The sequence below is a fragment of the Miscanthus floridulus genome, chromosome 11 (assembly GCF_019320115.1).
Source record: "Miscanthus floridulus cultivar M001 chromosome 11, ASM1932011v1, whole genome shotgun sequence".
NCBI lineage: Eukaryota > Viridiplantae > Streptophyta > Magnoliopsida > Poales > Poaceae > Miscanthus > Miscanthus floridulus.
In genome coordinates this window covers 84,514,835-84,584,335 of record NC_089590.1, presented here as the reverse complement: position 1 = coordinate 84,584,335, position 69,501 = coordinate 84,514,835, and the positions used below count along the sequence as shown (strand labels likewise).

General features: G+C 45.2%; 4 protein-coding genes, 1 non-coding gene and 2 pseudogenes across 7 annotated transcripts; 5 read left to right on the top strand and 2 right to left on the bottom strand.

Moving 5' to 3' along the window:
- Positions 1–18,965: 18,965 nt before the first annotated feature.
- On the top strand, positions 18,966–26,296 carry LOC136491432 (probable LRR receptor-like serine/threonine-protein kinase At1g56130; annotated as a pseudogene).
- A 2,240-nt stretch (positions 26,297–28,536) lies between these two features.
- LOC136493669 (uncharacterized) lies at positions 28,537–30,717 on the top strand. The gene is made up of 3 exons (XM_066489770.1): positions 28,537–28,871; positions 29,844–30,032; positions 30,159–30,717. Exons 1-3 carry the CDS (start codon positions 28,686–28,688, stop codon positions 30,552–30,554), a joined length of 771 nt encoding a protein of 256 aa, XP_066345867.1. The 5' UTR covers positions 28,537–28,685; the 3' UTR covers positions 30,555–30,717.
- A 2,157-nt stretch (positions 30,718–32,874) lies between these two features.
- LOC136490626 (uncharacterized) lies at positions 32,875–33,954 on the top strand. Its single transcript, XM_066486835.1, has 3 exons — positions 32,875–33,456; positions 33,554–33,634; positions 33,812–33,954. The coding sequence occupies exons 1-3, from the start codon at positions 33,022–33,024 to the stop codon at positions 33,920–33,922; spliced, it is 627 nt and encodes a 208-aa protein (XP_066342932.1). The 5' UTR covers positions 32,875–33,021; the 3' UTR covers positions 33,923–33,954.
- Positions 33,955–35,332: 1,378 nt separating this feature from the next.
- On the bottom strand, positions 35,333–35,451 carry LOC136494987 (U5 spliceosomal RNA). The gene has a single exon (XR_010768777.1). It is a non-coding gene; the product is annotated as a U5 spliceosomal RNA (small nuclear RNA).
- An 824-nt stretch (positions 35,452–36,275) lies between these two features.
- On the top strand, positions 36,276–39,716 carry LOC136491430 (uncharacterized protein At4g15545-like). 3 transcript variants are annotated; one of them, XM_066487714.1, is made up of 10 exons: positions 36,280–36,843; positions 36,950–37,018; positions 37,976–38,029; positions 38,139–38,208; positions 38,310–38,385; positions 38,507–38,727; positions 38,800–38,842; positions 38,921–38,999; positions 39,089–39,222; positions 39,309–39,716. In XM_066487714.1, the coding sequence occupies exons 1-9, from the start codon at positions 36,556–36,558 to the stop codon at positions 39,179–39,181; spliced, it is 993 nt and encodes a 330-aa protein (XP_066343811.1). In that variant the 5' UTR covers positions 36,280–36,555; the 3' UTR covers positions 39,182–39,222; positions 39,309–39,716. The 3 variants fall into 3 exon arrangements, 2 of the variants coding, with proteins under 2 accessions (XP_066343811.1, XP_066343810.1); XM_066487713.1 differs by having other exon boundaries at positions 36,281–36,843; positions 38,310–38,384; positions 38,485–38,727; positions 39,309–39,715; XR_010768034.1 differs by lacking the exon at positions 39,309–39,716 and having other exon boundaries at positions 36,276–36,843; positions 38,310–38,384; positions 38,485–38,727; positions 38,926–38,999; positions 39,089–39,149.
- A 228-nt stretch (positions 39,717–39,944) lies between these two features.
- On the top strand, positions 39,945–44,368 carry LOC136491429 (protein FAR1-RELATED SEQUENCE 5-like; annotated as a pseudogene).
- A 540-nt stretch (positions 44,369–44,908) lies between these two features.
- Positions 44,909–54,319, bottom strand: LOC136493668 (protein argonaute 2-like). Its single transcript, XM_066489768.1, has 3 exons — positions 53,672–54,319; positions 46,984–48,136; positions 44,909–46,651 (listed from the first exon to the last, which is right to left on the bottom strand). The coding sequence occupies exons 1-3, from the start codon at positions 54,222–54,224 to the stop codon at positions 45,187–45,189; spliced, it is 3,171 nt and encodes a 1,056-aa protein (XP_066345865.1). The 5' UTR covers positions 54,225–54,319; the 3' UTR covers positions 44,909–45,186.
- Between the last annotated feature and the right edge of the window lie 15,182 nt (positions 54,320–69,501).

The window sequence follows — 69,501 nt, the reverse complement described above, 5'->3', positions numbered from 1 at the left end:
AATAGAAGTGATAACCTTTTGACTTTTCTGGATAGCCAATAAAATGGCAGCTGGCTGTCTTGGAGTCCAACTTCCCTATGTTTAGGTTAAATACTTTTGCCTCAGTAGGACAACCTGTCGATGTTTTACCACCGATAGCCTGCCACGGGGGTACCCGGGGCAGTATGTTCGGGCTTCGGCGTATGCCGAACTCGATGGTTTACGCAAGAGATAGCCAATTTATCCTAGTTCAGGCCCTCGATCGTAGATCGAGTAATAACCTTACGTCCAGTCGGCCTTAGCCTTTGCGTCGGATTGATTATGATCTGCTCTGTTCTCTTCTTTTGACAGGAGCATTGCCCTCCTTTATATAGTCAGGAGGCCAGAGTCCTAGTCGGTTTACAATGAGATTTCCTAGTAGGATTACTTGAATAGTTCTACTACTAAGATTTACATGGGAAGAATCCTAGTTGAACTAGATCTTCTCTCTCCCTTGCGGGGTATCCTGTGGGTCCCGTATTGACAAGCCCCCGAGCACTTCATGGTTGAGCTCTGAAAGTCTCGCTCTGCCCCTTCAAATCTTGTTGAGTAGGAATAAGATGTCATCCGAGTGCTTTCTGGAGTGAAACCTTGCAGCGCTTCTTAGGATCTTTGAGTGGTGGGTGCTTTTCTGAAGAAAAAATACATCCATCTGGTTGTAGCCCCCGAGCCTCTTGCTATTTGGAACAAGGAGCTGGAGGATCTTGTCTTGAAGTTGTTCCGATTGTTCATTGAAGTTTTATCAAAAAGAACTCGAATATGGCTCGTTCCGGGTTCTTTTTGTCGTAATGTCTTGAAATGGTCTGTGTTGAGGAAGTCTTTTGGTGACGTGCGCTTTTTCGAAGAAAAAGTGCACTCACTGAGTGTAGCCCCCGAGCCTCTTGCTATTTGGAACAAAAAGTTGGAGGGTCTTGATCCTTTATGTTATTTGAAAATTTGTGTTCTGAAGTAGTCCCCAAGACTTGGATTAAACCATCGTCCGAGTAGTCTCGCGGCATCCTTCTGAAGCGGCCTTTTAGTCTTGGATTAAACCATCATCCGAGTAGTTTTGCGGCGTGCAGCCTCCGAGCTTATGTCCGGGTTCCTTTTTGGTGAAATTGCACTCACTGAGTGTACGAGCCTCGTGCTTTTTGGTTTATCCCGCAGCTCCGCGCTTTTTCCGAGTTCTTCTCTTTAGAAAAGAAGTCGGATGAAGAGTCTTGATGTATCGTCGTCGTTGAAGTCTTGAGTTTCTTGTATTCTTGGTCCTTTGTCTTTGGTTCCGAGCCCCCGGAAGTAGTTGAAATGAAAACCGGGTTCCCTAGTTTAGTGTTGATTAGGCTATGGTGCTGGTCGAGCCTCTGAGCATATATCCGTGTTGTTTTGTTCAGAAAGAAATCGGATGCGAGGTCCTGCTGTTGCTAGATGTAGTTGTATGGTGGTGGTTGAGTGTAAATGCCTTTTGTTCACGAGTTGTACTGTGCTGGTATATTCTTCCGAATATGCCCGTCTTTGAGTACTGCTTCCTCTCGCCTGAGTCATCTATTATTGAGTCCTGTCTTTTCACTGTGTCCTTTATTAGGCTTATTTCGTTGGTACTCCTAGTCCATGTGCGCTGATCCTTTGGTCTATAAATACTGTCCCAGAGTGCTTGTTTTCATTCATTGAATATTCTGTTGAGACCTTGGTGGTCATGAACATGGTAGTTTGTGAAGTAGAGCAGCCCCCGGGCATGTTTTGTAGTTCCTATGTGTCTTGTCGTAGCTGGAGGAAGTCTTGTGATAGGGATTAGAGATAGGCTAATCCCACGACAGCATTGTGCCAGGATGTACGTGGTGGTAGTTGGAGGAAGTCTTGTGATGTGGGCTTCGTTCCTTCATCCGGCAGTTCTGGGTTGATCCTCGTCGCCTGTCTTGAGACCGTCCGGTGCAGATCAACACCATATCCAGCATCACATCGGTCTTGGGTAGACAGATACCTGCCGGCCTTCTATGCTCCATGTTGCCCTGCCATGCTGTCGATTTCCGCCTTGGCTGCACTGCATCCGTCCTTTGAAGAAAACAGTGTAACTGATGGTGGTTTGTCCTTTCGAGTAGCAATTTGGGACACGTAGTCGTTCTAGAGCCTAGTTGTGTCCGTGTTCCTCTTTGCTACTTTGCTTTTCGTGGTGCCGAGTTCGTTGGGTCTTGTAAGATTTATAATCTTCTATTTTTGAAGTCGCTTGTAATGTAACGAATCTTTTCTTCTGAGTTGTCTTTGACTTTTCTGTTGTGATCCCTGTCGTTCGTGAGACTACCGAGTTCTTTCTTACATAACCGGGTTCTTTTGTTCCTCGTGAGGTAGCCCTTTCTTTCTTCTTTCTTTCTTCTTGGTTTGACAGGTTGTTCTTGTATCAATCTGATAACCCTGCCGTGGCGTTGGACGGATAAGTCTGAAATCTGCCCATTGGTTTGTACCGTTGTGAGGATTCGTGCCCTCCGTCGTTTTAGCTGCGTCGGTAAATGGACCGTTGCGTTCCCACATTGTGTTTTAACGGGCTTTGTGGGTCGTTTGTATCACTGAAAAATCTATTTAAAGACCTTTTATCTTCCTTTCCCTTATCGCCCAGCTCTTGCCTTTAAACCCTAGCTCTCAGAAATCTGCCGCCGTCATTGTCGCCATCACCCGAGCACCATCATTCTAGCTTCATCTTCCTTAGTGCCTTTTTTGCTTCTGCCAGTTCATGGGAAAGAAGAAAACCGTAAGCAAGTCTTGGCGACCTTCGTAGACGAGGAGTCATCCCTGTCTTTGATTGAAAACCAGGAGTTTGTGGCCATGAGGGCAGCTCAGAAGGTTTGGCCGGCTCCAACAACGAGCGAAGACCAGCTGCGCGAGCTCGTTAGCGACGGCTTGATCCAAAGCAAAGTCATTGCTGAATGGAGAGTTCCGGGTGAGCATCGGGTTCCGGCTTCGGGTCCTGGTGAGATTGTCCTTTTTGTTTCCTTTGTCCGTGCTGGACTTTGTCTTCCTGCCTCCGCCTTCCTTCATCAGTTTCTTAGTTATTTTGGGGTTAGTCTGAACCATCTAACCCCCAATGCCGTTCTCCATCTTTCTGTTTTTGTTCACCTTTGTGAGGCCTTCCTTGGGATCCCTCCTTCTCTATCTCTTTTTCGCTTTTTCTTTCATCTGAAACCTCAACCCCGCCGTGAAGAAACCAGCGCCCTCGGCGGTTGCGGGATTCAGTTTCACCAGGGTCTCAAAATTAAGTTTTTTGATTATGACCTGGTTGATTCTGTCAAAGATTGGCGTGCCGAGTGGTTCTACGCTGCCAATTTGATCCCTTCTCTTGTCGTTCACTTCGGATCTGGTCCTATGGTGAATGACCGATGGGACAAAAAGCTTGAGTCACCTGCTGAGATTCAAGCGATCCAGCCACTCCTTGATAGGATTAGCATGCTGAAATAGCAGGGTTTGACCGGCTTTGGTATTGTTTTAAGCTTTCTTTGTCGCCGGGTTTAGCCTTTGAAAGAGTGGGAGCATCTCGGCTTTGAGTATTCTGGGGCCGAGGATCCTTCACGCATGGTCCCAGCTCTTGAGCTGACCGGTGAGGAGGTACTTGAGCGCCTCCAGAAGATGCTAAAAGGAGTGAGCATCATTCCTCCTGCCGTCTCTGAGTTCTCGGCCATCAACCCGCCCCTAGCTGTGAGTTGCCTATCTTTTTGTTTGAGTTCTTTATGTACTCTTGCTGCATCCATTCTTGCTTAGCTTTTCCTTGTCTTGGTGTTTTATCTTTTTTCGCAGGAGCTTGGGTGGAACTTTGTCGATCCGATCCCCCTTGATGTTCTCCCTGCCGTGGCGGAGACTGGGGATCGTCTAGCTGGTACTTCTGCAATTAGTAAGTCTCAAACCTTTACAGCCCTTCCTGGGGTTTCTTTCAGATTTGTTGATGTATATGAAGAATATGTTCCTCGTCTAGTCCCTCGCGGTCCTCGCAGTGTCCCGAAGAGGGGGCGAATGGACGGGTCTTCATCTGGCTTGCCTGTCTCCAAGAAGCCTCACAAACCAAGTACTCCCTCAGGTACTCCAGTTGTTGCTAGCATGCTCTTAGGTGAGCACATTTAATACTCTTTGTTCTTTTATTTTCATGTTTCTCTCTTGAACCGAGTACTTTTCATCTCCTTTTCAGCAGGTGCTCTGGTTTCATTGGCTGAGGAAGAAGAGGATGATGAAGTCCCCCTCATCATGCGGCGGTGAGTTGTTTGTCATATTCTTGTTGCATTGAATTTCTCCTCTTTGTTTTGAATTTTAGTCTTAAACTTTTTGAAGTAATCGGAGGTCGGGTGTGAGTTCTTCCGAGGCTCCCGCGCCGACTTCTTCTGAAGCTCCGGTGTTGAGTTCTTTGGTTGCCTCTGTTCCGAGCTGTACCGCTCCTCCGATGTGGAGTTCTTCCACGGCTCCAGCTCTGGCTTCTTCCGCGGCTCCGTTGTCGGCTGTCCCGCTCCCGTCGTCGGGTGGCGGGCACGTCTTCGCCATCGTGGTTCCCCCTGCAAGGCTTTCTCTTGGCTTCACGAAGAAAAAAGTAGTCGTGTAAGTAGATTCTAGCTTTATCTTTTTGGCTTTTATCTTCCTTCCTCTGGTTTTTATTGGTGCTTCCTTTTATCACTTTTCAGTGTTTCGTCTTCTCTAACTTCTTCATCGACTTCTTCTCTGCCTCCCGCCGTGCCAACGAGTTCCGAGCCTCGAGACTCACAACATTTTGTTGATGAAGTCGCCGCGGGGGCTTCAGAGCTACCTGGCGAAGTTACGGACTTGGTCGCTCCGGAGGTAACTGTGGCCGTCACGCCGGGTTCTTCTGAGGGTTTGGCTCCGGCTTCCCTGGAGGTTGCTTTGGTCGTTCCTTCTTCGACCCAGCCGGCCTCTCCTTCCCCTTCTCTTGCTTCCGGCGGCCCCTCCCTTTCCGGTGACGTGGTGCAACAGTTCGATGCCACTCATCGGTTATCGAAGCTGACCGTAGCCTGGGGGAGCTTGTCGACCCTCGCGACTTCTTTTGGTGAAAAGCTCCAGGTAGGTTTTACTGCCACTCCTCTTTTGCATGCTTGTTTTTTTTCTATACTTACGCCTTGTTTCTCTTTGCCTCTTTTTGCTCAGTCTTTCTCTCGTGATCATTCTGGCTTCTTTTTCTCATCTAAAAATGAGAGGAAGTTGTCTTCGGAGGTGGATGCTCTGAAAGCCGATCTTGATCTCCTCCGGGCTGAGTTGGAGATGGAGCATCAAATGCACCAAAAGGAGGAGAAAGCCCTTCGCGCCCGGGTAGTGGAGACGGAGAAACAGAGAGATGCTGCGGTGGAGTCTGCGAAGAATGAATGCAAAGGTATCATGGGTTCTGCCTGTTTCTTCTTGTATCTTGACTTCTTTTTCCGCTGACTTGTTCTTGGGTGTCCTGCCTAGCTCTCCGAGTTGAGAAGCAGAAGCTCTCGGAGAGTATTGATGAAATGAGGGCCCTTGTCCGTTCTAGTCATAATAGAGCTAAGGAGGTAATTACTCATGCTGAGGAAGAACTCGCCCTTGCTAAGCTGATTAGGCGCGGAGCTGATAGAGATCTTGTGCAGGCCCAAAAAACTATTGAAGGCTTGTCCGGGAAGCTGGCGACGGCTACTGAGAATTGGAATGTTTTGTGGAAATCTTTTCGTTCAGTAGCCGATGTCCTCCGGACTCCAGCGGATGACGGGCAATCTTGGGCGCAGTTCATTCCCTGGATTCCGACTCGTTTCCAAGAGTTCGCGAAGAGGTGTGCCCAAGTATGTACCAAGAATGTGCTGGCCCAGGTCCGGGTTCTTGCTCCAGAGGCGCCTCTCTCCAAGATAGCAGAAGAAGCTGAAAGCCAAGAATATCTTGACGCCGTTGAGAGGATGGAGTCTGAGGTCGAAGGTCTAGCCAGTAGGGTTGTAGACAGTCTAAATATTGACATTTCCCTTTCTGATGACAACGCCTGACTCGATTGAGCATCCCCTTGTAATATTACACTCCTTTTTAAATGAAGATTCTTTATTTTTGTTGATGTATTCTTTGCCTGGGTGCGGTTGAAGTTACTTGACTTGCTGAGTACTTTGTCCTGTTCCCGTCTCTGCTCCACAAAACAACTCTGTGCGTTATTCTGACGAGACCCCTCGATTTGTCGAGTACTTTTCTTTTCTTCCTCCTTTGTGATCCGTCGAGTGCTTTGTCCGTGCTATGACTTGTTAGATGTAGATCTTTGCGTTAACAACCTTTCGCCTGCGCTATGAAAAACGACTCGGTATAGAATGTTGCCTTGGCAAACTTTGGCATCTGAGTGCTTTCTTGAGTGGCGCTTGTGCTTTTTCGAGCAAAAAGTATTCCTATCTGGATGTTGCCCCCGAGCCTCTTGCTTTTCGGAACGAAGTGCTGGAGGGTCTTTTGAAGTTAAATTTCGGTCGACTCAGCCATTTTGCTTTTTATTTCGGGTGTTAGCTTTTAGCTACCCTCATCGGCGAGCTCAAGCGTTTTTTCAGGTATTTTGCTCTCGACCGGGATGCTCAGGCATGTTTTTAGCCATTTTGCTTTTTTGTTTCGGGTGTTAGCTTTTAGCTACCCTCATCGGTGGGCTCAAGCATTTTTTCAGCTATTTTGCTCTCGGCCGGGATGCTTAGGCATGTTTTCAGCCATTTTGCTTTTTTGTTTCGGGTGTTAGCTTTTAGCTACCCTCATCGGCGGGCTCAAGCATTTTTTCAGCTATTTTGCTCTCGGCCGGGATGCTCAGGCATGTTTTCAGCCATTTTGCTTTTTTGTTTCGGGTGTTAGCTTTTAGCTACCCTCATCGGCGGGCTCAAGCGTTTTTTCAGCTATTTTGCTCTCGGCCGGGATGCTCAGGCATGTTTTCAGCCATTTTGCTTTTTTGTTTCGGGTGTTAGCTTTTAGCTACCCTCATCGGCGGGCTTAAGCGTTTTTCAGCTATTTTGCTCTCGGCCGGGATGCTCAGGCATGTTTCAGCCATTTTGCTTTTTTGTTTCGGGTGTTAGCTTTTAGCTACCCTCATCGGCGAGCTCAAGCATTTTTTCAGCTATTTTGCTCTCGGCCGGGAGTTTCGTGAACACAACTCATTGAAGGTCATGACAAGACATGCTGTGGATGAATGCCATCTTTATTGATCATGAGTATAAACTACTACATATGTTGTTGAAGAGTATTGCTTTTCGTCGATTGTGAACGTTGGTCTCTTGTGGCTTGCATATCCGTTTTTTCTTGAGTTGTTTCTACGCGTAGAATCTTCTTAGCTGGCTGATGTGCCATGTATTGCTAACTTCTTTTCCATCTTCGGTTATTAACTTGTATGTGCCTGGTCCGGTGACTTTTGTGACAATGAAGGGACCTTCCCATGGACTAAGTAGCTTATGTCGTCCGTCAGTCTTCTGTATCCTTCTTAGTACTAAGTCTCCGACTTATAGTGATCGAGGTTGGGTACTCTTGTTGTAATGCCGTCTTAAACCTTGTAGGTATCTGGCTGATTGGAGGGTAGCGTTTACTCTAATTTCTTCTGAGCTGTCGAGTTCTAATCTTCTTGTGTGTTCCGCTTCTCCTTCATCGTATTGCTCTATCTTTGGGGATGTCCAGATCAAGTCGGCGGGTAGTACGACCTCTGACCCATAAACTAGGAAGAAAGGTGAGTAGCCTGTTGCTCTGCTTATTTGAGTTCGTAGTCCCCATACTACTTTCGGTAATTCTTCAATCCATTTGAACCCATAGTCCACTAGTTCTTCGTATAATCTTGGCTTTAATCCGGCTAGTATGAGTCCATTAGCCCTTTCTACTTGTCCATTGGCCTCTGGATGTGCAACAGACGCATAGTCTATACTGAAACCACAGTCTTGTGCCCAGCCCTTGAATTCTGTAGCTGTGAAAGGGGAGCCTAGATCTGTGATGATTCGATTGGGCATGCCGAAGCGGTGCATAATGTCTTGGATGAACTCGACTGCTTTGGTTGCGCTGTACTTCGCGAGTGGTTTATATCCAATCCACTTGGTGAATTTGTCGATTGCTACGAAGATGTACTCGAAGCCGCCTTTTGCTTTTTTTAGGGGTCCTACTGGATCTAGCCCCCAGCAGGAAAAAGGCCAAGCGGGTGGGATGCAGATAAGATTGTGAGCTGGTACGTGGGCTTGTCTTGCAAACATTTGGCAACCTTTACATTTTTTGACAAGCTCTTCTACGTCTTTCAAAGCGGTCGGCCAGTAGAATCTGGTACGAAATGCTTTGCCAACCAGTGTCCTTGAAGCGACATGATTTCCACAGCAACCTGAGTGTATTTCATCTAGGATTTCTTTGCCTTCTTCAAATGAGACACATTTTAGTAGTACTCCTGATGATGCTGCTCTTCTGTAGAGTTTATCCCCTACTAGAACGTAGTTTTTGCTTCTGCGAACAACTTGTGTGGCCTCTACTTTATCTGCTGGCAGTTTATTTTCTTTGATATAGTCAATGAAAACTTGGGTCCATGAAGTGTTGATTATCAAGATCTGAACACCTTTAGCCTGAATTTCATGTGTTGTTTCACCGGGTTGTTTGATAGAGGGAACTGATAGCTCTTCTATGAATATGCTGGGTGGAACTTTTGCTCTGTCTAATCTGAGCTTGGCAAGGACATCTGCTGCAATGTTGGAATCGCGTAGGACGTGTAAAATTTCTAATCCTTGGAAATGTTTTTCAAGTTTCCGTATTTCAGCACAATAAGCACCCATGTTTTCTTTGGTGCAATCCCAATCTTTGTTGACTTGGTTGATGACCACTGCTGAATCGCCGTATACGAGTAATCTTTTTATTCCGAGGGTAATCGCCACTCGTAGCCCTTGGATAAGGGCTTCATATTCTGCTTCATTATTTGTAGCTTGCCATAATATCTGAAGGACGTACTTGAGTTGTTTTCCTTCTGGAGAAATGAGGAGAATGCCTGCACCGGCCCCGCCTAGTTTGAGTGATCCGTCAAAGTACATCTTCCAATGGTCAAGGATTGTATCTGATAAAGGCTGTTGAATCTCTGTCCATTCGGCCACGAAATCGACGAGGGCTTGAGATTTGATGGCTTTCCGTGGGGTGAAATTGATGTCAAGAGCTCCAATTTCAACTACCCACTTGGATATGCGCCCCGTGGCATCTTTATTGTGTAGGATGTCTCCGAGTGGAAAATATGTCACCACGGTAATCTTGTGGCTTTCGAAATAGTGGTGAAGCTTCCGTGAGGTAATGAGTAGAGCGTAGAGTAGTTTTTGTACATGCGGGTACCGGATTTTGGATTCTGACAGTACTTCGCTGATGTAGTATACGGGACGTTGCACTTTATACACGCGCCCTTGTTCTTCTCTTTCTATGACTATTGCTGTGCTGATTACGGTAGGAGTTGCCGCAATATATAGCATCATATCTTCATCTTTCTTTGGAGGTGTCAGGATAGGCGATGAAGTGAGGTATTCTTTAAGTTTTTTGAAAGCTTCGTCGGCCTCTATTGTCCACTCGAACTTGTCTGTCTTCTTTAGTAGTTTAAAGAAAGGTAACCCCTTTTCGCCGAGTCTTGATATAAAACGGTTGAGGGCCGCCATGCATCCTGTTAGTTTCTGCACATCTTTGACACTTCTAGGTGGGCCCATTTCTGTTATAGCTCGAATTTGCTTGGTGCTGGCTTCGATCCCGCGCTGACTGACCAAAAATCCGAGTAGTTGTCCTGAGGGAACTCCAAATACACATTTATTTGGGTTCAATTTCCATCTCCATTTCTTCAAGTTTTCGAAGGTTTGCTTTAAATCTTCAATTAGAGTGTCTGGGTTCTTTGTTTTCACCACCACATCGTCCACGTATGCCTCCACATTTTCACCAATTTGATTCCCAAGGCAAGTCTGGATAGCTCTTTGGTACGTGGCGCCAGCGTTCTTTAGTCCAAACGACATGGTCTTGTAGCAGTAGGCACCAAACGGGGTGATAAAAGATGTCTTGCTCTGGTCTTCTTCTTTTAGTGCAATCTGGTGATATCCTGAATAGCAATCGAGAAAAGATAATAGCGTAGATCTTGCTGTCGAGTCAACTATCTGGTCAATGCGTGGTAGCCCGAACGGATCTTTTGGGCAATGTTTGTTGAGATCTGTGTAATCGACGCACATACGCCACTCGTCCGTGTTTTTCTTCTGTACAAGGACCGGGTTTGCTAGCCAATCTGGATGAAGGATCTCCTTGATGAATCCGGCTGCCATCAGTTTTGTTATTTCCTTTTTAATTGCTGCCTTCTTGTCGGGTGAGAATCGCCGTAGCCGTTGTTTTACAGGTTTGGAGCTTTTGTTAACATCAATTCTGTGCTCAGCCAACTCCCTTGGGACTCCTGGCATGTCGGCTGGCTTCCAAACGAAGATATCTTTGTTGTCCCAAAGAAAGTTGGTGAGCGCGAGTTCCTATTTTGCCGAGAGGTGAGCACTGATAGTTGCTGTCTTGGAGGTATCGCCTGTGCCTAAGTCGATTTGCTTGACGTCGGCTTCTTTTGGTGGTGCGATGATGCTGGGCTTTTTAGCCGGTATTTCTAATTCTTCTTGGCTTGTTTCTGCAGCGATTGCGGCTATTTCTTTTCTTCCATTGTCGGCTTGCACTTTAGCTGCAATTTGGATCGCCTGAACATCGCAGTCAAAAGCGTGCTTTAAATCGCTTCGAAGAGAAAGGATACCGTTGGGTCCTGGCATCTTAAGCAGTAAGTACGGATAATGTGGTATTGCCATGAATTTGGCCAGTGCTGGACGTCCGAGGATTGCATGATATGATGAATCAAAGTCGGCGACTTCAAATTTGATAAACTCTGTTCGGTAGTTTAAAGGAGTTCCAAAGGTAACTGGTAAAGTAATTTGTCCGAGTGGCATGGCTGCTTTGCCAGGTACTATTCCGTAAAAAGGTGTGCTTGTTGGCATAATCATCCCGGTGAGTTGTAGTCCCATTTTCCTTAGAGTTTCTGAAAAGATGATGTTAAGTCTAGCTCCTCCATCGATTAGTACTTTGGTGACGGTCATACCAGCAATAGTCGGATCTAGAACCAGTGGATAATGGCCTGCGTTTCCCACGCTAGTCCATTGGTCTTCTCTGGTAAATTGGATAGGATACTGTGACCAATTGAGGTATCTTGGTGTAGCCGGTTCTGCTGTCATAATGGTCCACAGTGCTAGTTTTTCTTGATGTTTGCTTCTACAATCCGGAGCCCCTGAGAAAATCACTGCTACCGTTCCCCTAGGTTTTTGGAATCCTTTGTCCTCGTGGTTGTCTTCTTCTCTTTTCTGATTGTCCTCTTTGGTGTTTTCCTTACTATCTTTTCTTGTGTATCGATCATTGAAAGTGTAGCAATTTCCGATGGTGTGCCTCCCACTAGGGTGTAATGGGCAACGTATGTTTTCAATGTCATCATATCTTCTGGGTTTGGGAAACTTCTTTGATTTGTCGGCCATTGCCACAGTATTGTCTGGTCTATGTTTTCTTTCTTGATGTCTGCTATTTCGGTGATTTTGCTTGTCCGGGTTGTCTTGGTTGCTTCTATCCGGGAACCTCTCTCGTGTTTTTTCTTCTGCAGTAATCATCTTTTCTACTGTACGTCTGAATTCTTCATTGTTTCTCAGATTTTCTTTGCAGAAGTCTTGAAATTGCCATCTAGCCATGATTCTGTAAGAGAAAGCTTCAATTACTTCTCGTTCGGTTATGTCATGCACTTGAGCTCGTAGTTCGCCGAATCGTCGATAGTAGTTTCTAAGACTTTCACCTCCCTTTTGCTTGAGTCCTTTTAGTTTTGCATGAGTGATTGGGTGTGTAATGATTCCTGCAAAATTCTCACAAAAAGCTCTTTGCAAATCCTCCCAATTTCTGATAGATCCTGGATTTAGTTTATCGAACCATTGGAAGGGCATGGCCTCTAGTGCCATGGGGAAGAAAAGGGTTTTGATATCGTCGTCTCCTCCGGCTAGTTCAATTGATTGTGAATATATTCTGAGCCATTGCTTTGGTTCAGTTTTGCCATCATACTTGGAGTGATTAGATGGTTTGAATTTGTGAGGTAATCGCACCAATGTGAGCCTGTTCGCGAAGCAGGGGAACCTGTCGTGTGCCTTGGTTTCTTTGAATTCAGATTCGGCGCCTTCCTCTGGCCAACTGTTGTTCTGATGGGAACAATCTTGCGAGGCTGTCTGGGTAGGTACCCTGCTCTTAGTCTTCCTTAGTTGTTCAAATCGGTGGCCTTGATTATGTTCCTTCCTACTTCCTCCGTCATGGCTTCCACCCAGCCCAAGTCTTTTGAAAGCGGATTTCCTTTGATTTTGATCTTCTTGCCGGTGGGTTGTTGATCTGGCGGGTAGTCTTGATCGAGCTTTCTTTTCGTGCGTTCTCGGGATTGTCGATCGGAGCAAGTCCTGGAGCTGTTCATACTTCTCACCAGGATGCGAAGTTGCTCTGAGTTCTTCTAATGCTTCTCGAATCTTATCGTAAGGCGTATTCGCCGTGCGTCTTCCTTTGACTTCTCGTTGCGATTTTCTTTTGTCGTACTCAGCCAATTCTGACTCATATCTGATCCAAGCTTCCCTGCGCTGCCTAGCACGGTGTTGGCGCCCTTGCTTCAACTTGTTTTTTCTTTCTCTAGCTTGCTTCTGACTATCTTCTCTCCGTCGTAGCCCTGGGCAAAGGGTGATATGTTGGATTCTGATTCATCTGATGATCTGACATCGGGTGCTTCTGGGGGATTTAATGGTGACCACGGTCGTTGAACCATGAGCACTTCTCGTGCATGAGTGGTTCTGTTATTGGCGTTAGTTTTCATGCTGTTGGAGTCGCTGATAACTTTAGTGGATGCCTCGGTGTCGTAGATCGAGTCTCCTTCTTGGTAAGGTAAAATAGCTGTTATTGTTGTGCTGACTAGTTGGGTTCCGTTACCCTCAGGAACGGAATATGGCCAGTGGATGATACAGTCCTGCGATGTTATTGTTAGCACGAGACCCTCCTGAGCTCCTGTCAGTGGTATCCTGAATCCTAGATTGAAAAATCTTTCGACCTGTCCCTGATAGGATTTTGTCATGTTGTCGAGTCCAAATGGAAAAGAACTCGACTTCTTGAGAGAATTCTAGGGGTAATCTGAGTCGTTTTGGGTTGTGTTCTGGAATCTTGTCAAAAAAGAACTCGGTTTCTTGAAAGCACTCGGATAAAACTTTGCCTTGGAGCTTGAATTCGAATCGGATACGAGTGGTCGTGAAATCCGATTTGACTCGGATACTATGAGCTGCGCAAATCTTCTGGTGAGCTGATCCGTTGCAGTTGTTGAAATAGGAACTTCTTTTAGATGATCTGGATCTTCGAGGAGATGGCTTTGAAGCTTGCCGTTGTTGTCTGCCTTACAGATCCATGAGCCGAAGATGAAAGTTGATCCCATCGGGAAAATTATGCTGTCGAGGTCCATCGAGCTCTCGGAAGCAAAGTCGTCGAAAGCCCCTACCTGACGCGCCAGCTGTCGATGTTTTACCACCGATAGCCTGCCACGGGGGTACCCGGGACAGTATGTTTGGGCTTCGGCGTATGCCGAACTCGATGGTTTACGCAAGAGACAGCCGATTTATCCTGGTTCAGGCCCTCGATCGTAGATCGAGTAATAACCTTACGTCCAGTCGGCCTTAGCCTTTGTGTCGGATTGATTATGATCTGCTCTGTTCTCTTCTTTTGATAGGAGCATTGCCCTCCTTTATATAGTCAGGAGGCCAGAGTCCTAGTCGGTTTACAATGAGATTTCCTAGTAGGATTACTTGAATAGTTCTACTACTAAGATTTACATGGAAAGAATCATAGTTGAACTAGATCTTCTCTCTCCCTTGCGGGGTATCCTGTGGGTCCCGTATCGACACAACCTCACACATATAAATAGTTTTGTGAGGATTCCTTTCCTGTCCACAACTCATACGGTGTTTTGGGCACCGACTTACTTGGCACTCGATTAAGAATATAAATGGTGGTTTTAACGCCTCCATCCATAAACTTATCGGTAAGGTAGAATAACTTATCATGCTTCTCACCATATCCATTAAGGTACGGTTGCATTTTCAGCTACTCCATTCTGTTGAGGCTCGCCCGGTGTAGAATACTGGGCTACTATGCCATTTTTCTATAAGAACCTTGCAAATGGTCTAGGAACTTGGCCATATGGGGTATGTCGACCGTAGTACTCTCCCTCATAGTCGGACCGTACTACCTTAATCTTTAAGTTGTGCTGATTCTCTACTTCAACCTTGAATATTTTAAATTTATCCAATGCTTCCAATCTTTCTTTCATTAGATAAATATAGCCAAAACGAGAATAGTCATCTATGAATGTTATAAATGAATCATAACCATCCACACTCTTCATAGGAAAAAGACCACAGATGTCTGTGTGAATTATTTCTAAAATTCATACGCTTCATTTGGCATCTTTCTTTATTTTCTTAACATACTTTTCTTTTATGCAATCTATGCATTGTTCTAAATCTGAAAATTCTAAAGGCAGAAGAATTGATTTCTTAATCAAACGCTCTATTCTCCCCTCGAAATATGGCCTAAATGACAGTGTCATAATTTCGAAGATACATCATGCACTCTCTTCCGCATATTTGTTGCATTCATAGACGAGGAAGCATTCTCATTCTCAGTACTTACATCATTCATATTCTCAGAAAGTGATAATAAATAAAGCTTATCTTGTCGGAAGGCAAGACCAACATATTTATTATTATAAACAATCTAACATTTGCCATTACCAAAATGGCAATCATATCCATCGTCATCTAAACGTGACACACTTATTAAGTTTCTTCGCAAAGAGGGTACAAATAGAACATCTGAAAAGCTTATTGGTGGAGATCAACTAACACCTGCCCCTCATTATTGCCCTGCGAACTCTGCCCCATGCCTCGGTTGTGCCGCCCCACGCCTAGCCCCATGTCGGCCGCGCTCGCCTGGCCCCATGCCTCGCCAACTGCAACGGCTCCACCACACGCCTCACCGGTGCCGTTGTCCGCCGGCACAGATGCCCGCCCCATGCACCCAACCCCGCCGCATCGAAGCAGCGTCGAGCACCTCCTAGTCCAGCCCTGGTGGCACGGACCGCGCGACCTATATCGCTGGATCTGTGGCCGGGCATGCCCCTCCCTAGCCGGCCGCGCGCTCGCTTGTCGGAGGAAGAAGAACGCGTGCGTGTGTTTTTTTTTCATTTTGCATTAGGCCGTTTTGGTCTTTGTACAGTAGCTTCCATAGCCTTTAGTCCTGGGATCCAAACAAGATAGGGACTAAAGCATGCCCTAAAGGTGCCATGAGTCTTTGTCTAGTATTTTTTGTGTCCTTGTATCCAAAGTACTAGACTTTAGCCACTTGAATCTTTAGTCTAATTAGTGTTACTCATGTTGCAATGGGATCTACCTGCTACACACCTACGGGGTGCCGCTGACACCGACCGGGAGTAGTTGTCCGGACGGGGGAAGCGAAGGGGGCGTGAGCGGTCCCAACGTGAGGTCAGGCGGCGTGGGCAACATCCAGACAGGTGCGGGCCCTGCATGGTGAAAGAATCAAGATACCCAAGAGGTGGGTGAATTGGGTTAATTCTAAATTTTATGCAATAATTAAGTCCTACACTTAGCTCACTTTACCCCTTGTGCCTAGAATGTGTTTCTATTGTTCTATCGCACAAAAGTTTTGCACCCTAGGTTTCAATCCTACTCTAGCATGGCAATTCTAGGAATGTAAAGACATGAAATGAATTGCTCAAATATAAATGCTCAAAGTAAAGATAAGGAAAGGAACACGGCGATGTTTTCCCGAGGTATCGGAGAGTCGCCACTCCCCACTAGTCCTCGTTGGAGCACCCGCGCAAGGGTGTAGCTCCCCCTTGATCCGCGCAAGGATCAAGTGCTCTCTATGGGCTGATTCTTTGACACTCCGTCGCGGTGAATCGCCCACAACCGCTCACAACATGACTTGGATCATCCACAAGCTCCGCCGGATGATCACCAAGCTTCCAATCACCACCAAGCCGTCTAGGTGATGACGATCACCTAGAGTAACAAAGTACAAACTTTCACTTGACCAAGACAAGCCTAATGAGAAAGGTGGATGCACACTTGCTACTCTCTACTCACTAATGAGGTCATTAATCTTGGATTCTCAAATCTCAATCACCTCACTAGGCTCTTGCTCTTGCTCTCCATTGCACTCCAAAGGTGTTTTCAACTGAACAAATAGGCAAGAGACCTCCCATGAACGAGTGGAGTAAGTATTTATACTCCCTCATTCAAAACATAACGTTTGGAGGCTGAGTCAGCACTCTACGGGATGACCGGATGCTCCGGTCAGGGTGATCGGATGCTCCGATCAGTTGTACCCGCCACTGTGTTAGAGAGAGCCATTAAGTTCTGACCGGACTTTGAACAACATTCGGTCAGCATCAATCGGACGCGTCCGGTCAAGAAAAAAACATTCTGGAACCTTACTGGAGTCGACCGGAAGCAGGCACCCCCAACGTCCGGTGCTCCTCCACTCAGCGTCCTGTTAGTACCAGACGACTGTAGCTAATTGACCGGACTTAGACCAGCGTCCGGTCAGCACACACCGGACGCGTCCAGTCAAGAAAAAGCCTTTATAGAACCTCTCTGGAGTTGACCGGACGCAGACACCCCAGTGTCCGGTGCTTCTCCACTCAGCGTCCGGTCAGTACCAGACGACTGCAGTTGATCAAATGAACTGACCGGAGTCACACTTCAGCGTTCGATCACAACCAGACTAGTGTCCGGTCAGTCATTTGACCCTCCATTTACTTTCAACTTTCAATCATATGTGAATGAAGTTGACTCCAATTGATCTTAGGGCTATTTCTGAGCTACCTAGTGCTATGTTTGACAAGTGTGCACCATATCTAACCCACTAGACTCACCTAGATCAAGCTACTAGTCCATACCCCCCTTAATAGTACGACTAAAGGAAAAACAAAGTCCTAAACTACTCTAAGTGAATTTTCAACACCAAACGACACTTAGAACTAGTCCGTCCTTAACCTTATCGTCTATCTTTTGAAAACCAAAACGATTTCCATCGACAGGGGCATGTCAACCATGATTGCCCAATCAATTTCTATTACCATGACCTAACTCAAATTGTCTCTACAAAACACACGTTAGTGATAGTAATTTCGTGTCATCATTAATTACCAAAACCCAACTATGAGCCTAGATATTTTGACATAGAACACGTGAAACGGAGTGCAGACGGATGTCCTGTTCAGACGTCTGGATGCTAGCACAGCCGAACAAGAGATAATCCACGATGCAAAAATAATGCAATCTGCCAGTCCATCCTGTCCCCTCAAAGAGATCTCTAGTCCAAAATTTCCATGACAAAAAGTGTCGTCTGTACATTATACGATTTTCGCGCAACAGTAAATGTGAGACGGGCGCATCTTGATTGCGTGCTGACATAAAAATTTCCTTATATAGTCAATGAGAGTTTCCGGAACATGTAAAACAATGCTAAACTTGCTAGTACTATATTGCACTGCAAAAATAAGAAGTTGGGTAAGATGTCTACATCGGCATTATAAAGCTAGGCCACGTTTAGATTGAAAATTTTTTCAACCTGATGAATAGTACCACTTTCGTCTTATTTGACAAATATTGTCCAATCGTGGATCAACTAGGCTCAAAAGATTCATCTCGTGATTTCCAACTAAACTGTGTAATTAGTTATTTTTTTTACCTATATTTAATACTCCATGCAAGTGGCTAAAAATTGATGTGATGAAGAGAGAGTGAAAAAACTTGAAATTTTGAAGGAAACTAAACAAGGCCCTAATCAATTTTTTTTTTATCTCTGCGTATACTTCATATAAATTGGTCAGATTGGTGTCAAGTTACAATAAACTATATCAAATCCACTTGTATTTTTTTTGCACTACTAGCCTGCTGGATCTCTGGAAAGGTACATAGTTGAGTAATACGCATAATCCCCCAGTGATGTGGCATAATCTTTTTGTGTTGATATTTGTGGCAAACCGCGTTTAGTTTCTTCTTTCTCTAAGCTGATCAACGGCAAATTCGCAACGAAATTAAAACTGATTAACGGCAGATGACGACGTTGAGGTTGAAATCCAAGTTGACACACTTGAGCAGTACGGCTGAAAGGAACCAAGCACAAGAACCAAAAACTCCCACACTTGAGCATCATGCATGTAACGACTCTGACCGTCATCATTTTCACCAAGCTAGTACGTACCAGTATGATTATTAGAAAAACAAAATTGTCGCCATTTGCAGACAGACGTATTGCCAAATTGTATATTTGGAATTCAACAAGCACCTCACGTTGCAAGAATTCACTTAACCAGAGAGGACAGGAACTTGGGAAATATAAAAACTGAAGACTAGCGGCATATACTGATATACGGAGTAGTACATTTTATAAGCACAGAACTGCAGGAGTCTACTATACCACTGGATTTCATTGGACCTGTGTCTTGTCACCTTACATCAGGTCCCTTCAATCAACTTGGGTCCTTTAAAAATCAAAATTGAGCTGTTCAATCCAATGATGAGTCCCAATGTGAAACCACGCCACCCACCATGAGTCCATGACCAGCTAATTCAGCAATCACCACCTAATAAGCTTGATCAGGTACCCTGACTTTCTCCAGCTTGCCAGAGTAGCAGCTGCCGGCTTTGCGATTTACTAGTAGTCTAGCACAGTGGTGGCGCCAATTTCATATAGGCAAATTGGCTAACGCTATGTCCTACTCTCTGCGTCATCATTGCACGATTCCATATATAGCTGCTCCTGTGACACTTTTGTCCATTTCCTCTGATCCGTTCGATTCGATCCACCACTTGTTTCAGAGAAATCCGGAAGGGAGCAGCAGAGGTGAGCAGGCAGAGAGGGGCCGGGCAAGCTCCTGGGCAGCTAGGCAGGCAGAGATGAGGAAGCCCAGGCTGAGCGGCTTGCCGTCTCCTCCATGGCTGTGTCTCCCTCTCCCCTGTGCTGCTGTTCTTGCTGCTGCTGCTTCCGAGTTCTTGGATGGCGGCTGCGCAGGCTCAGCAGGCGCCCCAGACTGATCCGGTTGAAGGTATGTATGTATGCATGTATCTCACTCGACAGAGCTGTGCTCTGTAACTGATAGGTTGTTCTTCTTGGCTCTGGACAGCGGCGGCGGTGAACGCGATCCTGAGCAAGCTGGGGCTGAGCGCGCCGCCGTCCTGGAACATCAGCGGGAACCCCTGCAGCGGCGCGGCGACGGACGACACGTCCATCGACGACAACCCGGCGTTCAACCCGGCCATCAAGTGCGACTGCTCCGACCGCAACAACACGCTCTGCCATGTCACCAGGCTGTGAGTCCGTGTCCGTCAGAGCTGCTGCCACTTCTGCGCTGCTTGCGACTGTGCATGCTTGCTCCCTTGCTCTATCTCTCTCTCTCCAGAACAAGGACATGCTCATAAAACTCTTTCCCCTCCAATGGTGGTGATGCAGGAAGATAAACACGCTGGACGCGGTTTGGCCCCATACCAGAGGAGCTGCGGAACCTCACTCACCTCGTTAAGCTGTATGTCCTGTCCTGCCTAAAACTCGTCTCTGAGCCGTGTACTCTTTTTCTCTCTCCAGTTATATAGAGTAGCTCTTTTGCCAACTGCTAATGTCCCTTTTTTGCCATGAGATTATTTCTATAGAAATGCCAAACTTTGTTCATGAGATTTTTCATGTTAAAGTCCGACAAATTTTCTGCGGTATAGAGAGCTTTGTTTTCTCAGGGCCGGGGTAGCTGTCGGCTGTCGCCTGTAGTGAAGTCTTGTTGGGCCAAATGTTTCAAAAAAAATATCTTGTTGGGCCAAGCCCATTAGCAAGTTGCAAACAACTTTCCCCAGTCTCTGCCGTTACCGCTCCACAGTGTGTGTCCAGCCCAGCCCCCCGTAATGGCGGAGGGGTCGCCGGCCGCCGCCGCCGTCGCGGGGCGCATATCAGTGCTCTTCGACGGCGCAAACGGCCGGGTGTCACTTGCCTTCCTGGAGAAACGAGGAGTGCTCCGCTCGTGTTCCGACTTCAAGCTCGGTAGTCTACTGTGATGCCCCCGCAAATTTTATTTTATTTTTTAAATGAAGGAATCACTGTCCCTGGCTCCCTGCAGTTCCAAGCTCATTCTAACCTAGGATAGTGGTATAACTCATCGTCGTGTACAGTGTACTTGTGTCCCCTATGCTTCTCTTCAGCGGCCGCAATCACACTGGCCAATTTCTTTTCCTGCTGATTTGTGCCTTGGTCAGTGTCCATGGCTACGCATTTATGTCTCTCTTTTCAGAATTGGGGTATTGTTGTACTCATAATGTTTGTTTGGTTAAGTTCGCTTTTGCCTTAGGCATTAGGCATTAAATACCAAAATTCAAGCTTAAGGTGGCTCGAAACCTGCAGCGCGCATAAAGTTTTTTCAAATTCGTGTTGAGTTCAGAATCAATCACGCTGCTTAACTCTTAACATTTCAGGGACTTCAGGAAAAATTACTTCTATGGGCCACTACCAGCATTCATAGGAGAGCTAACTGCTCTGGAATCAATGTAATACTCTGAACTCAAAACAGCACTGCAGGTCCTGCGTTCAATCAGTCTTACTTTATTTTCCTTGAAAATGACAAGGACTGTGGGAATCAATGCACTATCTGGACCTGTCCCAAAGGAGCTTGGAAATCTTACCAACCTCTTATCACTGTAAGATCCTCCAATCATGTTATTATCCTGGGTAGTCTTAAAAATGGGTATTCTCTGACAATGTTAATGTTCAGTTACTGTCATGCATCTGTTGTCCCGGTTATACTTGCTTTTCAATTGCATGAAAGTCACAAGGCTGTATGCCAAGGGCTTGAAGTTTTGCATATACTATGGCCATATATTTAGTATAATCTTATAATATCGTTTTCTCAAAAAGTTAATGTAATATTGTGGAAGTGAGAATCTGGAGGAAAAGAATGTGCATTCATCCCAATCAAACATTTAGCAGCATTCGAATTTTCGATTGTCAAAAAGTACTTAACAGTACTTCCGTTTGAACATTTCTTTGGATCTAACTTAGTTTAATTAATTAATTCTTTCAGGGCATTGGGCTCAAATAATTTTAACGGCACACTTCCTGACGAGCTGGGGAAACTGACAAAACTTCGACAGATGTGAGTTGTCTATTTGGTCTCTTTACATGTGTTTTACATAACCATCTATGCTTTCTTCACTATCTAAACTGGTAGCTCTATGCATGACATAACTGAAAAATGCTATCCATCTTTGTGTTGTAGATACATTGATAGTAACGACTTCAGTGGTCCTCTACCATCGACATTGTCCCAACTGAAGAACCTGTCAATCTTGTAATTTAGTAAAATAAGATAGCACCTCGTGAATTTGCTCTTCCTTCGGAGGTAGAAGCTAATAATCTTACCCATCCTTGTCGGTATACAGGTGGGCATCAGACAATAATTTCAGTGGGCAGATTCCTGATTATCTCGGGAGTTTGACTAACTTGACCCAACTGTAAGATTTATATCTGAAAACCACTAAGGTTTCAATATTTTTGAAATTGTTTTCTCGATATCAATAGTAAGGAAAGTCATTCATTTTTCTGGAGAAGTGCAAGCTTTTTGCATATTTACCTACATCATCTGTTATTTGATAGCACAATTAATTTGTCATGAGGAACCAGCATACATATTACTTCTCTAATTAAATATCTATGTACTTACAGGAGGCTCCAAGGGAATTCTTTTCAAGGCCCCATTCCCTCAAGTCTTTCTAATCTTGTCAACTTAAAAAAATTGTGAGTCCCTAGTAGTTTCTGTGATTGTAGGATTATTATCGTTGCAAAGATAATAACCATGGCATTGATCGTTTCAATGTAACAGAAGAATAGGCGATATAGTGAATGGAAGCTCTCCACTGGCATTCATTGGCAACATGACATCTTTGGGTGAACTGTACGACATGTGACCTCCATATTTTTTTCAGTTTAATAGCTTAAACATTTAATTATTCAAGGTTCCATCTTGCAGAGTGCTGAGGAATACGAAGATATCTGATACACTAGCATCAGTAGACTATTCCAAATTTGTAAATTTATACTTATTGTAAGCATGGTTCCCTTGTCAGAAAGTCACAATCAAGTGACAAATCTATGTTATAGCTCAACTTTGAGATGATGTTTTTCCTTTTGTTGTCTAATGCTATTTTTCTTATTTCTCACAGGGACCTGAGTTTCAACAATATCACAGGACAAATTCCTCAATCAATTTTGAATCTTCTGTCTCTTAGTTATTTGTAAGTTTTACTTGCTGCAGTTTTCATAATTTGTTTGAATGGACATCTTTTTTTCTTTCTTGTTAACCTTCTGCTGATATGTGCAAATATTCTACTTGAATCAGATTTCTAGGGAATAATAGCCTTTCAGGAAGTCTGCCTGCCACAAAAAGTCCCTTACTGACCAATCTGTATGTTCACATGCTCTTTGTTTTGGCATTGTGCTCAATGAAATATGTTATTGATCTAATAGTTACCTTTTTCTCCGCCTTTTCACAGAGATTTTTCATACAACCATATCTCAGGAAACTTTCCTTCTTGGGCTACTGAGAAAAATTTGCAATTGTATGTTTGTGTTCTGAAACTTCTCTCATGAAAATATACTCCTTAGTTATTGCACACAAAGCCTGCCTGATTGAATACAACAGTAATAGCTAATTATCCCTATATGTTCTACTGTGTACTAAGGAATTTGGTGGCAAACGACTTTGTGATGGATAGCTCCAATAACAGGTGAGCACCAGTTCGTCCTCAAGGCTAGCATAAAAATAAGTTCCCGCCTTAGCTTGTAATCAGAACTTAAAATAGTAAAACATTTCATCTGCAGTGTTTTGCCATGGGGATTGGACTGTCTTCAGCGTAGCACTCCCTGTTTCCTCGGTTCTCCAAAGTGTAATGCTTCAACCCTTTGGAATTTCGAGCATGTATCTATTTTGTAATATTGGATCTGCAATTGCATAAACACTATTCTGATAAATTGGATGCAGCTGCCTCCCTTGCGGCGGACTCTGGTGGTAGTAGAGCAATATCAGGTTCAGATAATTCCATCTATCAGGCTGACAATGCCAACCTTAGAGCCGCATCATACTACGTTGCGGGTGCACCTACATGGGGTGTTAGCAGCGTGGGACTATTCTTGGATGCAGATGCACCCAATGGAAGTTACATCATCTACAGTTCACGCCAGTTCGAGAACACCCTAGACTCTGCACTGTTCCAAACAGCAAGGATGTCACCATCATCTCTGAGATACTATGGCATTGGACTTGAGAATGGAAATTACACAGTCACACTTCAATTTGCAGAGGTTGACTTTCCAGACATGCAGTCTTGGAGAAGCAGAGGGAGGAGGATTTTCGATATCTATGTCCAGGTAGCTACAAACTTGTATCTGGCCGCATCTGATGCTTTTGAATCATATGATTTGTTCTAGATATAGACTTTTGTGCTTGATACTTCATGCTTGTTTAGGGAGAGCGCAAGGAGCAGAACTTTGACATTAGAAAGGCAGCAGGAGGGAAATCTTTTACTGCTGTTAAGAAGCAGTATGTTGTTCCAGTAACCAAAAACTTCCTTGAGATTCATCTCTTCTGGGCTGGCAAGGGCACTTGTTGCATTCCTTATAAGGGATACTATGGTCCTGCAATATCAGCCCTGAGTGCAACTCCAAGTACTCACCTGAACTTAAACTCGTTCTAAATTGCAGTTATACTGCCCAAATGACATTTTGAAGTATCAATCAATGCATACTAGTGTAGTCACAAAAAATAGACTCGTCAGTGTGGTATACATGATGTGAAATTTTAAATTTGGATGAAAAAACTGTTATCTTTAATAGAAGAATTAGTACATGGAAATTTTTCGGCACGGTATGTTTATGATGTTGTTTGGGACTTAAAGGCTTTGTTGTTGTTGTTGTTGTTGTTGTTGGTATGTTTATGATGTTGTACAGCTGTACCTGCATATATAACTATAAGTTGGCGGTTGAGGGCCTAGATTGAGTTGAATTTATGCCATTTCAAACCAAAAGCAGAACATAGAACACCATAAGAGCTGAAATTGCACATTATCCTCTTTATTACTTTGTGGAATTGTAACTATTGTAAATATTGTGTATTACGTCTCAATTTTGTTTTATATAAGGTTTTCAATGCTCAACTAACTGAACTCTTCTTCAGATTTCATCCCTACAGTGCGTAGTTCTGCAGACAGCAAGAGCAGCCGTAAAACTGGTGTGATTGTTGGAGTTGTAGTTGGTGTTTCAGTTTTTGCATTGATCGCACTGGCCGGAATCTTCTTATGGTGTCAGAAAAGGAGAAAGCTATTGATAGAGCTAGAAGGTACTTGATATACTAATATCACAGTGTGTGATTGTCTGCAAACAGAAAGTAGCTAACAAGCTATTTCGAACCTTGCAGAATTGTATACAATAGTTGGAAGGCCAAATGTCTTCAGTTACAGTGAGCTCAGGTCAGCTACAGAAAACTTTTCTTCTAGTAATCTACTTGGTGAAGGAGGATATGGATCAGTTTACAAGGTTTGTCTTTCTAGTTATCTAGTATATATATAGAACTGGATTTGTGTTCAATGTGTGAACTTATGAAGGCTTAAATGTTGCTTCCTGATGATCTGGATAGAGACAGAAAAGTCACGCTATGACATTTACCATACACTGATGCTTTTCAAGTGAAGCAAAACCTTGCACTGAGTTATGGAATACCTTGCATATAAGTGCAACTTTCTTGCAGGGTAAGTTGAGTGATGGAAGAGTGGTGGCAGTGAAGCAGCTCTCCCAATCCTCTAATCAGGGAAAGATGCAGTTTGCTGCAGAAATAGAAACCATCTCTCAAGTGCAGCACCGTAACCTCGTGAGGTTGTATGGCTGCTGCCTTGAGAGCAAGACACCACTGTTGGTCTATGAGTACCTGGAGAACGGAAGCCTCGATCATGCGTTGTTTGGTATGACTTCACCCATTCTCGTATGACAAAGAGTGCATCTCTAATGCAGAAATTCAATATGTTTAAACTTTCATATTCAGGAAAGGGAAGCTTGAATCTAGACTGGCCAACACGATTTGAGATATGTTTGGGCATAGCAAGAGGTATAGCTTATCTCCACGAGGAGTCGACCGTCCGCATTGTGCACAGGGACATAAAGGCCAGTAATGTGTTGATCGATGCCGATCTTAACCCTAAGATCTCTGATTTTGGCCTTGCCAAGCTCTACGATGACAAAAAGACTCACGTCAGCACAAAAGTTGCCGGCACGTTGTAAGTATATTTTTCATCTCGCCTTTGGGTATAATGCATGGTGTATTATTATTAGCAAATGTGATGGAGCTAATGGCAGTTGGTTAATTCTTGGTTGTCTTTGGCTGTATCATCTAGTGGTTATCTCGCACCTGAGTACGCCATGAGAGGGCATATGACCGAGAAGGTTGATGTGTTTGCGTTTGGCGTGGTCGCGTTGGAGATTGTTGCTGGTGAATCAAACTATCAGAATACGATGGAGGAAGACAGGACCTATATATTTGAAAGGGTAAGATCATCAGAGTGAAATTTGATTATACCATAAGCTGAACTCCCGTTTGTCACTAGAAATTCTTGATATCAGAGAATGTGGAGAGACTGTACTGCAACGCAGCATCGTCCTAAATAAATCGTTAAATCGTACTACGTTTCAGGTGTGGGAACTGTACGAGAACGGGCGGCCGCTGGAGTTCGTGGACCCGAAGCTGACGGAGTACGACGGGTACGAGGTGCTGCGGGTGATCCGCGTGGCGCTCCACTGCACGCAGGGCTCGCCCCACAAGCGGCCGTCCATGTCGAGGGTGGTGGCCATGCTCACCGGGGACGCCGACACGACCGAGGACGTGGCGAAGCCTAGCTACATCACGGAGTGGCAGGTGAAGGTGGCCGACGTCAGCGGCAGCTTCACGAGCAGCCAGGTGGGGTCGTCGTCGACGCAGCCGCAGTCGTCGTCGTCCGGCGGCGGCGTCCAGGCGAGCCCGGAGCCCGGGGACCTGACGCCCGTGGTCCCGTCGCCGCTCTTCACCTCCATCATCGATGAGGGCAGGTGACAGCTAGCCGCAAAAACGTGAAGGCCTGGCCCCCTGGCGGAGCATGCATGTGGCATACAGTTACAGCTAATGTACATGCATGGATGATCTTCGGAGGAATTTGCTTTTGTGGAGGCAGCAGATTTGTTTTGGAAGGCACACGCACTCTGAAATGGCAGGAGGTTTTAGGACGTCGCGTCGCGTACGATGGATGGCAAGCGTTCCTTTCCGTGGCGGTGGTTCGTCCTCGCCCCCGTCAAGAATGGGGCCGGCGCCAGGCTTGCCTCGCCTTGCTTGCTGGTAGCCGCGTGACACGTCTACCAGCAATGGAGAGTGTAGGCCCCCGACGAAGGTTCCAAGGGATACGTGATGTACCTGTTGAATTCGGCATGCATCACGTGGCTGGTGCAGGTGCTTAGTATGTATGTCATCGTCGTATTCCCTGCTGAGAATGGGCGTACCGTGTCCGGCTGACCTTTCCGGTTCCGGCACACGGCTCCATCACACGTACGCCTTTCTCTTTCTGTTTTGTTCCTCTTCCTCACCGCATGTCTCGCCCCCTCCTCTGATATCAGAGAGATATATTCAAGTGTGTGAATCACGCCATGACGGTATATATATTTAGCCTATTCCCTGGTTGATTTCTGGGCTGATAAGCTCGACCGGTGCTGGTTTGTTGTGAAAAAAAAACATTGTACCATGGCTGATAAGCCCCGGCTGAAACGAACAGGTTGATTAGCTGTGCAACGTGGTGCATGCATTCCCACCCCTTTTGATTGTTAAGGTCATTGATTTTTACTTCTTCTTTTTTTAAAAAAATAATAAAGTCACATGGGCTAATCGATCAGGTGGTTCGTGACGGGGAGACCACGATCAGTGTTAGCAGCTAAGCATGCTGAGGACCGTTAGCTAACAACAAACGGTAGGATCAACCGCGCTCAACGACAGCTAGCATTTCCGTCCATCCGTGACAACCGACAGACTACGGGACTAGGGGGGTGTTCGCTGCAGCTTGCTGCTACAACAACATCAGAGATCAAATTGCAGCCACAGCTTGCAGCAGCAGGTGCAGCAATGGCAGCTCAACAGACCCACAATATGCACTCTTCTATCTCAAAACAGAAGTTACTTAACACAGTAACGTTTAGGTACGTTCACTTCACACCTATAAACACACGTGCTTATACTCTATTTTTATGATGAAAAACATTGAGATTAGATCATCGGATCTTAACACCAATGAAATAACCCATAATGTCTTATTATCCAGAGAAAATTCCTTGTTTAGTATCGGAATATGGTATGGTTAATTATTTAGTGTCAAAAGATAAACTTTCTCTTTTCTTACATTGAACATTTTTTATAGTATTTTTTTTAGACCATGAATATTTTTTTGGCAGTACAACTTTGTTTTGCGCAAATCATTTATGGCAGTACAATTATATGGACAATGATCATTTGTTTCAAAGTACCAAACGTACATCAAGCTGCATAAAATTGCACCGCCATAAATAATCTATGCAAAAAATTGGCTAATGTTAAAAAAATATTCATGGGCCAAAAAATCATATTGGTAAAAAAATGTTTAATCTGAAAAAATAGGACTGTATAAAAAATTGGTGCAATAAAATATATTATAACATATTAAGGTCTTGTTTGGATGCGCATGTATTCATCTCAATCCACTTGTGCTGAAGTGGATTGAGTGTAATTAAACTAAATTCCATTCCATTCCACTCTAACACATGGGATTGCGGTGGATACACATGCATCCAAACCAGGCCTAATGTGGCTACACATGAAACAATGAAACAAGGCTAAAATTGCTTTTTTCGCTCGCAGTTGATGGTGTTAGATGCCAAATATAACAATGATGCTATTGATGTAATATTGGAAAAGGTTTATCTTTGGATGTTAAGTAAAAGACTATGTCATCTTCGGATGCTAAATAGGGGCTTTTCTCTATTATCAACGACCACGTCATCTATAGATAGATAACACTACTTCTTCATACAATAAATTTAGAAGCACACGATCGTATCCATGTCAGATGTAAGACTCAAACCTGAGTAGATATGTTCGTACCACTAGAAAATACGCGCATGATTTAAATAGTGCACTGTGCACACTCCTTAATTATATAAAAAACACCTTTTTGTGAATCAAAGTTACTTTTCTTGTCGGTGAAAATAAATACTAGTAGTAGAGTAAACATGCAAAACATCTGTACACACATTTCTCCTGTGCATGGGAAGGCATCCAGGAGACCAGAAGCTCGGAAGGTTCGAGGTTTAACGAAAAGAAGGGGGCAAATCCGTCAATTGGTACAGGTAGCCTGGAGCCGTGTTCCTCGCGCGGTCGCGGGCAGCAAAACCCAACAACCCGCAACTGTCCAGAGGCATCCACCCGACCACCCCCATTCAAAATCTCCCCTCCGGCCCTCCGCTCCGTCATCGTCTCATCTCACTCCTCCCCCCGGATTCCAAATTCCATCTCCGATTCATTCGTCCCCGGATTCTTCGCGCGGGCGATGGCGGGGGCTGCCGCGGGCGCGGAGGCGGTGGAGAGGGCGCACGGGCTCTACCGGGGCGGCCGCCACCGGGAGGCGCTGGAGCTCTACTCCGCCGCGCTGGCGGCGGCGCGGGGCCCCGCGCAGCGCATCGCGCTCCACAGCAACCGCGCCGCCTGCTACCTCAAGCTCCACGACTTCCACAAGGTCCTGCTCCTGGCTCCCTCTGCTCTGGGTTTGGGTTGCTTTCCTTGGCGGATTGCGTTATTGCTTTCGATTTGACTTCGCCTCGGTGGTGGCTGCGGGGGAGGGGCGTCCCTTTGGGGCGTCCCAAGTGTCAGTTTTGGTACAAAGGATCGATTTTTTTCAGCCATACAGGTGTCCATGTCCTGTTTGCTGCTGGGTTCAGGGCTCCTGCGATTTTGGTCTCATAGATAGATTGTGTTTTCTGGTCGTCGTACAACAATTGGAATGCTCAATTTGGACTGTGGATGGATTCCATTCTTTAAGGAACAATATCAATGCTCAATTTGGATTGTGGATGGGTTCCATTCTTTAAGGGGGACTTGTGACACTAGGCATTTGTGTGCAGGTAGTGATACTGTTAATTTGTTATGTCCAAGCTCCTCTAATGTTCAGTCTAGCTTTTGCTTATTATGGTGATCTCTCCGCATTTATCTCAGTTGCTGGTAAAATTTGTGTTCTAAGACGCAACTGAGTCCATTAGATTGATTGGAATCGACTTGAGAGGATGCAGCGCTTATGTTTTGTTTGCTGTTGCCTTACCAAAAATAGCAAAAGTACTAGAAAACATGCTAGGCACGATATCTGGAGGAAAAAAAAAGAGAGAGAGACTTGGATACCTGAAATTTATGAATGGCCCTACTCAAATGATTCCCTTGATTTGGGCACCTAAAATTTATGAATGGCCCTACTCAAATGATTCCCTTGATTTGGGCACCTGAAATTTGAGGGACGGCCAAATGATTAATGGATGATCGACTATGAAAGCTAGTAAGGGGCCATAGTTATTATTTATATTGACCCTGAAAATAGCAGTCTGCATTCCTCTGGAATCATCTGGTACTGCAGGCATCATGGCATCACTTATTGTTCCCTTTTCTATATTATCATTTTTGCTTCTAACACTAAATTCTCCATTTGTGATATCTGGTACAGGCAGCACAAGAGTGTACATCTGTCCTTGAGTTGGATACGGAGCATGCCGGAGCTCTGATGTTACGTGCACAGACTCTCGTTACTCTGAAAGATTATCAGTCAGCTCTATTTGATGTCAACAGGCTCATCGAGATAAATCCGTCGTATGAAGTATACCAGAACCTGCAGGCACGATTGAAGACACAGCTAGTATGATTTTAGTTTTCGCTCCCTTCGTTAATTCACTTTGGTTCACCTCCCTGACATCCTCACCTAATTGTGCCTTGTGTACTTAACTGACCTATTTTATTGCCCATCTGTTGTACTGTTTTGAAGTCACTAGCCCCAATTCCTGAGTGTGAAGAGGAGTCTCTTTGTCTTGAAGAAGAAAAGGAAGAACTTCCTCCAAAAGGTCAGAAGACTCAGACTTCTATCGCTAAGCCTGATGAACCTGCAACTGAACTGGCTGTCAAGAACAAACCTTCAACTGGACCGATTCTCTATAGAAAACCTACAACTGAATCTCAAAAGGCTGAGGTTCCATCCGCTCTGCCTTCAAAACCCCAGGGATGGGAGGCCATCCCAAAACCAAAGGGCCACTCAGGCCTTGATTACTCAAAATGGGACAAAGTTGAAGACGATTCAAGCGAAGATGACGACGATGAAGAAGAAGATGAGCTGCCACAGTACAAGTTTAAAGTCAGAACTGTTGGTGTGCGGTCTGTAAAGTGAACAGGGTTGGCAATAGATTCAGAGCGTGGTCTGTGTATAGTCTAACAGGATCCCCACTGACCAGGGTGTCACTTGTTCATCTTTAGTTGAGTTATCTGGAATGAACAGCTATATATTGGTTGATATTTGCTTGAATCAGAAATAAGCTCAGATAGTTCCCATTTGAGTTCTCAGTCATACAAATTTAAGTCACAGTACATATATTTACTCTGTTTTGTGGTGCAGGTTTTTTTTTTTGAAACGGAACCGGCAGGAGAGCTGCCTATTATATTAAAAAGACGGAGCCAAGAAAGGCACTGTACAACCATATATAGAAATGTACAAAACGAAACCACAACTCCAAAGCCCTCATCTCAAAAGCAGCTTACATCAAGTGTGCAAAAATAAGTTAGAAACATGTTTTGCTCTTGCCATTGCCCATAGACTCGCCTCGTCCTTGATTTTTTTGGAGAGCCGCGTGGAGAAGCCGCGCTGTCGCGGATTTCTTGTGCTCGAAGATTATTGCATTTCTTTCCTTCCACACCTCTCAACAAACGAGAATGATGATTGAGCGAAGACCTTGTCTCGCCGTCGAAGGTGTACAATCCATGTTGTCCCACCAAGTGTATACTGAGTCTCCTGGCAGGCGGAAGGTCGCAGCTGCAGCTTGCTTAACCAAATTGCAATGCCCTCCCAGATACGTCTAGTTTAGCGATGATTTGTCCAAAGCTGTCTCACAATGGCTCTCAAGTTCAAGGAGAGCAATTGTATGTTTTTTTGAAGCAATGGGGATGGATATGATGGCAAAGTCAACAATGTACAAAGATCCAAAGCTAGCACTCTAGTAGTCTAGTGCAATTTAGGATCAGTCTCATGATCACGTCGAAAGGTCGAACCTGTGTACCAAACGTCCTAGCCTGCACATTCATGTAATCGGTTACATGAACCTATTTTTTTTATACAAGCCATGTGGTTTTTATGCAAAATACTTTCATCAGTTTCAAATCATGTATTCTGTCACATTTGTCAGCGCAACTGTTGCACTGCGGCAGAATACCAATTTGTGTACATATGCGGTGACCAAAAGCCAGCCAACAGGCGTACGGCAAATTTTACACCATAGTCTCGATCAGAATAAAGTTTTGAATTGCAAACTCCACTGAACATACCCTCCTGATTCCTTGTGCACAATACGCAAATCTATATTGTCAAAGTTTATACATCCGACACTACTAAACAAAGACATGAAATCATTTCATGTTTAAAAAACTAAAAACACGCCGTCCTGTATACTCCAGTTCTACTTCATCCCCAAATCAAACGAGCTCCTCTACTCTTTTCTTTTCTTTTTCTTTTCTTTTTGTTTACCTTTGGGAACAAATTCAATTCGAACCCGAAAGCGGCCCAACCCGCCAGGTGACGCTCATCACCAACACCGGCACTGCAGCAACGCACCCGCATTGCTTGACTGCGAGACCTGCCTATCCCGTAAGGCTGTCCACAATGTGGTAGTGAGGCCAGGAAAAATGTGGGTCCAGCTACAGCAAATTAAGCATCTGGCAAGTAAAGCTGTAGTGCGTAAAAAAGATAGAACCGGTGCCACTTCATACATGGAACCCACAACTTCAATAAAATATTCATCGTCATGTGACCATTGCCCTCTTGAAGGCTCAACTGCCAACTACTTATACAGTAACTTTATAATATTTAAAGAAGTTGGAACCGGCGCAAGTACTTTCGCCGCTCTAGCTTTTCCTGGCGTCACTCAAGAGTTGGCAGCACCCCCACAGTGGTAGGAGCGATGCTTACTTTTTCTCTCTTCTTTCCTGGCAGCACTTTAGCAACACACTGTGGAGGGCCTAAAAGGCTAAACCATGTTCGAAGGCGCATAATAAGGCCTTCCACAGTGTGAGTGGGAGCTTGAAACTGTAGAAGCTAGTCACATTGCTGTGATGTCTGATCCAATTTCTAGTTGCAGTGTGGTGGTATCGCTAGTGGTGCCTAAAAGGACTGTTGCATGCTACTTTACAGCTAAAAGCTGCTGCACGCTCCCCTCTCTATCGCTGTTCTCTCTCTCTCTCCACGGCACAAATCGGCACCGGCGCAACTAGTTGCGCCGCTCTACATTTTTGTAGCATCGCTCGTAGTTGGATCCGCTCGCTGCAACGGAGACTTCAGAATCTTCTCTCTCTTCTTTTTGGGCATCACTCAAGCGCACATTGTGGAGGGCCTAACCGTCCCCCCCCCCCCCCCCCCCCCCCCCCCCCACACACACACCACCCCACACTCCGCTGACAAAGTTACTAGCCGTTAGACAGTTTATTTCACCCCCATCGCTCGCTCTCCTGCCTTGCTAGTTCAAATTCGAATCCCGCAACCCACCAGATTCCAATCCCAACAAATAAAATCGTCATCAACGACGCCTCCTTCCTTCCTTACCAATCAATCAAATCATTCCCAATTGAGATTCATTCGAAGCCTAAGGCTGATGGGGATGGAGGCGAAATGCGGTGGCCTGGCCGTAGCTGCCGGCGCCGCGGTCCGGCGGCCGCTACAACCGCGGGACACCAACGTGGCGGCGTCCACGGTGGTGGTCAGGAAGGCTGCTGCTGCGCCAAAGCCCAAAGCTCATCCAAAGGCGGGGACGAGGCCGGCGGCTTTGCCTTCACCGCTGTTCCCGGTGCCGGTGAAGGCCCAGTGCGTCGTGTCTGTTGCGGCGGGGGTGGCAGAGGTGTCGCTGGCGGAGGAGCTCGAGAAGGCTCGGGAGCGGCGTGCGCGGCTCCGCGCGGCGCGGGAGCGGACGGAACTGGAGATGGAGAGCCGCGACGAGACGATGGAGCGAGCGGCGGCGGAGTGGGAGCGCCGCGCGGAGGATCAGCGAAGGCTCGTCTCGGAGCTCATGCGCCTCATCGGGATGCCTGAGGTAAGTCCGCCAGCCGTGGCGTTCTGTGTCTGCGACGGACTGCTGATTTTGCTATCAATTTTGGTAATTTACTAGACGACGACATGGTGGCTTGCAGGTGTACACACCGGTGGAATCACTGAGATCCAAGGAAGAGAGGAAGCGAAGGGGGGCCATTATTGCTCATTCCGGTTCGACGGTAATCTTCATCTTCTTGAACCCCATTTTATTTATTTTGTTTATATAAGACACAGATACTTGGCCATGTGAACACTAGCCGGGAAATCTCCGTGGGTTCTTCTGTCTTTTGAGAAAATGGACTGCTTCATTTTGTCGCTGAAATGCCTTGACTTCTGATTGCTTCATTTTGTTTCAGGGTTCTATCTCGACAGCATCAACATTGCAGGCTGATGTTGGAGCAGAAGCCTGTAGTGATCAGGAATCTGAGGTAGCCGGAGGGGATAATAGAGACGGCAAAAACAACTGAGACCACCTCTGGTTTTGTGTCATTGGTTCCCTTTGCTTATGTCTGCCCCCCCCCCCCCCCCCCCCCCCCCCCCCCTAGCGTAAATCGTCAGTTGTGAATGAAATCAAATGGCCTGTTTGAGTGTTCGTTCGGAATATTGGAGATGCATGTACAAAGGTTCTACTGTCAACTAGAAACAGGAGCGCGGCGTTGCTGCGCCTACACTGGATTGGACCAGTGTACACCAGCACAATCCTATGAAGAGATCTAAGCTACTGATATGGCACTAAATCTAATGGGATATTTTGATCCAAATGGAATGCTCAAATTTGACCACGAAGAGATGCACCAGCTGAATAGACACGGTTCCATACCATCAGTTGAGATGCTTGCGCAGCGATAATCTATGTATAATTTAGCAGTTATATACCATCCAGCAAAAGGCTTTATTAATTCCCTGCAATCTTCGATCATACCCATATCTTTTAGAGTACATTTCAGAATAACTTGTGATGAGGAACATCAAAACAATGTCCTGCCTGCATGTGTAAACGTCATTTTAAATACAGCTGCTTACAGCAACTTACATGGAGTATGCTCTGTGTCCTGTTTGTGCCACTCAAGCACACAGTATAGTTATTCCTGATGCAAGAACCAACCATAAAGTAGTCCAGAGTTCAAGTACTGTTCGTTTTTTTTTTAATGATAAGCCATAACTAAAAATACCATTGGCTGATTTAGTGTGAGAGAAAATACTGTTTGTTGGCTGAAAAAGTACGGCTTATAAGCCAAATAAGCCCAAACAAACAGGGTGATAATCTCTCCTACAACTGTATTATTATACAAAAGATTAGTGGTCATATTACAGAGGTCAAGGTGAATAAAGTGATAATTGAACTTAGTAAATTGTACTGACTTTTATTGACTATAATTTTTGCCTCGTTGAATAAATTGGGCAGAGAGAAAACTCTAGATTGCACCACTACAAATATTATTTACGGATATTATATAATAGCTTAAGGAAAGCAATTGAACTCCAAAAACTCTGGACCTGTACAGTTTTGAACTGCAAACTTCACCGAACATAGCCTGCAGGATTAGCATACGTTAACTTTTGACACTCGTACCATTAAAGATCTTTCCAAAACATTCTTACTGCACAGAACTTATATTTTATTTTATTATTTGTTTAAAAAAGACAACTATTAAACATTTTTAAATTTTACTTTATTCATATTTAATTTTTAACCTTTTTATATTTAATTTTTAACATTTTAACTACTATTAACATTTTTAAATTCACTTTATTCATATTTAATTTTTAACCTTTTTATATTTAATTTTTAACATTTTAACTTCTGAAAATACACATTTCATGTTAACAACTTTTATTTTTATACTTAGAAAACAAATTTTATTTGAATTGCGGGAGCCCTCCAAAAAAGGAGAATCCCCTCCAAAAATTGGCGTATGCTGCTATTTACGGCGGACACACGGTATTCTTTAGTAAAAGGCGAAAGAATAGTTCGCTCTGTGTCCAACGCGCAGCTGTTTGCTTTCTAAAGGCTGTCCTGGCCCTCCTTTTATGCTTCTCCCTAGACTGAAACTGAGCTAGAGCAGCGAGGTGGTGCTAAAACTGCTAGCCTCCGAACTCGACTGTCTCACTGCGCACTCTGCTGTGCGGCCGCGGCTGCGCGACGCGAATTGGGCCTGGCCCGCCTTGAGAGTGCCATTCACTCCTCACAGCGATTGATGCTAGGCTGGCCCAGCAGAAGATGGGCCGTCACTCCATGGGAGTGCCAATTCTTGCTCTTTCTCTAACTTTCCACGTCTTTTTTTTTCCCCCTTTCTATAGACATTTGGAGGTTGAAGAAAATGCTAAATACGAGGTTATACGAAACTACTTAGTCACCAAAGCGCATCACATATTCACATCAACATGTTGATACGTACGTTGGTTGGAGAATAAATAAGATTTTATTTGTGTACTCAAATATGTGGTTTTTAGTTCAAGGGTTGCCTACAAAAAATAGAAGAGGATTTGGTAGCTATAATAAGTATTTTATAAATTATTACAAAAAGTACAGCTTTGCGTAGTACTCCGCACTGCTTTGCTTGTATTTCTTTCTTTTCCATAATAGTATAGTAGTATTGCTGCCAGCCCTGATCTTTTTTAAAAAAAGAAAAAGATGCTAACCATTCTTGATCCTGCTCCTACCAACTCATCAAGATACGGAGGGTAGGAACAGAAGGATGTACAAAGAAAATCCAAAGGAAGAAAAGGAGAAAAAATGAGTGGGGAAATGACAAGGAAGAAAGGGAGGCGGGGTGCTGGGGGCGCTGGGGCAGGGTGCTCGAGAGTTGAGGGGTCGGCGAGGCGTTCCGTTGGAGAAGGCTAACTTTTGGATGGTGATCTTTTTTCAGTGCTGGACCCAAATTAAGTAATAGGTGTTATATTTGGTTCGTCATTGTTCGAGTCAGTCTCGCAAACCACATGTACGCGTCCGTATCCGTAAAGAAAAATTTCCAAAACAAAAAAAAACTTTAATTTCCACCCCTGTTCTTCCCCGGCGCCGGCGACCACCGCCAGCGCCACCAAGAAGTGACCCACCCCGGCACCCGCCCATCGTCCCCCGGCGGCGGCGGCGGCGGCGATGGCGAGGCACGAGGCATCGGCGTCGGCGGCCGCGGCCGCGGCCGCGCCGGGCGTGGACTTCCACCTTCCCGACGAGATCCTGGCCGTGATCCCCACCGACCCGTACGAGCAGCTGGACGTAGCGCGCAAGATCACCTCCATGGCCATCGCCTCCCGCGTCTCCCGCCTCGAGGCCGACGCCGCGCGCCTCCGCCGTGACCTCGCCGACCGCGACCGCGCCGAGGCCGAACTCCGCGCTTGCCTGGCCGACTCCGACGCGCGCCTGGCCGCCGCTCTCGACGAGAACGTAAGCTCCCCCCGTCCCCGCCCTTCCCTTTCCCTTTGCCGGAATTCTTCCCGTAGAATTGTGGTTTGTAATTGGGCTTCTTTGGCTCTGATCCTTTGGTGCGCAGGCGAAGCTGGCCAAGGAAAGGGACTCGCTCGCCGCGACGACCAAAAGGCTGGCCAGGAATTTGGCAAAGGTACTAGCTTTCTAGGCCCATCTGTAGTGCGAATTCTCTCAATTCTGGTTACAAGTTTTGGCTTTGGCATGGATTGTTGTGTGAAGCCTGCAAATTTTGATTAGAGGTGTGTTTAGAATGTTCAGTTATTAGTGGAATTGTTGGTGACTTTGACCAGACACTCCTCTTTTAGTGTTGTTTGCTTGTGTATGTCAGAGATGTGCTTTTCGTGACCATGAGTCCATGATTCTGGACACTTGGTAAAGATAGGACAAACACTTGATTGCTATGAATTTGGATGATACCCGTGTGTCTAGCCTTGTTTATAGTGTAGTCGTCATCGCAGTGCAGAGTATGTCTTATGTTTTATGATTACTGACTTACTGTGATGGAAGAACTACAGCCTTTGATTTGAAGAACACAGTAGGTTTTTTTTATTTATTTTTTTACTTTAGTCAGATGGTTCAACTTCGGCTGGGTACATAATTGTGACACTGCAGGTGTTTTTATATCTTTCAGTCTTAGTTAAGGATTTCGTATAGTTGGAAAATAGATATTTTCATTGCAGACGTTGAGATTGTAGCAGATTAAATTGATGATGTTTTAGAGAAGCCCTCCGGTAATAAATAATTTTGAACACAATGTTATGGATATCAGATTGTCAAGCCAGAATGTGGAAACTGATTCAATAGATAAATAGCATAGAAATAAGGGCAGGTTCGGTTACTGCTTTACTGTCAGTTACTTTACTTTGCAGTTTCACGCATAGTGTTGCAAAAACTATAATAATTGGCTGTGAAGTTTTTGACTGGAACATTACTTGTCCGTGTATTTGCCATTTCCTTGTATGATGTCATGTGTATGAGCCTGGCAAGGAATTCTAACCAGCATGAAGTTTGTCAAACTGTACTTCTATTCTACATGAGAAACACACTTCGCTAGTTACCCAAATTACCAGAGATTGTTCGTTCTGTGCAGTTGGAGGCATTTAAGAAACAATTGATGAAATCGTTGAGTGAAGATAATCTATTGGTGAGTTGTATTGATCAAATCGTTTTTTCACTCTTAGTCAAAATTTATTGTTACCTTTCAAGCCTTCTCTTCTGCGGGACTTTTATGTGAGCAAGGCATATTTTCACAGCAACTGTCTGAAACCAGTCAAGATCACAACAGAGAAGATAATTTGACAGCTCGAGTCTCGTCTTGGAAAGGTGTCATTCAACATCCTTACAGTTTTGACAGCATTTTCTGTTAAACGATAGCCGTAACCATAGCCTGATACATGCTTTCATTTTGTTTTCTATGACTATAGATGAAGTTTCAAGCAGTAACACTTCTTCAGATACCTCCAGCAGATCCACAATGACTGAATCCATCCATGGTGGAGGTAATTCACTCTCGCTACTGAAAAGTCAGCTAAACTAGATCAACGTATTAACATATTTTGAGCCCAGCCACTTACATTGAAAGAATTTACACTTTTCCAGGATACAAGTTCTCAATCACATCATATATGCCTCCAAAATTAACTCCTGGCTCAACACCTATGATTTCGTCCTCTAGTGGTTCTCCCCGAGCTTATTCAACTGGCCCACCCTCTCCCAAGTTCTTATCTGGTCCGACTTCTCCTACAAAAACTCGATCCGAGGGCCAATTGACATTTTCATCATGGCAAGGATCATCAAGTCATCAGTATTCAGCACCTACCTCTCAACGTCATTCGTTCACAGGTTCAAGACAGTGAATGTGACATATATTGGAGCTTACTAAAGATGCATACACTAACTCTTTTCTGTTTCCAGGGCGGCCACGTATAGATGGGAAGGAATTCTTCCGACAAGCACGGTTAGTTGTTATTCTGGTTACCTTTTGCCGCAATGGTTAGTTTGCTTCTCTCTTAATGTTTGTGCCTACAACTCCCAGGACAGGACTTTCTTATGAGCAATTTGGAGCATTTTTGGCCAATATCAAGGAGTTCAATGCTCAGAAACAATCACGAGAGGTATCATAATCTACCATTGTTTTCATTACGACAGAAACTTGGAAAACATGTCATGTGATGTTTTTTACTTAACTAACTAATATCTGCAGGACACCCTGTCAAAAGCAGAAGAGATTTTTGGAACAGAACACAAAGACTTGTACATTTCTTTCCAGAATATGCTTAATCGCAACCAATCATGAGAATTTGTCAGAAGCAGTATTTTTTTCTCTAAATCAAGCAGGTTCGTCAATTCCTATGTCTCTTACGGTTAAGGAATCTAATATTTTGGTCAGCTAATCATATCTGCTTCACGCCATTTGTTTCCAGAGAAGAATCTGTTGGAATAAACGATGCCCTTTCATAGGTTCTCAAGATCACATTGTAGAGGTCTGTATATAGGCCACCTTAATTCGAGGTGTCCATTCTCAATAATTTGGAGCTGTGACTTAAAAGCAAAAATCTCATGGCTACCAGAAATTTGGCCCGTTTGATTTAGCATACATTCACTCCTACCCTGACATTCAAGTCTTCCAGCTGTAAATTCGGATGCAAATCTCTTGACCCCTCAGGTGCCTTCCCTGTATAAAACTCTTCTTTGCAGTTGTTCTTTTTTTTTTTGAACTGTTCTTTGCAGTTGTTCTAACTGCCAAGTGTATGCGGAATGGATATGATCACGGAAACATTCGTTCTGTACTGAGATATTCGATGAACTACTCCTATGTGATTGATTTTTTGTTGGGTTATATCACAGGACATTTTATTGAACTGGATTTTTCACCGTATCCATGGGCTGCCTTACATTGGTAGTCACCATTTTCGCTTTATCGTTTCTGTAGCTTATAAGCCGACTGATGTTGTTTTGTTGTGGGAGAAAAACACTGCTGATGCGATCAAGCGAACATGATGAGTGTTACTTGTGAACTTTGTAATGTACTAGAGCTTTTTCTTCCAGGGCTGTGAATGAATTGTGATATACAAGGAAGAAAAATGAAATGCAAAAATAGAGAAGATAGAAGTTTTGACACGAACACTCTCGCTGACAGGTGGGTCCTACGTAATACCCCTTAAGGACTGATTTCATGGGCCCACATGTCATGCACACATCCCTCCGCTCATCCTTCAGGCTTCATCTTCCCGATCCCACCACCATGGCCACCCCATCCACCTCCGGCGACCCCGCCGGCGGCGGCGAACCAGTCCCAGCCCCATCACAAGGACCAGCCCAGCGTCGCCACCCAACATCCCGCATCTCCCACATCGTGCGCACCTACCTGGACCTCTCCAGTTCCAGGAAGCGCCGTTCGGCTCCCAAGAACCAGCCCAAGGCCGGCGACAAGGAAACGGATGCCGCCGCCGACGAAACTGATGGGTCCAAGGCGGGGCCGTCCTCGTCCCATCCGTCTCGGCTGCTCCGGGAGCTGGGCATCCGCGTCTCCCGCTACACGCACGAGGAGCGCCGGGATATCATCCTCCGCTACATGCAGAAGCGGAGCGGCCGCCAGGTCGTCAACCGCGCGGCCAGTAAGGTGCGATTTGTTTGATGAGAACTTAGTTTAGTGGGGAGATTGGATTGCAGAGCGTGCTAAAGCTGACAGGTTTCTTTGCTGCTGCTTGCAGGTTCCATCGAGGCAGGCTCTGGCAGTCCGGCGGCGGAGGGGTGCTGGAGGGAAGTTCCTCGGCAAGGATGACGCCCAGGTGGAACCACTTGGTGTTGCACATTACAAATAGGCTAAAGTTTATATGAAATATAAAAAAAACAGTTAACCCAGTTTTATGTGAATTTTGCCATGCCATCAATAGAGAGAATTTTTTATTAACAAAGCAGCTCTACTGTTAGAAATGTTGATGTTTTGGCTCGTTTACTTCAGTGTGCAAGCTATATTGACTGCATAAATGAGGTAGTAGTCTAGTAGATAAGTACCAATGCTGAAGTGGAGACTAATGTTAGCTATCAGAAGTGGAGATTAGTGCTGAAGACATGATGTTAATGATATACTTCAACATTGTGTTCGAAAGATGAGTTTATATATACTTAGTTATCCAAACTTCTGTTGTGTAAGAGCTTTTTATTTCCCCAGACTGCAGATAAGCCAGAAGAAAAGGCAGAAGAAGAGCCAGAATTGCCACCAGAAGTCGTCTCAAATGCTGGAGGAGTACCCATAGTTGGTATGGTCTTTGAGAGTGAAGAAAAAGCATATGAGTATTATGTTAGTTATGCAGGAAATATGGGATTTAGTGTTCGAAAAGGATGGTGGGAGAAAACTGCTAAAAATTCCAATAGGTCAAGGGTCTATGTCTGTTCTAGGGAGGGATTTCGCTCAAAGAATGACACCAAGGGACCTCGCTCAGAGACAAGGGTGGGTTGCCCTGCACGGGTAGCAATTAAGGTGACACCTAGTGGTAAATATCGTGTAACAGAATTTGTGGAGGATCATAATCACCAGCTTGCTGCACCATTTGATATTGAGATGCTGAAATCGCAAAGAGTGTTGAGCAAAGTTCGACCTGGAAGCCAAAATGCTAGTAACATCCCTCCAGGGTATAAGAATTATCTCCGGTCCAAATCTACAAAAGATATGAAACCAGGGGATCTCAGAACTCTGATGGATTATTTTCGAAGAATGAAGAGTGATAATCCATCGTTTTACTATGCCATTCAGGTGGATGAAAATGACAAAGCGGCTAATGTCTTCTGGGCTGATGCAAGGTCAATCATGGACTATCACTACTTCTGTGATGTAGTCTGCTTAGACATGATCCACAAAGCAAATGATTGCAGCAGGCCTTTAGCTTTGTTTCTAGGTATGAACCATCATCGGCAAATGATCATATTTGGTGCGGCATTTTTATACGATGAATCTGTTGAGTCTTTCAAGTGGCTTCTTGAGACCTTTAAGAATGCCATGTGTGGGAAACACCCAAAGACAATTTTGACTGATGGATCTTCAGCTTTGAAGGAAGCCCTGGGTCTTACTTGGCCTGGTACTGTTCACCGTTCCTGTGTGTGGCAAATATACCAGAGCACTGTTAAGTCCTTGGAACATGTGTTTAGTGCTTCTGAAGAATTCACATATGATTTTAGACACTGTGTTTTTAATATTGAGGATGAACAAGAGTTCGTTGACACATGGAACATGATAATGGAAAAATACAACCTTAGAGAGAATGAATGGTTAATTAGGCTTTATGAAGATCGGGAAAACTGGGCCATGCCATACAATCGACAAATATTCTCTGGGGAGATTAAAAGCTTGCTACAAGAAGAAAATGTTGGCACTAAGCTTAAACAGTACTTGGGTTACGATACAGATCTATCCCTTTTTTTGAATCTTTTTGAAAGTTCAGCAGAGAAGAGAAGGCAAGAAGAGATTCAAGCTGATTACCAAGCCAATCAAGGGGTACTGAGAACACCTCTGCCATTGCTATGGCAGGCTGTCAATTTGTATACCCCAACAATATTCGAATTATTTAGAAAGGAATGTGAACTAAGTATGGACTGCATGGCTTATGGTTGTGGGGAATTTGGCTCTCTTTCTGAATATATGATTACTATCAAGAACAAAACTAAGGATCATCTTGTGCGATTTGACTCATCAGATGCTTCAGTTGTATGTACATGCAAAAAGTTTGAAAATTCTGGGCTGTTATGCTGCCATATATTAAAAGTATATGAGCTGAGGAATGTTAAAGAGATTCCCCCACAGTACTTTCTGAAGAGGTGGAGGAAAGATGCAAAGTTGGTGACCATGGATGAAACTGGTGGGTTTAATTTTGATAGTAACACAAAATCTTCCATTCCAGGACGTTATGCAGCTCTTTGCCGTCTGTTCTACAAGATTGCTGCTAAGGCTGCAGAGAATGAAGAGACATTTGCACTAATGGCAAGCCAGTCAGATAACCTTCTTGTAGAAGTTGAAGGAACTTTGTTGTCTACACTGTCTGACAAGTCATCTGGCCACTCCCTTACAGACCAATTAACTCACATGGCCCAGAATGACTATCTACTTAGTAGTGGCCTTGAAGGTATAGGTTCTACTGGAAAGAAGTGTGAAGTCGCTCGCCGTAGAAATGATTTGGAAACCAATAAGCGAAAGAAAGCAAGAAAAGGTGTGTGTATATATAGATTCCTTTTAAGGATTTTTATCTTTGACATTCTGCATGTAAATCTGAACACTAATATTTTCGCTTATTGTCATCAACAAAGGGCAACCTGATGCAACAGATGATGGACCAACAAGAGGAGAGCTGAATATTGCACCAGGAAGTTTCCAATCAGAACCAAGTAATGATTCAAACCAGTTCATCCCAGATCAATTAATGCAGGTGAATTCTTAAGCAGAATGGCAATCGTTACTATCCTCCCTTGTTAGTCTGGAAAAATGTTACATTAGCTGATGCTTTTATCATGCAGGGACATTATGTACTTGGCCACAACTTTGGGCTAGGTAGCTCACAGAACCTTCATGACAATTTGAATCAGTTCGGTCAGGTCTGTGCTTGTCTGTAATGTAAATTTCTCATCATATGTCGATAAAGCATCGAGATCCTCAGGCTAGTGCTGCATGCAGGCTTCCTCAGCTTCTACCTTGCAACAGCAGCCATTTACTGGGAATGGTCAACTAACCCAAGTGAGTTCCATGTTTGTATAATTACTGGCATTCGTAGAGAACTCTATGTTGGATTCCCCCCCCCCTTCGCATTTGAAGTTCTTGCCCACTGTAGAGTAACAGTGTGCGACCAAAGTATAAATGCACATTATGCTGGAAATCTGCTATTTTGTTATCTGCTCCTAGCACCCTAACTGCCACATTTACTGAAATATGAATTATATGATTTGTACACTCCTTCAGGGATATACTGGCGATATGCATGCATTGCAATTTGTGGAGACAACCCCTCAAATTGATCATCAGAATGGCGATGAGGGTCAGTCGTCAATACCAGTGTGGGATTTTCTTTGAGCTGCCTGGCGCACTGCCATCCTTCCCTGCACGTAGGAGGCTACCGTTCACCTGAGTTCAAAGAGCACGTGTCGTATACAGCGGAATTCCATCGGATGTTTCCTTTCTCTCCTTGCTAAGTTCTGCATCCTAAAAGGGCCTTCGGGGCCTTTGTATATACTGTAATTGGCTATCTGTAAATACTAGGGTAGTAGTTTGCTTTGCTCGCCCGGTACATGGACGGCATTGTAACTAGTGAGGGATGTTGGTGTGTATCAGACTGTCAGTGTATGGTGCCATGCGCAACAAAAGGGCGTACCCAGTGCAGAGAGCTTCCGCTCTGTGCGGGGTCTAGAGAAGGGTGTTAGTGGCAAGTCTTACCCTCGTCCTGTGCCATGCGCAACAGATGCTTAATTTTTCTAAGCATACAGCAACGCTTGAATCCGATGGAACGGAATCTGGACAGGAATCCTGCTTGACAGGAAATAATCTAACCATGTCTTGCGTACTTTAAACTGACTGCCTATCTTTGAGAATGAAGGGCGAACGGCATCCGTTCTTTGGAACTTGATTTTGCAAACTGAAGATCACGCCATGCTCAAGTCGAGATGTTCCCGCCGTCTTCTAGGCGTCGGATCGTGGTGAGCATTGGAGATGGCGTGAGGGGGCTTTTCCGGATAGATAATTGGAGGGCCTTCTCTCCCAGGGTCCAAAAATGCGACATGGCCTGCATCTGCATGGGTGTGCTGTTCTCTGCGCGCAACGGTACAAAGACCCTGGAAGCCGTCAACCAAACCACAACGCCCTGTCCCTGCCCCAGACAGTACATGTGAGCGGCTCCCTTGTTCAGCTGGAACCAGCCATATCTGTTGAGCGGCTCCCCCTGTTCAGCTAGAACATGCCATATCTGTTGTGCTGCAACAAGCACAGCACTACCTTCGGAGCTCAAACCTGCTTCTTTTCCTTCATCTACAATCATGCAGTATATCCAGCAAGAATTTGTCGACTGCGGCGTACTAAAGTTTGTTAAAACTCAGAGCCATATTTACACCAGATCATCAGACTGTTTCACTCACACACACAAAAGTAAAAGAAAGACGCGTACTGTTTAAGTCTTTAAGCATAACCTTCACTGACTTGCAGTATAAAACTAACAACTTCAAACACACTGACACTATGCAAAAGGACACGACCAGCAAAAAGGCAACAGCATAAAAACCATGCGATGTTGCCACATAGCAAAATCGACCCGAGCTTGCTCCGTGTCAGATGAAGAACATGTTGTCCTCCACGTCCTTGTGCAGCCTCGGGAAGTTAGTGAAGTCAAAAGTCCCAGCAGAGGAGGTCGAGGATGCCGAAGAAGCCGACCCCATCCCTCGCTGGGACGCCATCATGGCTGCCTCGTAGTAGACCCTGCCACGGTACGCAACGAGGTCGGCGTAGTAGACGGGCGTCGCCAGCGACACCGGCTTGGTGCACCGCGCGAACACGAAGCACAGGTTGTAGATCAGCTTCTGCAGGTCGTCAGACCCGAAGCCGTGCTCATCCACCAGGCTGTAGTAATGCGTCGGCCTACTGGTTCCCAGAATCCCGGTGTGGCTGCACAGGTAGAAGTCGTAGGCAGACGGGTCCACCACGCCCGTGTCCACCACCGTGCCAGGCGGCACGTTCCCTTTCTCCGTCTGCGGCTGGCCGGGGTCCTTGGGGAACAGGCGTGTGTGGTGCCGCTTCTTGGCCACGATCACAGTGATGGTCGGCGCGTAGCCGTCCACCTTGATCGCCTTCTCCAGGTCAGCCAGCTCCTCGTTCAGGACCATGTCGAACTGGCCGTCGCTCACGCCGTCACGGAAGTAGATGATCTTCTGCGGTTTCACGCGATTTAGCTTCTCAAAGACTCCAATGAGCTCCAGGCAGATCTCACCAAGCTGCTGGATCACCTCGCAGCGGTGTGGCTGGGCACGGATTCTTGCCACGTACTTGTTGACACCAGAGTTGATAGACGCAACCACGCCTGCGATTGATGGGCTCTCCACGTTCCCGGGTGACGGGTGGTTAACGTCAGCACCGATGAACATGAAAGGTGCCCCACCACCGACCCGTGGGAGTGAGTCAAACAGCTGAACGTTGCTGCCTCCAAGCTTGCCATTAATCTTGAGAGCAAGGTTGGTCATGTACTGGTCCTGCCCATTTGGCTTGTTTGCGCGATCGCTCAGGAGACACTGGGTCAGGATCCCCAGCTGTGTATCACAAATCAGCTTCAGTGTCTTGTACCCTGGATGCTGCTCGGACATCGGGCAGAAAAGGAGCTGCAACCTCTGCTTCTTGCTCACTGCAGCTTGTTTTGCTTTGTTTAATTCCTCCTGTAGTCGATGCGGATCGGAGAGCACAGCCATCTTTGATATGTGTACGAAGCATGGATTAGAGTTCATACGGATACCAAGCTCACAACACTTCCTCACAATCTTCTCAACAAACATCCTTCCATTGAGGGGCTCCTGCCAGGACTGAGATGGCTCAGCACTGAAGTCGACGATGCCCCAGCACTGAAGATCCCGGCCCTCTACTAGTCTCTTCTTCACAAGGTTCCACTGGCATTTGTGATCCATACTGAATTTGGAGGTCTGGCCATTGGATGCCCCAAGTTTGAGGTTTGGTGGGGGAAGGATCCTACCCGTGACTTCTGTCATTTGTACATCCAAGGAAATCCCAAATTGCTGTGCAATTTCTCCGCTGTAAATGAAATGATAATTAGTAGCTAGTAATAAACGTTGCATATTCTGTTGAAAAGAAAAGGTAATGATCAGTTTGTTTGCTATCCTAGAAAAGAGATGTAGAACAGCTCAAAGTTACGTTGCTGTGCATTTGCAGGAGAAAAAAAATGGTAGGAATAAATAAGAGAACTAATAGTATGTATATGTATATGTATATATAAGTTAAATTGAGTATGAGGAACGGGCAATCACATTGCATCTAATTTCACAGTGACAGCTAAAGTATAGCTATATAGCAGGAGCTCAACTTTTCAGGTTGACAGGAGAACCCATGGAAAAACAGTTAGTTACCTGCAAGGTCCATCCGAAGCATTCACCAAGTCTAGAATCTCGTTCCTCCGATTATATGCAGGTATTAGAGCCTTCCCTTTCAGTATCCTGTCAGAATTCTTATCCAAGTTTGCTTTTGAAAACCTCTGTCCTTCAAGAAGAGTGCAGAGCTCAATTGGCACATGATTCGGTTTGTCCTTGCTCTTGCTCAAATCCAAGCATGGAAGCATCTGGTACTCAATCACCTTGCCATGTTTCTGAGCATAATAATCCACAAGCCTCTTCGTTTGGCCAGATTCAGCGTCCACAAAGGTCATCTGGCTGGCAGGTAAGGGTGTCAAGCCTTGCACGGTGTACTTCTGATTGGTCCTCCGATGAATCACAGTCACACGTCGGCCTTTAAGCTCATCAACAAGATTTTCCAGTTGCCTCCTGTTCAGTGATGTCCGGTAATCAAGGCGTCCCACTAATTTCTCAACAATATCCATCACCGGCCCAGCTTTGTAAAATGGCATAACTGAATAGTCAACACATAGGATCAGCCCTTGCTGAGTGTATTTAAGGGTCTGCTGGATTCCTTTCATAGCTACAACACCCTTTCCGATGTCTATACTGCTGCTTGGTGAGTAAAATCCTCTACCAAGGATAATCTTGCGCCATCTGGAGGCCTCACGCACAACAACATCAAGACCCTGCAAGACCTCTCTAGGCACAGGTAACTCTGAGAGTTGACTTAATGGCAGCTGCTTCTTCAAATCTACTGATACAATGTAGGTCTTTGATCGAACTCTCACACGAAATAAACCTGCTGGCAGTTCAGCAGAAGTGTAGAGATTTCTTCCGCCATCATAAGCAACACATGAGGAAAGACGCCGTAAACTGCTTTCCCTGAAGAGTTCATCCTTGACAGAAAGAAATTCTGCCTTGGAGAGTTCTTTGCCTGAAGCCTTGGAGGAAGCTTCATCAAGCTTGATGTTTATGTCGTAGTGAAAAATAGTTGTCACCTCACGATAGTTGACAATGAAGTGATTCACCAAAAGTTTGACCTTTGCTTGAGATAAGGAACCTCCAGAATCAGGTCTCTGCATTGGCACTCGTGTGCCAACAGAAGATGTGGCAGCTAGTGTGGATGATAATGGTTCTACTCTGGCCAATTCACTGGATGCGATACGTTCTACAGGAAAAAGGAAGAGCAATTAGAAACAGACATGTTACGTTCAAAATTAGAAACAGACATGGTCAATTGTACATGAGAGAAAATAGTAAGAGAGCAAGAGGTTAAATAAAAGATTAGCCAAGCTACATTATCCCCTTAAGTCTTTTTGGCCCAACATAATCTCCCAAATGAAATGGCTCTGTAAAATTGAATTCAGATTCAGGTAAAGATCCTCGTTCACCGCAATTTCAGTTCCATCAATACATGAAAGTATATTCACTCCCTTGCATATGCACTCTCCAAACCATGAAGTGATTTCTCATGACATCTGTCAAGTGCATTTATATAAAGAACACACTACCAAGTACCAAAAGCGCAGGAAAGAGATAAATGCATTTTTCAGTAAGTATTAGATAATAAAGGGCAATTTCACTAGTCAAATCAAAGGGAAGCTCTGACCTCCGAGAGCTTTCTAGGTACACTCGACAAATGATACAAGCAATGAGAACAAGAAGGATGCTGAGCTACCGCCAAAGAAGACTACTCACTAAAAAAGCAAGCAAAAAAAAAAAACAAAAGGGAAAACTAACAGATTACTCTAAAACAAAGGTAAAGTGACAAAATGTATCACTACTTACAAGAGACATTAAGCAGTAATAGCACAAAGAGCACCATCTTAACAATCTACCACTATTCGCTCCAACGCATTAAAATCGGTGAATGGATATTGCCATGCAGAGAGATCCTCGACTTCTGAATCCAAACCTCAGTTCAGAAACCAGGAGCAGTCATCTCATCTACAACGCTAGACATCGATTCATGAGAAACAGAAAACAATCCATCGTAGTCTAATCTACATAATGAGCACAAATCAGCGGGCAGACAGTGAAAATTGCAACAACAATATATACCACAATAAAAAGAGAAAATTGCAATTATAGGACACCAAACAATGCGCTTCACAATTATAGGACTTCAATCGTCGACTTCGTTAAAATAACCCTTGAAACGTTGGCTTCTTATTTTAGATAACATTTGACATATTTCTTCACTTTGTTAATCAAAATACATGTATTTTAGCCTTCTTGTGACCCTTCTACCCTTCTACTTTTATATCGTAGATCGATCGTACCAATTCATGTACCGACGTTCCTCCTTCCCCGACGCCGCCCTAAACACCGACGCCGCCGTTCCTTTTTTCCCCTCCTCCCGACGCCGCCGAGGAAGCCGCAGTAGGCCAAGGACCTGCAGCACGCGCAGCAGCAGCCCGTCAAGTACGGCGAATGCTGGACGTGTCAGGCGAGCTGGCCCAGCGGCGTGTGGCTCCGAGGGACGCCGCGCTGCTGCAGGCCGCGGAGCAGTCCGTGCTCGGCGGGACGCAGAGGGGTGGGCCCGCCGCCGTGCTACAGTCCGCCGCGACAGTCAACGCGCGCGCGGGCCACGTGGGCAAGGCCCAGATCATGGGCCCCGTCGCCGATCAGGCCGTGGTCGCGATGGCGGGGGACAGGCCGGTCGACCAGAGCGACGCGGCGGCCATCCAGGTCTGTTTCTGTCTTTTTTGTTGTGTTTCGAGATCGATTAGTCCAATATTGCTGACCTAGCTAGCTAGCACTCGAGTCTAATTCCAATCTTTGTAAATATATATAATTCTAACGTGTCGGCTTCTGTTTGGTTCCTGACTTTGCTTTTTATTATAAGGTGATGATAGCATAGTAAAATTAGTTGGTGGAGTCTCCAAGAACACTTATTGACTATTTGTTTAGGAAGTGTAAATCATTTAGCTCACGGTACTCAGAAGGTCAAGCTGAGTTGCGTGGCCGTATGTACATGGAGAACGCAAGGGAGAGGCTACCGACGGACAAGGGGGCGACACTGGAGGACGCCGAGAGGGTGGTGTCCGCGGAGATACGGAACAAGCTGGACATGACGACCACGCCGGGCGGCGTGGCGGACGCGGTGACTACAGTGGAGGCCTCTCTCGACGCCACGTCCAGTGCTCTAGCCCTAGCTAGAATGTTGCTACCCATTGTTCCTCTTCCGACACTAGAGTACAACCTTCCTATTCTTGAAGTGCAAAGGTATTGACCTTTATGCTTTCTGTTTTTTTACCACGATAGTAGTAGACAGTATTTAAACTTGATATCACTTGTTTAGGTCCCAAGTAGATCATGTGGAAAATATGGAAATATTTGATTGGGATAGCATACAGATAGTGGAGACACATGATGACGAAGGTCGTATTGCACTTATGAGTGAGAATCAGATTTGTGAGCTTTTAGGCTTGACAGAGGAGGACACAACAAATATACCTACACAGGACTTTGATTGCCGAATGGATGAACAGGGGCATTATAATGAGCTTGGGCAAGATAATGATGGTGCTGCCATTCCTACTAGTGATGCCATACCAGGTGAAATGGTCATTTCATATGATAAGAACAACCCATCCATGGATTTAGGAACTAGTGTACCCAACAATGGAGGAGTTCAAGATGGCAGTGCGGCAATTTGCCATCAATAAGGAGTTTGATTTAGGAACAGAGAAGTCATGTAAGACGAGATATAGGGCTTATTGCAAGTCTGGTGATGAAGATTGCCCTTGCCCTTGGAGGATAAATGGCACCAAACATAAAGGCCAAAGCACTGTGGAGGTGAATAAATTTCTTTTTCCTTTCATTAATTCTACTTTTCATGTAAATTAATATGAATCTCATTGATTTTTTGTTTTGCAGGTAACCGTCTTAGTCGATAAACATACATGTGTGTCTAGCATGAGGCAGATAACTACAACTCCAACTCTAAAGTGGGTAGCTAGCAAGGCTGTGAGTATCCTTAGAGATGATCCAAATATTGGTGCTAAGGAATTGCAAAAGAAGTTGCAGACAGATCACTAAGTGTCAAATTGCATATGACACTGTATGGCGGGGTAAAGAAAGAGCTCTTGATGAGGTTTATGTCAAATGGGAAGAGAGTTTTGAGCTGTTGTTTAGGTGGAAGGCCGAGGTAATGAAGCTGGTGCCCCGGGAGTGTCGTTGAAATTGAGGTACTTGAGGTGGATGGTCAAGTACTATTTCCACCGTTTTTTCTGTGCTCTTAAACCATGCATTGATGGTTTCTTGGAAGGTTGTAGGCCTCATTTGAGCATAGATGCTACAACACTTAATGGAAGGTGGAATGGTCACTTGGCCGCAGCTATAGCAGTTGATGGTCATAATTGGATGTATCCACTCGCTTATGGCTTCATAGCTTCTGAAACAACAGACAACTGAACTTGGTTCATGGAGCAATTAAAGAAGGCAATAGGTGATCCTCCACTCCTTGCTGTTTGTTCTGATGCTTGCAAGGGCTTGGAGAATGCAGTGAAGAATGTATTCCCAAATGCAGAGCAAAGAGAATGATTTTATCATCTTGTCAAAAATTTTCAGAAGAGATTTAGAGGGTTTGGACAGATATATCCTGCGGCAAGGGCTTACAGAGAAGACATATTCTATGACAATATAGCAAAAATGGTAAGTGAATCAGCAGAAGCAGTGAAATGGTTACAGACCAATCATAAGCTATTATGGTATAGGTGTGCTTTCAATCCAGAAATTAAGTGTGACTACATAACTAGTAATATTGCTGAGTCATTTAATAACTAGATTAGAGACCATAAAGACTTACCTGTTGCTGACCTTGCTGATAAGATTAGAGAAATGATCATGGTACTTTGGAACAAGAGAAGAAATATTGCATACAGGCTACCTGAAGGCAGGATACTTCCAGCTATTATGCATCAGCTAAAGGCAAATACTAGAGGTTTGGGACACTTGAAAATTGTACCATGTTCTAATTGGAGTGCAGAGGTGTGGGGACCATAGCAGCAGAGTTGAGAGGCATATTGTCAAGTTACACCAAAGGACCTGTACTTGTCTTGAATGGCAGCACACTGGTAAGCCATGTCAACATGTATTGGCCTATGTAACCCACCAACGGGGAGTTGACCTTGAACAGTTTGTGCATGACTATTACTCGGTGAATAGATTCAGGGCTGCTTATGGTAGAGAGATTGAGCCGATGACAGATAAAACACAATGGCCACAAGTTGACCTACCATTTTTAGTTGGTGCACCTCTTGCTAAATTACCTGTTGGAAGACGAAGGAAACTAAGAAGGAAAGGATGGATGGAAGGTGGCCTACAAGAAGAAAGTTTCCTAAAGATGGTGAATGTACCAACGAGGGTGAAGGTGAGAAGGGATGTGACAACGATACTGCTCTAACAAATGGAAAGGGAAAGAAGATGATCAGAGGACCTATGACTTACAAAAAATGCGGAGAAAAAGGTCACAGGACAAGCTAGTGCCAAGTGCCCACTAAATGGGACAGCAAAAAAGAGGTAAGAACTGATTTTCTTTATCAAGAAACTTAAATGAAAATGTAATATTAATTTATTTGATTACTTGTAGGAAGCGTAGGCAACCTAGAAAGAATGTTACAAAAGCTGTGCCAGCAGAACCTAGCACCCCACGGAGGCCGACTAGAGAAGAAATCCTACGGGATAGTCTAGGAAGGGTCACCAGAAGGTAAGGAATATTAACACATTTACTGTACATTATTTTTTCCTATACATAGTAATTGTCATATCGTATTTATGTGCAGCAAGCTTGCGATGTTATTAGGAGAGGGCACATCTTCACAAACCGACACCACTAGTCCCGTGAGGATGCCTACCGCGACAGCACCAAAAAAAGATGACTCCAAAGAGAAAGCTACACATTGGATGAATTATTTTAGTTGTGATGAGATGTAAACTTATGCTTTATTTCATATGACTTGGATCTCGTTTGAAACTAAATTATGGTCTTCTGAGATGAACTTGTTTATGCTAGAATCATAGTTTTATGAGATGAGCTCGTTTGTGCTAAATTCATGGTGTTATCTATTACTTGTAATTGTGTATAGATCATCTTTGATAATTTATATTACATATTAACTGTACATTGCGGCCAGCCAGCCCAGGCCACGCCCAGCCATGGACAGGCGGCGGTTCCATGCTCGCCACGGTGACTGACTCAAGAGCCTAGAGAAGTTGTTTCTGGACACGTGAGGTCCCGTGAGGTTGTTTCTGGACACGTTGAAGAGTTGAAGCTTCGGGAGGTCAAGGTTGGAAGGCAGCGTCCGCAGCGCCGTGAGGTTCCCGATCGTCCCGAGCAGAAGGGCAGAAGGGAGGAGGTCTAAAATACATGTATTTTGATTAACAAAGTGAAAAAAAATATATCAAATGTCATCTAAAATAAGAAACCAACGTTTCAATGATCATTTTAACGAAGTCGATGATTGAAGTCATGTAGTTGCGAAGCGCATTGTTTGGTATCCTATAATTACAATTTTCTCCAATAAAAAATTGATAAGCAATGATTACTCTACCATCGACCACGGTGGAGAAAGCAGAAACGCTCAAAGAAAGAAAACAGAGTATCACGCAACAGAACCTTAAAATATTCTGAACACCAGAAACAGAGCAATGTAACAAGCTGCACGATTCGTGCGAGTAAATCCGGAGAAGCAATTACCAACGGATCCCGACGAACTCGGCGCCTCCTTATCCTTGGGCGCAACCGCCCTCGCCGCAGGCGCAGGCGCTGACCCCCTGACGGGGGCGTACTCGGCCGCGCCGCCGCCAACTCCGCGTCCTCTCCCCGCAACTGGCGCCGGCGCCCACGCGTTGCCGCCGCGGCCGCCACCGGGCCCATACGCTTGGCTGCCGCCCGCGCCGGGGCCGCGCCCTCCGCGGCCGCCTCCGCCTCCGCGAGGCCCTTGGTGGTAACCGCCGCCTCCACGGCCCCCGCCATAGCCTCTTCCGTCGTGCCCGTACCCCCCTCCTCCGCCACCGCCATACTCGCCTCCGCGGCCGCCTCCGCCTCCGCGAGGCCCTTGGTGGTAAACGCCGCCTCCACGGCCCCCACCGTAGCCTCCTCCGTCGTGCCCGTACCCCCCTCCTCCGCCACCGCCGTACTCGCCTCCGCGGGGCCCGTATCCGCCGCCACCGTACTCGCCTCCGCGGGGCCCGTATTCGCCTCTGCCGCGGCCGTCGCCGCCGCCTCTACGGCCGCGCTCGTACTCCATTGCAGGCGTGGATGGAATGATGATGGATCGATCAAGCGCCGAGGGTTTCTGTTCCGGAGCGAACGCGTTCCCTCCCTTGAGGAGTGTTTTTTCGCTAAAGCGCAGCAATATGGAAAAGAATTTCTTTTCGACGACCTAAAATAAGACTTATTCGTTTTTTTATAGCGCCTGAGGTAAAAGGTCTAATATTTATTTTTTATTCTCCGACAACAGGACTCAAAACACAACTCTTTCTACAAACTAGTATAATGTCCGTGCTAACACAACGGATTTATCTTAGAGACGCACATAAAAACAACCAATATTTTTTTTTCATAGTTCAACTTTTGCACAATATCTTTGAGCATGTATACAATCCGGAAAACTAAGAAGTCATAGTAAAGTTTTTTCTCATATAACATAGAATATAAGTGTTTAAAAAAAGTATAATATATATAAATAAAATATAAAGGAGTACACTGAACATATCTTACATTGCTGCAATCTTTAAATTTGTATTCCATGTCAGGCCAGCACTCGAGCACTTATGCCAGTTTTTTGTGATCTAGTTTGCCACAACATCGCGGATCTCGTCCAAACTGGGTTATGAAATGTTGATTTTGCAAAATTTATAAGTATTTGATTAATTATAGTATATTACTCGTGCTAATGCTACAGTAATATTTAAAACAACACAAATTAAACAACCAAAATGATGTATATGCTTTGATGATTTTTGAAAAAACATCTCCTAAAAATAGGCAGTTCTGAGATGGCATTGCTCATTGCAGGATAAGTACAATCCATAGAAAAAGCTAGGCCTTGTTTAGATTCTAAGTTTTTTCACTCTCTCTCCATTACATTAAATCTTTGAACATATGCATGGAGTATTAAATATAGATAAAAAAATAACTAATTACACAGTTTGATTGTAAATTACGAGACGAATCTTTTGAGCCTAGTTAGACCATGATTGGACAATAATTATCAAATACAAACGAAAGTGCTACCGTACCCAATAATGATTTCCAACCATCGTCTAAACAAGGCCCTACTGCAAAATCTCTCCACGGTAATAAATGTGGACTGATTTGTCAGCCTATTTGGTTATTCCTTTACCGCACTTACTCTTGGAGTTTAAGGTTACCTTGTCCTGATTCCTTTTTTACTCTCCATAGTTTCTCCTTTCCTCAGGGCTAATGTTGATGGCTTCAGTCTCTCCTTTGCAGTTTTTACTATATTTTCACACTGTTCTGATGTCGCAAATTGTGGAAAGTACAAAGCACGAGGCTGCCAGCTCAAAATCTGCTCAAGAGTTCAGAATACATTATTAAAGCAGCACAGGTGGATTTCAGGAACATAATGACAAATGGAAAAAAAAAACCCAGCAATTTCTAGTGAAGCTGAGGTCATGGTGTATTATGTAACAGAAGAAATACAATTAAAGATATTACTGAATTCTTACCCTGCAAACAAGTAGTGTCAGCCTGCCAGGATATAGGATGCACAGCCATAAGCTAAATGTCAGAAGTCAGATGCGTATCTCGTGTCACGGTGAGAAATCTAGGGTGTATAAATTGTTCGCACGATATCAAATCAACCCATTCTATACTAAAAAAGTATGCTCAATGTAGCCGATACTCTGCAGAATTGTTCGATGCATAAACACAATAAAATCTAAATGTGCTGCATCCATTCATTGCAACAACTGTTCTTGAGTAATAGGAACCTATTAGCTGCACGATGGCAGCAACAGAGATACAACTGTGATTGGTGAGGGTGCCACGAAAGTCCCACAACACCCACACCTGCATTTTCCTCTTATGCCAGGAAGCCTGCTAAATTTGAAATGCTTATCAATCTTCCCAACACGCAAGACCATGAGGCCACGAAAATTGCATGCACGCAACTGACCCCCAAACTCCGCCACAATCACATGCTAGTTATCAGGGCATCACAGCAAAACCGCTGCCCACAAGGTACAGTCAAAATTGGGGAAACATTCGGTCTGTTCGCTGGTTGGTTTCTAGGCTGGTTTGAATTGGCTGATGCTGGTTTACTGTGAGAAAAAAATACTGTTGGCTGACTGATTTGAGCTTGCTGAAACCAACAAGCGAACAGGCTAATTACACTGACAAGTTAGTTTCACCCCAAAGTGGGTCGCTGCATGATATCATTCACATCAAATACCCAAAAGATGAATTCTACCAACCAAGGAATATCGCCACCAAAGTCAGTTCATTCATGAGCTAGCTTAGAATTAATTCACGAACATACGTGCCCGCACCAATGCTCATCACGCCGAATGTGGGGCAACTGCCCTCGCGGAGATGGAACCGGAACGAGACATCACCTGGTATGGGATTACGGACGGCGCAGCCTCGCCGGACTCGCCGTATGTCATCTCAGGCCACGCCGTCTCCAGCAGCCGCTCCCTCGGCACCGGCATGTCCGCCTCCTCTGCACCGCGCCACCCGCCGCACCACAGCCAGCCCACCCAGATCAGGAGCGGCGCCACAGGGCAGCAACGAATTGGAACGTGCCGCGGGGCTCGCCGTCGCGTACCTAGGTGAAGAGCAGCGAGCCAAAGAAGCCGGCGAGGAAGAAGAGGGAGCAGGAGAGGAGCACCACGGGAAGCCGCAGTCGCATTCGCATCAGACCCGCCGTGTGAAGTGGGGAGATCGGGGGAGGGAGATCCAAAGAATATTGGCCGTCGGATGTGGTTGAGTAACGAGAGAGAATGAGTGAAAGTTAATCTGGTGCGCACATTTTTAATGTCATCTTTTTCTGTGTGCGTTTTGTGGGGTGGACGTAGTTTAGGTCGTGACTGTAGAGGTGGGATTTGTTTGGTGGCTGTAGGATAATTTAAAGTGATGTATTATAGGGGTAGAGATAAGTCTCCAGAAGGGAGGATACTCAGATTTAGGTTATGCCTCTCCTGGTATTTAAAATGGGTCTTCCATATAGATACTCTGTTAGAGGCTCTAGGTATTGTGTTGGAGATTTATTTTGAGTTTAGGTTCTCCAATAGATCTCCTGTTGGAGACCGTCTAAGGCCAGGCCCAACACGACACCATGGTGTATTGCCCAAGAGTCCATGTAGGCATCGGTGATTCATGTCATCCAAGTAGTCCCGTAGGCTCTTGCCTTGGCTGATAAAGTATGTGTGGGGGTATGGCCATGTCGATGTTTCACCATCGATAGCCTGCCACGGGGGTACTCGGGGCAGTATGTTCGGGCTTCGGCGTATGCTAAACTCGATGGTTAACGCAAAAGACAGTCGATTTATCCTGGTTTAGGCCCTCGATCGTAGATCGAGTAATAACCTTACGTCCAGTCGGCGTTAGTCTTTGCGTTGGATTGATCGTGATGTGTTGTACAATTGTTGTCCCCCTCTCTCAGGAGCCCTGCCCTCTTTTATATAGTTAGAAAGCCAGAGTCCTAGTCGGTTTGCAATGAGATTTCCTAGTATGATTACTTAATAGTTCTACTACTAAGATTACATGGGAAGAATCCTAGTTGGATTAGATCTTCTCTCTTTCTTGTGGGGTATCCTATGGGTCCCGCATCGATAAGCCCCCGAGCACTTCATGGTTGAGCTCTGAAAGTCTCGCTTTGCTCCTTCAAGTCTTGTTGAGTAGGAACAAAATGTCATCCGAGTGCTTTCTGGAGTGAAACCTTGTAGCGCTTCTTGAGATCTTCGAGTGGTGAGTGTTTTTTGAAGAAAAAGTACATCCATCTGGTTGTAGCCCCCCGAGCCTCTTGCTATTTGGAACAAGGAGCTGGAGGATCTTGTCTTGAAGTTGCTCTTATTGTTCGTTGAAGTTTTATCAAAAAGAACTCGAATATGGCTTGTTCCGGGTTCTTTTTGTCGTAATGTCTTGAAGTGGTCTGCGTTGAGGGAGTCTTTTGGTGACATGTGCTTTTTCGAAGAAAAAGTGCACTCACTGAGTGTAGCCCCCAAGCCTCTTGCTATTTGGAACAAAAAGTTGGAGGGTCTTGATCCTTTATGTTGTTTGAAAATTTGTGTTCTTAAGTAGTCCCCGAGACTTGGATTATGTCATCATCCGAGTAGTTTTGCGGCATATTTCCGTAGCGGCCCTTTAGTCTTGGATTAAACCATCATTCGAGTAGTTTTGCGGCATGCAGCCTCCGAGCTTATGTCCGGGTTCTTTTTGGGTGGGTGCAATTTTTTGTAAAAATTGCACTTACTGAGTGTAGCCCCCGAGCCTCTTGCTTTTACTTACAAAAGTTGGAGGGTCCAGGTTCTTGTCTTCAAAAAATTCTGGGGCTATGTGTCCCGCAGCCCCGTGCTTTGTCCGAGTTCTTCCCTTTAGAAAAGAAGTCGGATGAAGAGTCTTGATGTGTCGTCGTCGTTGTAGTCTTGAGTTTCTTGTATTCTTGGTCCTTTGTCTTTTGGTTCCGAGCCTTCGGGAGTAGTTGAAATGAAGGTCGAGCTCCCTAGCTTAGTGTTGATTAGGCTATGATGCTGGCCGAGCCCCCGAGCGTATATCCATGTTGTTTCGTTCAGGAAGAACTCGGATGTGAGGTCTTGGCGCATTCTTTGATAGTCTGCTGTTGTCAGATGTAGTTGTATGGTGGTGGTTGAGTATAAATGCTTTTTGTTCATGGGTTGTACTGTGCTGGTATATTCTTTCGAATATGCCTGTCTTCGAGTACTGCTTCCTCTCGCCTGAGTCATCCATTATTGAGTCCTGTCTTTTCACTGTGTCCTTTGTTAGGCTTATTTCGTTGGTACTCCTAGTCCATGTGCGCCGCTCCTTTGGTCTATAAATACTGTCCCGGAGTGCTTGTTTTCATTCATTGGACATTCTGTTGAAACCTTCGTGGTTATGAACATGGTAGTTTGTGAAGTAGAGCAGCCTCCGGGCATATTTTGTAGTTCTTGTGTGTCTTGTTGTAGGTGGAGAAAGTCTTGTGATAGGGATTAGAGGTAGGCTAATCTCGTGACAGCATTGTGCCAGGATGTACGTGGTGGTAGTTGGAGGAAGTCTTGTGATGTGGGCTTCGTTCCTTCATCCGGCAGTTCTGGGTTGATCCTCGTCGCCTGTCTTGGGACTGTCTGGTGCAGATCAACACCATATCTAGCATCACATTGGTCTTGGGTAGACAGATGCCCGCCGGCCTTCTCTACTCCATGTTGCCCTGTCGTGCTACCGATTTCTGCCTTTGATGCACTGCGTCCATCCTTTGAAGAAAACAGTGTAGCTGATGACAGTTTGTCCTTCCGAGTAGCAATTTGGGACACGTAGTCGTTCCAGAGCCTAGCCGTGTCCGTGTTCCTCTTTGCTACTTTGCTTTTCGTGGTGCCAAGTTCGTTGGGTCTTATAAGATTTGTAATCTTTCATTTTTGAAGTTGCTTGTAATGTAACGAATCTTGTCTTCTAAGTTGTCTTTTACTTTTCTGCTGTGATCTCTGTCATTTATGAGGTTACCGAGTTCTTTCTTAAATAACTGGGTTACTTTGTTCCTTGCGAGGTAGCCCTTTCTTTCTTCTTGGCTTGACGAGTTGTTCTTGTAGTCATCTGATAACCCTGCCGTGGTGCTGTGCGAATAAGTCTGAAATCTGCCTGTTGGTTTGTACCGTTGTGTGGATTCATGCCCTCCGCCGTTTTAGTTGCGTCGGTAAATGGACCGTTGCGTTCTCACACTGTGTTTTAACGGGCCTTGTGGGCCGTTTTTGTTACCGAAAAATCTATTTAAAGACCTTTTATCTTCCTTTCCCTTGCTGCCTAGCTCTTGCCTTTAAACCCTAGCTTTCAGAAATCCACCACCGTCTTCATCGTCGTCATTTGATCACCTTCTTTCTAGCTTCGTCTTCCCTAGTGCCTTCTTTTCTTCCGCTAGTTCATGGGAAAGAAGAAAACCGCAAGCAAGTCTCAGGCGACCTTCGTGGACGAGGAGTCATCCCTTTCTTTGATCGAAAACCAGGAGTTCGTGGCCATGAGGGCTGCTTAGAAGGTTTGGCCAGCTCCAACAACAAGCGAAGACCAGCTGTGCGAGCTCGTTAGCGATGGCTTGATCCAAAGCAAAGTCATCGCTGAATGGAGAATTCCGGGCGAGCATCGGGTTCCGGCTTCGGGTCCTGGTGAGATTGTCCTCTTTGTTTCCTTTGTCCGTGCCGGACTTTGTCTTCCTGCTTCCGCCTTCCTTCATCAGTTTCTTAGTTATTTCGAGGTTAGTCTGAACCATCTAACCCCCAATGCCGTTCTCCATCTTTCTGTTTTTATTCACCTTTGTGAAGCCTTCCTTGGGATCCCTCCTTCTCTATCTCTTTTTTGCTTTTTCTTTCATCTAAAACCTCAACCTCGCCGTGAAGAAACCAGTGTTCTTGGCGGTTGCGGGATTCAGTTTTGCCAGGGTCTCAAGATTAAGTTTTTTTACTATGACCTGGTCGACTCCGTAAAAGATTGGCGTGCCGAGTGGTTTTACGCTGCCAATTTGATCCCTTCCCTCGTCGTCCACTCTGGATCTGGTCCTGTGGTGAACGACCGATGGGACAAGAAGCTTGAGTCACCTGCTGAGATTCAAGTGATCCAGTCGCTCCTTGATAGGATTAGCATGCTGAAACAGCAGGGTTTGATCGGCTTTGGTATCGTTTCGAGCTTTCTTCATCGCCGGGTTCAGCCTTTGAAGGAGCGGGAACATCTTGGCTTTGAGTATTCTGGGGCTGAGGATCCCTCACGCATGGTCCCAGCTCTTGAGCTGACCGGTGAGGAGGTACTCGAGCGCCTCTAGAAAATGCTGAAGGGAGTGAGCGTCATTCCTCCTGCCGTCTCCGAGTTCTCAGCCAACAACCCGCCCCCAGCTGTGAGTCGTCTATCTTCTTGTTTGAGTGCTTTTATGTACCCTTGCTGCATCCGTTCTTGCTTAGCCTTTCTTTGTCTTGGTGTTTTATTCTTTTTCGCAGGAGCTTGGGCGAAACTTTGTCGATCCGATCCCCCTTGATGCTCTCCCTACCGTGGCGGAGACGGGGGATCGTCTGGCTGGAACTTCTGCAATTAGTAAGTCCCAAACCTCTACAGCCCTTCCTAGGGTTTCTTTTGGATTTGTTGATGTATATGAAGAATATGTTCCTCGTCTAGTCCCTCGTGGTCCTCGCAGTGTCCCAAAGAGGGGGCGAACGGATGGGTCTTCATCTGGCCTGCCTATCTCCAAGAAGCCTCACAAACCAAATACTCCCTTAGGTACTCTAGTCGTTACTAGCATGCTCTTAGGTGAGCACATTTAATACTCTTCGTTCCTTTATTTTCTTGTTTCTCTCTTGAACCGAGTAGTTTTTATCCTCTTTTCAGCAGGTACTCTGGTTTCCTTGGCTGAGGAAGAAGAGGATGATGAAGTACCCCTCGTCATGCGGCGGTGAGTTGTTTTTCATATTCCTGTTGTATTGAATTTCTCTTCTTTGTCTTGACTTTCATTCTTGAACTTTTTGAAGTAATCGGAGGTCGGGTGTGAGTTCTTCCGAGGCTCCCGCGCTGACTTCTTCTGAAGCTCCGGTGTCGAGTTCTTTGGTTGCCTCTGTCCCGAGCTCTACCGCTCCTCCAGTGCGGAGTTCTTTCACGGTTCCAGCCCCGGCTTCTTCCGCGGCTCCATTGTCGGCTATCCCGCTCCCGTCGCCGGGTGGCGGGGACATTTTCGCCGTCATGGTTCCCCCTGCGAGGCCTTCTTTTGGCTTCACGAAGAAGAAAGTAGTCGGGTGAGTAAATTCTGGCTTTTATCTTTTTGGCTTCTTTCTTCCTTCTTCTGGTTCTTATCGGTGCTTCCTTTTATCACTTTTCAGTGTTTCGTCTTCTCTCATTTCTTCATTGACTTCTTCTCTGCCTCCTGCTGCGCCGACGAGTTCTAAGCCTCAGGACTCACAACATTCTGTTGATGAAGTTGCTGCGGGGGCTTCGGAGCTTCCTGGCGAAGTTGCGGATTTGGCCGCTCCGGAGGTGACTATGGCCATCGTGCCGGGTCCTTCTGAGGGTTTGGCTCCGGCTTCCCTGGAGGTTGCTTTGGTCGCCCCTTCTTCGCCCCAGCCGGCTTCTCCTTCCCCTTCTCTTGCTTCCGGTGGTCCTTCTTTTTCCGGTGACGTGGTGCAACAGTTCGATGCCACCCATCGGTTATCGGAGCTGACCACAGCCTAGGGGAGCTTGTTGACCCTCGCGACTTCTTTTGGTGAAAAGCTCCAGGTAGGTTTTACTGCCACTCCTTTTTTGCATGCTTGTTTTTCTTCTGTTCTTACGCCTTGTTTCTCTTTGCCCCTTTTTGCTCAGTCTTTCTCTCATGATCATTCTGGCTTCTTTTTCTCATCTGAGAATGAGAGAAAGTTGTCTTCTGAGGTGGACGCTCTGAAAGCCGATCTCGGCCTTCTCCGGGCTGAGTTGGAGATAGAGCGTCAATTGTACCAAAAGGAGGAGAAGACCCTTCATGCCCGGGTCATGGAGACGGAGAAGCAGAGGGACGCCGCGGTGGAGTTTGCGAAGAACGAATGCAAAGGTGCTGCGGGTTCTGCCAGTTTCTTTTTGTATTTTTGACTTCTTTTTTCGCTGACTTGTTCTTGGGTGTCTTGTCTAGCTCTCCGAGTTGAGAAGCAGAAGCTCTCAGAGAGTATCGATGAAATGAAGGCTCTTGTCCGCTCCAGTCATAATAAAGCTGAGGAGGTAATTACTCATGCTGAGGAAGAACTCGCCCTTGCTAAGCTGATTAGGCGCGGAGCTAACAGAGATCTTATGCAGGCCCAAAAAACTATTGAAAGCTTGTCTGGGAAGCTGGCGACGGCTACTGAAAATTGGAACATTTTGTGGAAATCTTTTCGCTCAGTAGCCGATGTCCTTCGGACTCCAGCGGATGATGGGCAATCTTGGGCGCAGTTCATTCCCCGGATTCCGACTCGTTTCCAAGAGTTTGCGAAGAAGTGTGCTCAAGTATGTACCAAGAATGTGTTGGCCCAGGTCCGGGTCCTTGCTCCAGAGACGCCTCTGTCCAAGATAGCAGAAGAAGCTGAAAGCCAAGAATATATTGACGCCGTTGAGAGGATGGAGCCTGAAGTCGAAGGTTTAGCCAGTAGGGTTGTAGACAGTCTAAATATTGACATTTCTCTTTCTGATGACAATGCCTGATTCGACTGAGCATCCCCTTGTAATATTACACTCCTCTTTAAGTGAAGATTCTTTATTTTTGTTGATGTATTCTTTGCCTGAGTGCAGTTGAAGTTACTTGACTTGCTGAGTACTTTGTCCTATTTTTGTCTCTGCTCTGCAAAACAACTCTATGCGTTATTCTGACGAGACCCCTCAATTTGTCGAGTACATTTCTTTTCTTCCCCTTTTGTGATCCGTTGAGTGCTTTGTCCACACTATGATTTGTTAGATGTAAATCTTTGTGTTGATAACCTTTCGTCCGCGCTGTGTAAAAATGACTCAGCATAGAATGTTGCCTTGACGAACTTGGCGCTTGTGCTTTTCTGAGGAAAAAGTGTTCCTATCTGGATGTAGCCCCCGAGCCTCTTGCTTTTCGGAAAGGAGAGCTGGAGGGTCTTTTGAAGTTCAATTTCGGTTGACTAGTTTTTAGCTTTTAGCTACCCTCATCGGTGGGCTCAAGCGTCTTTTTAGCTATTTTGCTCTCGGCGGGGATGCTCAGGCATGTTTTCAGCCATTTTGCTTTTTGTTTCGGGTGTTAGCTTTTAGCTACCCTCATCGGCGGGCTCAAGCGTCTTTTCAGCTATTTTGCTCTCGGCCGGGATGCTCAGGCATGTTTTTAGCCATTTTGCTTTTTGTTTCGGGTGTTAGCTTTTAGTTACCCTCATCGGCGGGCTCAAGCGTCTTTTCAGCTATTTTGCTCTCGGCCGGGATGCTCAGGCATGTTTTCAGCCATTTTGCTTTTTGTTTTGTGAAAACAACTCGTTGGAAGTCATGACAAGACGTGTTGTGGATGAATATCATCTTTATTGATCATTAATACATATGTTGTTGAAGAGTATTGTCTTTCATCGATTGTGAACGTTGGTCCCTTGTGGCTTGCATATCTGTTTTTTGTTGAGTTGTTTTTACGCGTAGAATCTTCTTAGCTGGCTGATGTGCCATGTATTGCTGACTTCTTTTCCATCTTCGGTTATTAACTTGTATGTGCCTGGTCCAGTGACTTTTGTGACGATGAACGGACCTTCCCATGGACTGAGTAGCTTATGTCGTCCGTCAGTCTTTTGTATCCTTCTTAGCACTAAGTCTCCGACTTGTAGCGATCGAGGTTGGGTACTCTTGTTGTAGTGCCATCTTAGACCTTGTAGGTATCTGGCTGATTGGAGGGTAGCGTTTACTCTGACTTCTTCTGAGCTGCCGAGTTCTAATCTTCTTGTGTGTTCTGCTTCTCCTTCATCGTATTGTTCTATCTTTGGTGATGTCCAGATCAAGTCGGCGGGCAGTACGGCCTCTGACCCATAAACTAGGAAGAAGGGTGAGTAGCCTGTTGCTCTGCTTATTTGAGTTCGTAGCCCCCATACTACTTTTGGTAATTCTTCGATTCATTTGGACCCATAGTCCACTAGTTCTTCGTATAACCTTGGTTTTAATCCGGCTAGTATGAGTCCATTAGCTCTTTCTACTTGTTCGTTGGCTTCTGGATGTGCTACAGACGCATAGTCTATACTGAAACCACAGTCTTGTGCCCAGCTCTTGAATTCTATAGCTATGAAGGGGGAGCCTAGATCTATGATGATTCGATTGGGCATGCCAAAGCGGTGCATAATGTCTTGGATGAACTCGACTGCTTTGGTTGCGCTGTATTTTGCGAGTGGTTTGTATTCAATCCACTTGGTGAACTTGTCGATTGCTACAAAGATGTACTCGAAGCTGCCTTTTGCTTTCTTCAGGGGTCCTACTTGATCCAGCCCCCAGCAGGAAAAAGGCCAAGCGGGTGGGATGCAGATAAGATTGTGAGCTGGCACATGGGCTTGTCTTGCAAATATTTGGCAACCTTTGCATTTTCTGACAAGTTCTTCTACGTCTTTCAAAACGGTTGGCCAGTAGAATCCGGTGCGAAATGCTTTGCCAACTAGTGTTCTTGAAGCAGCATGATTTCCACAGCAACCTGAGTGTATTTCGTCTAGGATCTCTTTACCTTCTTCAAATGAGACACATTTTAGGAGTACTCCTGATGATGCTGCTCTTCTATAAAGTTTATCTCCTACTAGAACGTAGTTTTTGCTTCTGTGAACAACTTGGGTGGCTTCTGCCTTATCTGCTGGCAATTTGTTTTCTTTGATATAGTCAATGAAAACTTGGCTCCATGAAGTGTTGATTACCAAGATCTGAACGCTTTTAGCCTAAATTTCATGTGTTGTTTCACCGAGTTGTTTGATAGAGGGTACTGATAGCTCTTCTATGAATACGCCGGGTGGAACCTTCACTCTGTCTGATCCGAGCTTGGTAAGGACATCTGCTGCAATGTTGAAATCGCGTAGGACGTGTAAAATTTCTAATCCTTGGAAATGTTTTTCAAGTTTCCGTATTTCAGCACAGTAAGCACTCATGTTTTCTTTGGTGCAATCCCAATCTTTGTTGACTTGGTTGATGACTACTGCTGAATCACCGTATACGAGTAATCTTTTTATTCCGAGGGTAATTGCCACTCGTAGCCCATGGATGAGGGCTTCATATTCTGCTTCGTTATTGGTAGCTTGCCATAATATCTAAAGGACGTACTTGAGTTGTTTTCCTTCTGGAGAAATGAGGAGAACGCCTGCACCGGCCCTGCCTAGTTTGAGTGATCCGTCGAAGTACATCTTCCAGTGGTCAAGGATTGTATCTGATAAAGGCTATTGAATCTCTGTCCATTCGGCCACAAAATCGGCGAGGGCTTGAGATTTGATTGCTTTCCGTGGGGTGAAATCGATGTCAAGAGCTCCGATTTCAACTGCCCACTTGGATATGCACCCCGTGGCATCTTTATTGTGTAGGATGTCTCTGAGTGGAAAATCTGTCACCACGATAATCTTGTGGCTTTTGAAATAGTGGCGAAGCTTGCGTGAGGTGATGAGTAGAGTGTAGAGTAGTTTTTGTACATGCGGGTACCGGATTTTGGATTCTGATAGTACTTCGCTGATGTAGTATATGGGACGTTGCACTTTATACATGCGCCCTTGTTCTTCTCTTTCTATGACTATTGCCGTGCTGATTACGGTAGGAGTCACCGCAATATATAGCATCATATCTTCATCTTTCTTTGGAGGTGTCAGGACAGGTGACGAGGTGAGGTATTCTTTAAGTTTTTTGAAAGCTTCGTCGGCCTCTATTGTCCACTCAAACTTGTCTGTCTTCTTTAGTAGTTTAAAGAAAGGTAACCCCTTTTCGCCGAGTCTTGATATGAAGCGATTGAGGGCCGCCATGCATCCTGTTAGTTTCTGCACATCTTTGACACTTCTATGTGGGCCCATTTCTATTATAGCTCGAATTTGCTTGGTACTGGCTTCGATCCCGCGCTGACTGACCAAAAATCCGAGTAGTTGTCCTGAGGGAACTCCAAATACACATTTGTTTGGGTTCAATTTCCATCTCCATCTCTTCAAGTTTTCAAAGGTTTGCTTTAAATCTTCAATCAGGGTGTCTGGGTTCTTTGTTTTCACCACTACATCGTCCACGTATGCCTCCACATTTTCACCGATTTGATTCCCAAGGCAAGTTTGGATAGCTCTTTGGTACGTGGCACCAGCGTTCTTTAGTCCAAACGACATGGTCTTATAGCAGTAGGCACCAAACGGGGTGATGAAACATTACTTGCTCTGGTCTTATTCTTTTAGTGCGATATGGTGATACCCTGAATAGCAATCGAGAAAAGATAATAATGCAGATCCTGCCATTGAGTCAACTATCTGGTCAATGCGTAGTAGCCCAAATGGATCTTTTGGGCAATGTTTGTTGAGATCTGTGTAGTCGATGCACATGCGCCACTCGTCCGTGTTTTTCTTCTACACAAGGACCGGGTTTGCTAGCTAGTTTGGATGAAGGATTTCCCTGATGAATCCGGCTGCCATCAGTTTTGTTATTTCCTTTTTAATTGCTGTCTTTTTGTCGGGTGAGAATCGTCGTAGCCGTTGCTTTACAGGCTTGGAGCTTTCATTAACATCAATTCTGTGCTCAGCCAACTCCCTTGGGACTCCTGGCATGTCGGCCGGCTTCCAAGCGAAAATATCTTTGTTGTCCCGAAGAAAGTTGGTGAGCGTGAGTTCCTATTTTGCCGAGAGGTGAGCACTGATGGTTGCTGTCTTGGAGGTATCGCCTATGCCTAAGTCGATTTGCTTGACGTCGGCTTCTTTTGGTGGTGCGATGATGCTGGGCTTTTTAGCCGGTATTTCTAATTCTTCTTGGCTTGTCTCTGCAGCGATTACGGCTATTTCTTTTCTTCCATTGTCGGCTTGTGCCTTAGCTGCAATTTGGATCGCCTGAACATCGCAGTCAAAAGCACATTTCAAATCGCTTCGAAGAGAAAGGATACCGTTGGGTCCTGGCATCTTAAGCAGCTAGTACGGATAATGTGGTATTGCCATGAATTTGGCCAGTGCTGGACGTCCGAGGATTGCATGATATGACGAATCGAAGTCAGCGACCTCAAATTTGATAAACTCTGTTCGGTAGTTTGAAGGAGTTCCAAAAGTAACGGGTAAGGTAATTTGTCCGAGTGGCATGGCTGCTTTGCTGGGTGCTATTCCGTAAAAAGGTGTGCTTGTTGGCATGATCATCCCGGCGAGTTGTAGTCCCATTTTCCTTAGAGTTTCTAAAAAGATGATGTTGAGTCCAGCTCCCCCATCGATTAGTACTTTGGTGACGGTCATACCAGCGATAGTTGGATCTAGAACCAGTGGATAATGGCCTGCATTTCCCACGCTAGTCCATTGGTCTTCTCTGGTAAACTGGATAGGGTACTGTGACCAATTGAGATATCTTGGTGTAGCCGGTTCTGCTGTCATAATGGTCCGTAGCGCTAGTTTTTCTTGATGTTTGCTTCTGCAATCCGGAGCCCCTAAGAAGATCACTGCTACCGTTCCCCTGGGTTTTTGGAATCCCTTGTCCTCGTGGTTGTCTTCTTCTCTTTTTTGATTGTCCTCTTTGGTGTTTTCTTTACTATCTTTTCTTGTGTACCGATCGTTGAAAGTGTAGCAATTTCCGATGGTGTGTCTCCCATTAGGGTGCAATGGGCAACGTATGTTTTCAATGTCATCATATCTTCTGGGTTTGGAAAACTTCTTTGATTTGTCGGCTGTTGCCACAGTATTGTCTGGTCTACGTTTTCTTTCTTGATGTCTGCTATTTCGGTGATTTTGCCTGTCCGAGTTGTCTTGGTTGTTTCTGTCCGGGAACCTCTCTCGTGTTTTTTCTTCTGCAGTAATCATCTTCTCTACTGTTCATCTAAATTCTTCGTTGTTTCTTGGATTTTCTTTGCAGAAGTCTTGAAATTGCCATCTAGCCATGATTCCATGAGAGAAAGCTTCAATTACTTCTCGTTCGGTTATGTCATGCACTTGAGCTCGTAGTTCGCCGAATCGTCGATAGTAATTTCTGAGACTTTCACCTCCCTTTTGCTTGAGTCTTTTTAATTCTACATGAGTGATTGGGTGTGTAATGATTCCTGTGAAATTTTCACAAAAAGCTTTTTGCAAATCCTCCCAATTTTTGATAGATCCTAGATTCAGTTTGTCAAACCATTGGAGGGGCATGGCTTCCAGTGCCATGGGAAAGAACAGGGTTTTGATATCGTCGTCTCCTCCAGCTAGTTCAATTGATTGTGAATATATTCTGAGCCATTGCCTTGGTTCAGTTTTGCCATCATACTTGGAGTGGTTAGACGGTTTGAATTTGTGAGGTAATCGTACCAATGCAAGCCTGTTCGCAAAACAGGGGAATCTGTCGTGTGTCCTGGTTTCTTTGAATTCAGATTCGGCACCTTCTTCTGGCCAACTGTCGTTTTGATGGGAGTAGCCTTGCGAGGTTGTCTGGGTAGGCACCCTACTCACCGGGATGTGAAGTTATTCTGAGTTCTTCTAATGCTTCTCGAATCTTATCGTAAGGCGTATTTGTCGTGCGTCTTCCTTCGACTTCTCGTTGCGACTTTCTTTTGTCGTACTCAGCCAACTTTGACTCATATCTGATCCAAGCTTCCTTGCGCTGCCTAGCACAGTGTTGGCGCCCTTGCTTCAACTTGTTTTTTCTTTCTCTAGCTTGTTTCTGACTTTTGGTTTCTCCATCGTAGCCCTGGGAAAAGGGTGATATGTTGGATTCTGATTCATCTGATGATCTGACAT

Coding starts and splice junctions, on each gene's coding strand:
- LOC136493669 (XM_066489770.1), top strand. CDS start 28,686: ATGGCGGGGGCTGCCGCGGGCGCGGAGGCGGTGGAGAGGGCGCACGGG. Junction 28,872..29,843: donor AGCTCCACGACTTCCACAAG/GTCCTGCTCCTG, acceptor TATCTGGTACAG/GCAGCACAAGAGTGTACATC. Junction 30,033..30,158: donor CACGATTGAAGACACAGCTA/GTATGATTTTAG, acceptor ACTGTTTTGAAG/TCACTAGCCCCAATTCCTGA.
- LOC136490626 (XM_066486835.1), top strand. CDS start 33,022: ATGGGGATGGAGGCGAAATGCGGTGGCCTGGCCGTAGCTGCCGGCGCC. Junction 33,457..33,553: donor GCCTCATCGGGATGCCTGAG/GTAAGTCCGCCA, acceptor GGTGGCTTGCAG/GTGTACACACCGGTGGAATC. Junction 33,635..33,811: donor TTGCTCATTCCGGTTCGACG/GTAATCTTCATC, acceptor ATTTTGTTTCAG/GGTTCTATCTCGACAGCATC.
- LOC136491430 (XM_066487713.1), top strand. CDS start 36,556: ATGGCGAGGCACGAGGCATCGGCGTCGGCGGCCGCGGCCGCGGCCGCG. Junction 36,844..36,949: donor CCGCCGCTCTCGACGAGAAC/GTAAGCTCCCCC, acceptor TTTGGTGCGCAG/GCGAAGCTGGCCAAGGAAAG. Junction 39,000..39,088: donor CTCAGAAACAATCACGAGAG/GTATCATAATCT, acceptor TAATATCTGCAG/GACACCCTGTCAAAAGCAGA.
- LOC136493668 (XM_066489768.1), bottom strand. CDS start 54,224: ATGGAGTACGAGCGCGGCCGTAGAGGCGGCGGCGACGGCCGCGGCAGA. Junction 48,137..53,671: donor GAGTTCGTCGGGATCCGTTG/GTAATTGCTTCT, acceptor TTTTTCCTGTAG/AACGTATCGCATCCAGTGAA. Junction 46,652..46,983: donor GCTTCGGATGGACCTTGCAG/GTAACTAACTGT, acceptor TTTCATTTACAG/CGGAGAAATTGCACAGCAAT.